This window comes from Melanerpes formicivorus, unplaced genomic scaffold (genome assembly GCF_026170545.1).
Source record: "Melanerpes formicivorus ecotype bairdi unplaced genomic scaffold, bMelFor1.0.p_v2 SCAF_117, whole genome shotgun sequence".
NCBI lineage: Eukaryota > Metazoa > Chordata > Aves > Piciformes > Picidae > Melanerpes > Melanerpes formicivorus.
In genome coordinates this window covers 386,949-448,268 of record NW_027142469.1, presented here as the reverse complement: position 1 = coordinate 448,268, position 61,320 = coordinate 386,949, and the positions used below count along the sequence as shown (strand labels likewise).

The window sequence follows — 61,320 nt, the reverse complement described above, 5'->3', positions numbered from 1 at the left end:
TAATAGCCTTTGGTGGCTTAGAGTGTAGTTAGGTGGGGTTGGTAGGCAAGCCTATTGTTGGGATTTCCTGCCCCTTGTCAGTAAAACCTCCTGGTTCAGTTGCTCTCACTGGGTGACAATTTTAACTGCTTTTGCCCTGAACCTTGAGGTGCTTGGTCCTTGAGATCCAGCTTGTTAATGTATTTTCAGGTTGCAGCAGAGTTAGTTTTGGCCTCTGGGAAAGAGGTGAAGAAAAGGAGCCAGTTGGCTTTATGTATGAATTGATTTTGGTTATCAGCTTTAATCTCTGGCCTTTAGGAAAGAGGTGAGGAAAAGAAGCTGATGGGGTTTTAATAGTCTTGGTTTAGTATTGTTGTGGAGTTCCCTTCGCTGGAGACTTTCAAGACCTCATCTGGATGTGTGCCTGTGTGACCTGCGCTGGATTCTGTGGTCCTGCTCTGGCAGGGAGATTGGACTCAGTGATCTCCTGAGGCCCCTTCCAACCCTTAGCAATCCTGTGAGCCTGTGATTGACCTCTGGCCTTTAGGAAAGAGGTGGAGAAAAGCAGCTTGGTTGTTTTCAGTCACTGATTTTAGTCACTTCATTTTAACCTCTGCTTTTCTGAAGACCACTGGTCTCTCAGTGGTCCAAAGCAAGAGTCCTGAATTCAAGCAGGGGCCTGGGTTCAAAGGGTTGTAGGTATTTCTCACAGAATCACAGAATGGTTGAGGTTGGAAGGGACCTCTGGAGATGATCTGGTCCAAGCCCCCAGCCCAGGCAGGGCTACCTAAAGCCCTAAAGCTCAGGACCATGCCCAGACAAATGTTGGATGTCTCCAGGGAGTGAGATATTCCTTTGAAATCCCCAATATACTTGATTGACAGAGCATACCACCAAAACCTTGGCAGCAGTGTGTGCTCAGCAGAGCTTTGTGAGGAGCAATTAAACCCTCTGCACCATCCAGGCTTCAAAGGGAAAACAGCTTAAAGGTTACCAGCCCCATGATACTCCTAGCACTGCATTCACAGAGCTGGGGGAGGTTCAACTTGGTCCTCTCAGCCTTCAGGCTGCAGATTTGAATGATGTGGTCTCACACTCTTTGCTCTGGCCTGGTTCAGGGAACCCTGGCAGCAAGAACTGTGCAGGGACAATGGTCTTATTCTTCTGCATGTGAGGCTCTGATCCTGGCCTGCTTGCACCATATGTTCCTTATCTGATGCTAGGCAACTGCAGCACAGAACACACTCAGGTGGAAGCCAAAGCTTCTTGTTAAATCATTGGGGAAACCTTTATTCTTTTACTCCCCCAACTTCTGAATGCTTGAATGTGCTGCTTGGGTTGGGTCTCTTCTCCTTCTCTTCTCTTCTCTTCTCTTCTCTTCTCTTCTCTTCTCTTCTCTTCTTCTCTTCTCTTCTTCTCTTCTCTCTTCTCTTCTCTTCTCTTCTCTTCTCTTCTCTTCTCTTCTCTTCTCTTCTCTTCTCTCTTCTCTTCTCATTCTCTTCTCTCTCTTCTCTTTCTCTTCTCTTCTCTTCTCTTCTCTTCTCTTCCTCTTCTCTTCTCATCTCTCTTCTCTTCTCTTCTCTTCTCTTCTCTTCTCTCTCCAAATCTTCATTGATGATCTGGATGAGGGCATTGAGTCCATCATCAGGTAAAATTTGCTGACGACACCAAGCTGGGGGCAGGAGTTGATCTGCTGGAGGGTAGAGAGGCTCTGCAGAGGGACCTCAACAGGCTGGACAGGATGGGCAGAGGCCAAGGGCAGGAGATTTGAACACATCCAAGTGCCAGTTCTGCACATTGGCCACAGCAACCCCAGGCAGTGCTACAGGCTGGGGTCAGAGTGGCTGAGGAGCAGCCAGGCAGAAAGGGACCTGGGGGTTACTGGTCGATGGTTAGGCTGAACATGAGCCTGCAGTGTGCCCAGGCAGCCAAGAGGGCCAATGGCATCCTGGCCTGCATCAAGAACAGTGTGGCCAGCAGGAGCAGGGAGGTCATTCTGCCCCTGTACACTGCACTGGTTAGGCCCCACACCTTGAGTCCTGTGTCCAGTTCTGGGCCCCTCAGTTTAGGAAGGAGGTTGAGTTGCTGTAATGAGTCCAGAGGAAGAGCAACCAAAGTTGGTGAGGGGTTTGGAACACGAGCCCTGTGAGGAGAGGCTGAGGGAGCTGGGGTTGCTCAGCCTGGAGAAGAGGAGACTCAGGGGTGATCTTCTTGGATCTCCACAACTCCCTGAAGGGAGGTTGTAGCCAGGCAGAGGTTGGTCTCTTCTCCCAGCAGCCAAGCACCAGAACAAGAGGACACAGTCTCAGGCTGTGCCAGGGGAGGTTTAGGCTGGAGGTTAGGAAGAAGTTCTATACAGAGAGAGTGATTGCCCATTGGAATGGGCTGCCTGGGGAGGTGGTGGAGTCACCATCACTGGAGGTGTTCAGGAGGAGACTTGCTGGGGTGCTTGGTGCCATGGGTTAGCTGTTTGGGTGGGTTGGATTGGTTGATGAGTTGGACACGATCTTGAAGGTCTCTTCCAACCTGGTCTGGTCTATGTACTATTCTATTCTATTCTATTCTATTCTATTCTATCTATTCTATTCTATTCTATTCTATTCTATTCTATCTTCATTCCATTCCATTCCATTCCATTCCATTCTCTTTAGTATGCAATTGCTGGACCTTTTTGGGAGGCATAAATGTCAATCCCTTAGCACATCAAGATGTAAATGCAGTGAGTGATGAAGTGCAGCTGCAGAATACAAGCAAGTGGAGCCTTTTGTTTTGGAGCATGCCATCCTGTTAAGCATGTATCATGTTTTACAGGTGATTTTTACTTGAGAGCTCCTTAACAAACCATGGAATGAATTCTGAGAGGTTTCCAGAGAAATAGTCTCAATTAAATATAGTTCCTAAAAGCTAGCCAAAATACTCTTTGGATCTTTTTAAGAAAAGAAATCTATGTGAGCAGTATAAAAATCCAGGCTGGGCAGATGGGCAGAGGCCAAGGGCAGGAGATTGAACACATCCAAGTGCCAGGTTTCCTGCACATTGGCCACAACAACCCCAGGCAGTGCTACAGGCTGGGGTCAGAGTGGCTGGAGAGCAGCCAGGCAGAGAGGGAGCTGGGGGTGCTGGTTGACAGCAGGTGAACATGAGCCAGCAGTGTGCCCAGGTGGCCAAGAAGGCCAATGGCATCCTGGCCTGCATCAGGAACAGTGTGGCCAGCAGGAGCAGGGAGGTCATTCTGCCCCTGTACACTGCACTGGTTAGGCCACACCTCGAGTCCTGTGTCCAGTCCTGGCCCCTCAGTTTAAGGAGCACATTGAAACTCTTGAAGGTGTCCAGAGAAGGGCAACAAAGCTGGGGAGGGGTCTGGAGCACAGCCCTGTGAGGAGAGGCTGAGGGAGCTGGGGTTGCTTAGCCTGGAGAAGAGGAGGCTCAGGGGAGACCTTCTTGGCTCTCTCCAACTCCCTGAAGGGAGGTTGTAGCCAGGTGGGGGTTGGGTCTCTTCTCCCAGGCAACCAGCACCAGAACAAGAGGACACAGTCTCAAGCTGTGCCAGGGGAGGTTTAGGCTGGAGGTGAGGAGAAAGTTCTTCCCAGCAAGAGAGATTGTCCCCTGGAATGTGCTGCCCAGGGAGGTGGTGGAGTCAATGTCCCAGGAATGAAGGAGTGCCTGGATGAGGCACTCAATGTCATGGTCTGGCTGATTAGTTAGGGTTGGGTGATTGGTTGGATTTGGTGATCTTGGAGGTCTCTTCCAGCCTGGTGGATTCTGTGTGTTTAGCACAGCAGGGCAGAAGCCTCTTCTTGTTGGAACCTGTTTGAAGTGATTGAAGTTGATACTGAGCCTTATAATCGTGTAATGCTGCTGCTGCCCATGAGTGACAGTGTCCAGTGTGAGCTCTGGGAGGTGAAAGCCACCAGGCACTGCTGCATCCATACAGCTGTACCACCCTCAGGCACTGAGTGCCATTCACTGGATTCTCAGGGTTAGTGTTTCTTATGCAAGTTGTTGCAGTTATAGCATCAGCAGATTTCCAAGTGTGTTATCTGCATGCACAACTGGAAGTGCTTTACTGCATCTGTGTCTCAGTGTTGTGCACACATGCACACAAGGAACAGCTCTGAATTCTGCAGGATTCAGGACAGGCTTCAGTGATACTGTGTTGATAAATGGAAAGAAAATTTCATTGAGTGCACCCTCAGCAAGTTCACCAATGACAGCAAGTGGTGCAGCTGACAGGAGGAGGGAAGGGATCCATCCACTGGGACATGGATGGGCTGGAGAGCTGAGCCCATTCCAGCCTCATGAGGTTCAATAAGAACAAGTGCAGGGTCCTGAATCTGGGTCAGGGCAATCCCTGGGACAAATCTAGAATGGGCAGGGACTGGCTTGAGAGCAGCCCTGAAGAAAAGGACTTGGGGGTGCTGGGGGAGGAAAAGCTCAACAGGAGCCAGCAGTGAGCACTTGCAGCCCAGAGAGCCAAGCAGAGCCTGGGCTGCAGCAAGAGAAGTGTGGCCAGCAGGGCCAGGGAGGGGATCATCCTCCTCTGCACTGCTCTGGTGAGACCACAGCTGGAGCTCTGTGTCCAGTTCTGGAGCCTCTATTACAGGAATGATCTGGAGGTGCTGGAAGGTGTCCAGAGAAGGGCCATGAGGATGAGCAGAGGGCTGGAGCTGCTCTGCTGTGAGGACAGACTGAGGGAGTTGGGGTTGTTCAGTCTGGAGAAGGGAAGGCTCCAAGGAGAACTCATTGTGGCCTTCCAGGATCTGAAGGGGGCTCCAAGAAAGCTGGGGAGGGACTTTTGAGGCTGTCAGGGAGGGATAGGACTGGGGAAAAGGATCCAAGCTAGAGGAGGGGAGATTTAGATTAGACCTTAGGAAGAAGTTGTTCCCCATGAGGGTGGTGAGAGCCTGGCACAGGTTGCCCAGGGAGGTGGTGGAAGCCTCATCCCTGGAGGTGTTTGCAGCCAGGCTGGATGTGGCTGTGAGCAACCTGCTGTAGTGTGAGGTGTCCCTGCCCATGGCAGGGGGGTTGGAACTGGCTGAGCCTTGAGGTCCCTTCCAGCCCTGACAGTTCTGTGGTTCTGTGACTCTTTGAAAAGCATTGTCAGCAGGATGATGATATCTGGACAGTTTTCTATCCAGCTTTCTGAAGCTCCAGACCATCTCAGTGCAAGCAATGCTAGCTCCTGTTTCCTGCTGTGTTTGTGTTCTCGCTGCAGAGCCTTCCCCACCGCTCCGTTTCGCAATCAATGAGGCCAAAACTGCGCTCACCAGCTTGCAGGTCCAGTGGGACCCTGCCTCAGGAAAGGTGGACCTGTATGACCTGCTGTTGTTTGATCACAATAACCAAAAGATAGAAGAAGTCTCCATCCCAGGAAGACTTTCCAAACCAGAGCACACTTTCTCCAGCCTCACCCCTGGGAATAAATACAACGTTGTCCTGCGGGCAGCGGCTGGGAACAAGAGCAGCCCGGAGCTTCGCATCAGCGGATCTACTGGTAGGAGTTCTTTGGTTGGAGATCATCTGAGTGAACCCACTGAGGGTAGTTTTGCAGTTCTGCATTTTGAAATTAACAAATATGCATAACTATTCCACCTGGCAAGATACAGCAGAGTGTGTCTCTTGAGTACAAGCAGAGATTAGCTAAAGACGAAGCGCTGGAAATAAATACAGGCTGGGCTCTGCTGAGGCTTGATGGTCTCTGAGGTCTTTTCCAACCTTGTGGATTCTGTGAGACCCCACCTGGAGCACTGTGGCCAGTTCTGGAGCCTCTGTTCCAGGAAGGATCTGGAGGTGCTGGAAGGTGTCCAGAGAAAGGCCATGAGGATGAGGCAGAGGGCTGGAGCTGCTCTGCTATGAGGACAGACTGAGGGAGTTGGGGTTGTTCACTCTGGAGAAGAGAAGGCTCCAAGGAGACTTTCTTGTGGCCTTCCAGTATCTGAAGGAGCCTCCAAGAAAGCTGGGGAAGGACTTTTTGAGGGTGTCAGGGAGGGATAGGACTGGGGGAGATGGAGCAAAACCAGAAATGGGTAGATTGAGATTGGATGTGAGGAGGAAGTTGTTCCCCATGAGGGTGGTGAGAGACTGGCACAGGTTGCCCAGGGAGGTGGTGGAAGCCTCATCCCTGGAGGTGTTTGCAGCCAGGCTGGATGTGGCTATGAGCAACCTGCTGTAGTGTGAGGTGTCCCTGCCCATGGCAGGGGGGTTGGAACTGGCTGATCCTTGAGGTCCCTTCCAGCCCTGACAGTTCTGTGCATCTGTTAATGGTATTTTAAAAGCAGATTTGTTCAAATTTGCAGGAAATGGAGATCACTGTTAGGCTTTAAGCATGTGGCTTTTGTTTCAACAGTGCCATCCCCTGTGAAAAACATCCAGGTCAGTGTCAGGACAGACACTATCCAAGCTTCCTGGTCTCCTGGCTCTGGACACGTGGATCGCTACAGGCTGCTGTTACTGGACGGCCGTGTCCCTGTTCATGAGGTCCAGCAAGAAGCTCCTCTGACCTCCTACACTTTCTCAGGACTTACAGCAGGCCACCTGTATAACCTCTCTGTCATAACCCAGGCTGCAGGTCTGGAGAGCAGCAGTTTCCAAGCAGTCAGGACAGGTATGGTTTCAGAATTCGTCGCAACGCAACAGGAGGAGGCAGTGAGAGCTTGCAGCTCAGGAGGCAAATCACACCTGGGCTGCATCCAAAGCAGCACTGCCAGCAGATGCAGAGAGGTGATTCTGACACTGTGCTCTGCTCTGCTGAGACCTCACCTGGAGTACTGTGTGCAGCTCTGGAGCCCTCAGTACAGAGGGACATCGACCTGATGGAGCAGGGGGTTGGAGTACCTCTGCTACGTAGCTATTAAAGCTCTTGTCCCAGCAAGGGCACTGTTGCTGCAGAGCCCTGGCTGCATTCTCATGGCTCTTTCATAGACTCGTAGAATTGTCAGGGTTGGAAGGGAGAGGTCGGTGAGGAGAGGCTGAGAGCCCTGGGGCTGTTTGGTCTGGAGAGGAGAAGACTGAGAGGGGATCTGATCAATGCCTGTGAATATCTAAGGGCTGGGGGTCAGGAAGGAAGGGACAGGGACAGCCTCTGCTCACTTGTGCCCTGGGATAGGACAAGGGGCAGTGGATGGAAACTGCAGCACAGGACGTTCCACCCTCAACACAAAGGTGAACTTCTTGCCTGTGAGGGTCCCAGAGCCCTGGAGCAGGCTGCCCAGAGAGGTTGTGGAGTCTCCTTCTGTGGAGCCTTTGCAGCCCTGTCTGGATGTGTTCCTGTGTGACCTGTGCTGGATTCCATGGTCCTGCTCTGGCAGGGGACTTGGACTGGAAGCTCAGCAGAGGTCCCTTCTAACCCCCAACCCCTAACACCCTGGGATCATCCTGTGATGGAAGTGTTTCATTCTTTTCCTTCTTCTTCTTTTAGCCCCAGCCGAGGTCTTGGATTTGGCAGTGACTAACGACGACAGCTTGGATACTTTAAGAGTTAAGTGGAGAAGACCTCCAGGAGACCTCAGTTTCTACAATATCACTCTGTCTCATCTTGGGTCAGTTGAAGAGGTCAAAACCGTGCAGCCAGCAGTGACAGAGACTCGCTTTGAGAAGCTGACTGCAGGCCGCCTCTACCAGGTGGCTGCCCGCACCGTGAGCGGTGAGCTGTTTGCTGAGCGGATGGCGCAGGGCAGGACAGGTAAAGTCTGCTCCTTCAGTGAGAACAGTGCAGGCACTCTGACTTCTGCCCATACTGGCCCTGTAGAAATCTCTTGAGGGAGACAAAACTCTTTGGATTCCAGGCAAAGTGAGATTTTCTATATATCTCTGTACATCTTTGACTACTGTGTCCAGTTCTGGGCCCCTCAGTTTAAGAAGGACATTGAGAGACTTGAAGGTGTCCAGAGAAGGGCAACGAGGCTGGGGAGGGGTCTGGAGCACAGCCCTGTGAGGAGAGGCTGAGGGAGCTGGGGTTGCTTAGCCTGGAGAAGAGGAGGCTCAGGGGAGACCTTCTTGCTCTCTACAACTCCCTGAAGGGAGGTTGTAGCCAGGTGGGGGTTGGTCTCTTCTCCCAGGCAACCAGCACCAGAACAAGAGGACACAGTCTCAAGCTGCACCAGGGGAGGTTTAGGCTGGAGGTGAGGAGAAAGTTCTTTTCAGAAAGAGAGATTGGCCATTGGAATGTGCTGCCCAGGGAGGTGGTGGAGTCTCCTTCTCAGGAGATTTTCAAGACCTATCTGGATGTGTTCCTGTGTGACCTGTGGTAGGCTCCAAGGAGACCTTCTTGTGGCCTTCCAGTATCTGAAGGAGCCTCCAAGAAAGCTGGGGAGGGACTTGTGAGGGTGTCAGGGAGTGATAGGACTGGGGGCAATGCAACAAAACTAGAAATGGGTAGATTGAGATTGGCTGTTAGGAAGAAGTTGTTCCCCATGAGGGTGGTGAGAGCCTGGCACAGGTTGCCCAGGGAGGTGGTGGAAGCCTCATCCCTGGAGGTGTTTGCAGCCAGGCTGGAGGTGGCTGTGAGCAGCCTGCTGTAGTGTGAGGTGTCCCTGCCCATGGCAGGGGGTTGGGACTGGCTGAGCCTTGAGGTCCCTTCCAACCCTGACAATTCTGTGACTCTATGGGGTTTGGACTGGAAGATCTCCCGAGGTCCCTTCCAACCCCCAACATGCTGGCATCCTGTGAAATACATGCAAGAAGGGCATGGGGGAGATTTTTGGCTTGCCCTAGGAGAAGTTCCTAATTTCTGATGACAGAAACCTGCAGTGAAAAGAGTGAGGAAGAGCAATCATTACCTGTAGATGGATGCCAGGCAGATACTTCACATTGCTCTGCCTGCTCCAAGTACTTCTACAATGGGTGTGCTGCGAGAGGGGTTTGGCTAGCGTGCAGTTAGTGCCCAGATGTGCTCAGCCTCCTGATTCCTCTGGTTGTGTCTCAGTTCCCCAGCAGGTTTCGCAGCTGACCGCGGGCGGCGGCGGCTGGCTGCGCTCTCTGCGGGTGAGCTGGCTGCCCCCTAGCGGAGACTGGGAGAGGTACCGCCTGCTCCTCTGGAACCGCTCCGCGCTGCTGCTCAACACCACCCTCCACAAGGACACCACCGAGCACCTCATCCACGACGTGGGCCTCATCCCGGGCAGGCAGTACGATGTGGACGTCGTGGTGGAGAGTGGCGATTTGCAGAGCAAGGCTAGCTGCACCGGGAGGACAGGTCAGTGTGCTCACAGCTGCTGTCCTCAGCATCACACCATTAACCAGGTTGGAAAAGCCCTCTGAGATACAGAGTACAGAATTAACCAAGTGGGAAAAGGCCTCTGAGATACAGAGTACAGAATTAACCAAGTGGGAAAAGGCCTCTGAGATACAGAATACAGAATTAACCAGGTGGGAAAAGGCCTCTGAGATACAGAGTACAGAATTAACCAGGTGGGAAAAGGCCTCTGAGATACAGAGTACAGAATTAACCAGGTTGGAAAAGCCCTCTGAGATACAGAATACAGAATTAACCAGGTGGGAAAAGGCCTCTGAGATACAGAGTACATAGTTAACCAGGTTGGGAAAGCCCTCTGAGATACAGAGTACAGAATTAACCAGGTGGAAAAAGATCTTCAAGATCATCCAGTCCAACCTATCACCCAACACCATCTCATCAACTAAACCATGGCACCAAGTGCCTCATCCAGGCTCTTTTTAAACACTTATAGAGATGATCATCCAGCCCAACCCATCACACAACACCATCCATTCAACTAAACCAAGGCACTGAGTGCCTCATCCAGGCTGTTTTTAAACACCCCCTAGTGATGGTGACTCCACCACCTCCCTGGGCAGCACATCCCAATGGCCAATCTCTCTTGCTGGGAGGAACTTCTTCCTCACATCCAGCCCAAACCTCCCCTGGTGCAGCTCTCCTATCACTGGGTGCCTAGTTTAGGGTGGGACAGACTGCTCTATTGCTCCAAAAGGGGCAAAAGAGCAGCACTCACACAAATGGATTGGACAGTAATGGAAAGTTTAAATGGAAAAGCAATTCATACACTACAAAAACTACAAAGCATTAGAGGTGAGCTTGGCAAAGCAGATAAAGTTCAAAGAAATCCCCAGTCTAATCTTAACACACAAGTTCCTTTTATACCAGATCAAAACCCCAACACTTCCCTTCACCCCACCTGGGCTTCAGCCCAAACCCCAGGGCTGTTTCTTCCCCTTCATTGCTAGGCTGGTTTCAGACTGGCCAGGGCTGAACTGTCCCCCACTTTTTACCCTGCCATTAGGCCTCAACAGGCCAAGATTGCACAGGAAAAGGAAGAGAGAGAGCTGGGATACTAAATTAGTGCACACCTGCTTTGTGCAGCTGTTTCATATCCCTGTCTGCTGTTTCATATCCCAGTCTGCCACCCCAAGTTCAAGAGGAGGCTCCCTGGCTTCATTTCCATTCATACTCAAATATCTAATCTGACTTAAGTTTGAACTGAAGTTTTGCAGCCACAATGCATTGCTGAAGCCTGCTGCTGCAGCCTGCAGCTGCTGGAAGGGCAGCACAAAGACTAGATTTGCAAGGCTGATTTCCTAGAGGAAGGTGAAGAATCTCCTCTTGATTCCAAGTATTCTGTTGCTGGTACATTTCTGACTTCAAGGAGAGGTTCCTTACAGCAGCTTTGGGCTCCCCATTTGAAGAGGGACAGGGATCTGCTGGAGAGAGTCCAAGGGAGGGCTACAAGGATGCTGAAGGGACTGCAGCACTGCCTGGGGAGGAGAGGCTGAGAGCCCTGGGGCTGTTTAGTGTGGAGAGAAGACTGAGAGGGAATCTGATCAATGTCTATCAATAGCTGAGGGCTGGGGGTCAGGAAGGAAGGGACAGGGACAGCCTCTGCTCACTTGTGCCCTGGGATAGGACAAGGGGCAGTGGATGGAAACTCCAGCACAGGACGTTCCACCTCAACACAAGGAGGAACTTCTTCACTGTGAGGGTCCCAGAGCCCTGGAGCAGGCTGCCCAGAGAGGTTGTGGAGTCTCCTTCTCTGGAGCCTTCCCAGCCCTGTCTGGATGTGTTCCTGTGTGACCTGTGCTGGATTCTATGCTCCTGCTCTGGCAGGGGGGTTGGACTCCATGATTTCCAGAGGTGTCTTCCAACCCCTAGCATCCTGAGGGCCTGTGATGTGTGGCATGTGTGCTCAGTGCACAGTCCTGTTCTTGTTGTGATGTTTGTGTACTTTCCCAGCTCCAGAGGCTGTCCTGCAGCTCCGTGTGAAGCATGCCAATGAAACTTCCCTCAGCATCATGTGGCTGACCCCCGTTGCAGAGTGGGACAGCTATGTGGTTTCACTGGGAGACAGGGACCTTACTGTCATCAAAAAGGGGCTTGCAAAAGAAGCTAAGGAGTTCACCTTCACTGACTTGGTGCCTGGAAGAAAATACACAGCCACCATCACTACCATCAGTGGGATTTTAAGCAACTGGACATCAGTGGAAGGAAGAACAGGTATCCTCCTCCTCCTCATCATCATCACTCTGGCAAACTATTTCAGTCTTTGCTTTGTAGTAAACTGAATATCTGAATCTCAGAAGCCTGGCATTTAGGTGGGGTTGGTTTCTTTTTCCTGCAATAGAAAAGTTACATCTGTGAAATTCTCCTTGCTGATGGTTGGTTATCTGGCAGTATTTGTTCAAGGTTCTGGGTGAAATCATAGAATCAGTAAGGTTGGAAAAGATCATCAAGTCCAACCTATCACCCATCACCTCATGACTAACTAAACCACAGCTCCAAGTGCCACATCCAAGCCTTTTTTGAACACCTCCTGTGATGGTGACTCCACCACCTCCCTGGGCAGCACATTCCAGTGGCCAATCTCTCTTGCTGGGAAGAACTTTCTCCTCACCTCCAGGCCTAAACCTCCCCTGGTGCAGCCTGAGACTGTGTCCTCTTGTTCTGGTGCTGGCCACACAGGAGAAGAGACCAACCCCCACCTGGCTACAACCTCCCTTCAGGGAGTTGGAGAGAGCAAGAAGGTCTCCCCTGAGCCTCCTCTTCTCCAGGCTAAGCAACCCCAGCTCCCTCAGCCTCTCCTCACAGGGCTGTGCTCCAGACCCCTCCCCAGCCTCGCTGCCCTTCTCTGGACACCTTCCAGCATCTCAATGTCCTTCTTAAACTGAAGAGCCCAGAACTGGACACAGGACTCAAGGTGTGGCCTAACCAGTGCTGAGCACAGGGCAGAATGACCTCCCTGCTCCTGCTGGCCACACTGTTCCTGATGCAGGCCAGGATGCCATTGGCCTTCTTGGCCACCTGAGCACACTGCAGGCTCATGTTCACCTGCTGCCAAATCTTACCCCCAGCTCCCTCTCTGCCTGGCTGCTCTCAGCCACTCTGACCCCAGCCTGTAGCTCTGCATGGGGTTGCTGTGGCCAATGTGCAGAACCTGGCACTTGGATGTGTTCAATCTCCTGCCCTTGGCCTCTGCCCATCTGCCCAGCCTGTCGAGGTCCCTCTGCAGAGCTCTCCTACCCTCTAACAGATCAACTCCTGCCCCCAGCTTGCTGTCATCTGCAAATTCACTGATGATGGACTCAATCCCTTCATCCAGATCATCAATAAAGATATTGAACAGGATGGGGCCCAGCACTGATCCCTGGGGCACACCACTGGTGCCTGGCTGCCAGCTGGCTGTGGCACCATTCACCACCACTCTCTGAGCTCAGCCTCCAGCCAGTTCCTAACCCAGGAACTGTGCACATGTGCAGATTTTAGACCATGTGTGTTACATTATCCAGGACAATCAAAGTCTTAATATGTAGCTCTGGGTCTGGCACAGCACAGAGGGGAGCAAGCAGCTAGTTAATGGATCTAATCATGCCCACGGCTTGATAGCAGCTCTTACTTAAATGCTTTAACTCCTTTTGGGGCCTGAGAGGTTTGCCTTACACTTTTCTCTCTGCTGTGTGATTAGATGGCTGGAATGTCACTTCCTTCTGCCTTATGACCTTTTTTAGGAGGCCTGTTCAGGAATAAAGGTTGCAGTGTCCCCCTTCATTAGTATGAATTAATGCCTCCTTGAAAACACAGCAGGCAGAGACACTGTGTCAGCATTGCAGTCAAAGTGATAAAGAATGAGGATCAGGGAGTTTGGTCAGAGCTCCTTAATAACCATCCCAAGCCTCTCACACTTCTTTGCAGTAGGACAGCTTACTGGGCTTGAAAAATATGACAGGATCCCAGGATGTTAGGTGTTGGGAGGGTCTGGCACTTCTCTGAGCTATAGATGGCTGTGGCTGAGGTATTTGTGAAGCTGGGTTACCAGTGAGTGGGAATGAGAGAAGGGAAGCAGGAGAGGAAAGGTAGAATCAAAGACACAGGCTGGACTTGAAATAACCATCAAACCCCCAAGTGGTTAGGAATTCACAGAATCACAGAAACACTCAGGTTGGAAAAGAACCTCAGCATCACCAAGGCCAACCCAGAGCCCTACTCTGCAAGGCTCACCCCTAAACCACAGCCCCAAGCACCACAGCCAAACCACCTGCAAACACAGCCAGCCTTGGGGACTCCACCACCTCCCTGGGCAGCACATTCCAAGCCCTGATCACTCTTGCCTGAAAAAAAGCTTTCCTAATGTCCAATCTGAACCTCCCCAGTGGCAGCTTGAGGCCATTCCCTCTTCTTCTGTCACTAATGACCTGGGAGCAGAGCCCAGCACCAACCTCTCCACAACCTCCTTGCAGGGAGCTGTAGAGAGCCAGGAGGTCTCCCCTCAGCCTCCTCTCTTTCCCACTAACCATCCCCAGCTCCTTCAGTTGCTCTTCATCAGATTTCTTCTCCAGGCCCTTCCCAGCTTCCTTGCCCTCCTCTGCCCTGGCTCCAGCACCTCCACATCTCTCTTGTCCTGAGGTGCCCAAACCTGGATGCAATACTCAAGGTGTGGCCTCCCCAGAGCTGAGTGCCAGGGGACAATCCCCTCCCTGCTCCTGCTGGACACAGCATTGCTGATCCCAGCCAGGATGTCTTTGGCTTTCTTGGGCACACCGCTGGCTTCTCTTCAGCTGCTTGTCACACAGCACCCCCAGGTCCCTTTCTGCCAGCAGCTTTCCAGCCACTGCCCCAAGAACTGAAGGCTTTCCTGTAATGGTATGTATAAAAATGCCATCTCTTCCAGTTCCCTGAGCTTGAATCATTCTGGGCTGACTGGGAAAGGCTCTGCTAAAACCTGCAGGACCTTTCTGTGCCTTAGGTATTTTCCCATAGACCACATCCCACCAGACAGGAAGCAGCCCACAAGAGTGATTATTTTTAGTCCTGTTGAGTCTGGCTGCAAATTGGAATGTTCTTTTGATGCACTTCCTCAGTGTGACTAAACTTGGGTTCTTTGGGGGATTTTGCTTGGGTTTGTGTTGTTTCCTCCTCAGTAACCTGATGACAATTCTCTCTGCAGTGCCAGCCCAAGTGACTGGGCTGACCCTGGACAACCAGGGATCCACCAACAGCTTGTTCACCAACTGGACAAGAGCTCTGGGAGATGTGGACTCCTACCAAGTGCTACTGATCCATGAGAATGTGGTCATCAAGAATGAGACTGTGCCCAGTGAAACCAACAGATACCACTTCTATCCCCTGAAGCCTGGAGGGCTCTACTCAGTTGTTGTCACCACTGTCAGCGGGGGGATAGCCTCAAGGCAAACCATCGCAGAGGGGAGGACAGGTAAGAAAGGGAAGCCACAGAATGGTCAGGGATGGAAGGGACCTCAAGGGTCAGCCAGTCCCAAGCCCCCTGCCATGGGCAGGGACACCTCACACTACAGCAGCACCTCCAGCCTGGCTGCAAACACCTCCAGGCATGAGGCTTCCACCACCTCCCTGGGCAACCTGTGCCAGGCTCTCACCACCCTCATGGGAAGCAACTTCTTCCTAACATTCAATCTGAATCTACCCATTTCTAGTTTTGCTCCATTCCCCCCAGTCCTATCACTCCCTGACACCCTCAAAAGTCCCTCCCCAGCTTTCTTGTAGCCCCCTTCAGATACTGGAAGGCCACAATGAGGTCTCCTCAAAGCCTTCTCTTCTCCAGACTGAACAACCCCAACTCCCTCAGTCTGTCCTCATAGCAGAGCAGCTCCAGCCCTCTGCTCATCCACATGGCCCTGCTCTGGACACCTTCCAGCACTTTCAGATCTTTCTTGTAATAGAGGCTCCAGAACTGGACACAGAGCTCCAGCTGTGGTCTCAGCAGAGTGGAGCAGAGGGGCAGAATCCCCTCCCTGGCCCTGCTGGCTCTGCTTCTCTTGCTGCAGCCCAGGCTCTGCTTGGCTCTCTGGGCTGCAAGTGCTCACTGCTGGCTCCTGTTGAGCTTCTCCTCCCCCAGCACCTCCAAGTCCTTTTCTTCAGGGCTGCTCTCAAGCCAGTCCCTGCCCAGCCTGTATCAGTGCTTGGCATTGCCCTGACCCAGCTGCAGGACTTTGCCCTTGGTCTTGTTGAACCTCATGAACCTGGCATGAGCTCAGCTCTGCAGCCTGTCCAGGTCCCTCTGGAGGGAACCCTTCCCTCCAGATGTCAGCTGCATCACACAGCTTGGTGTCATTGGTGAGCTTGCTGAGGGTGCCTCAATGCCACTGTGCATGTCTCCAGCAAATGTGTTCCTCCAGCATGCCTCTTGTCACCTCCTAAAAGCTATTGAAGTGTGGTCATGTCATGAGGTCACTGCACTGAGAGTTCCGAAGTGCAGGAGCTTCTGCCTGTTTGTGATCTCAGAGGTGCTGTGGGGTCAGACTGCTGTTTGCAGAGCTTTAGGGAGCTAACTGCTCTGCCCACAGCACGATCACTCTGTAGTGGAGACAAAAGAATGCCCTGAGAGTGCCACACAGCTGAAGTGGATGAATCATTTCTTGGAAGGGACTTTATTGTTCCATCGACTAGAGGGCAGCAGAGGCTAATTGCCTCTTACTTAGGCTTGCAGATTAGGTGCCAAAGGTGCTGGGTTGCATTTGTGTCTCCTTCTCTCCTGACTCATGCTTTCCCCCCCGTGCCCCAGTCCAGCATTACAGAATGCCCAGCAGTGTTAATTACTCATTGAGAGGCCCTTCTATACTGCAGAGAACCGAATTTGATCCAGTAGCAAATCCTATTAAGTGCAATGAAATGCAATACCAGGCCTTTGGATCTTTAGATAGAGAGAAAAATAGGACACCAGGGTGCAGTTCCTACCTTGATGTGCATTTGGCAAAGGCTGGGAAGTTGGCACAAATATTTCCCTTGAAATGGCTGTTTGCAGGTGGAAAACCAACCAACAGCACACAAAAACACCCCAAAAGAAACCACTAAGCCTAAAAGGCTTGAAGAACTCATTTGTTTTGTAAAGTCACTGATCCCAGGATGTCAGGGGCTGGAAGGGACCTCTGGAGATCTTCCAGTCCAAGCCCCCTGCCAGAGCAGGAGCATAGAACCCAGCACAGGTCACACAGGAACACATCCAGACAGGGCTGGAAAGGCTCCACAGAAGGAGACTCCACAACCTCTCTGGGCAGCCTGCTCCAGGGCTCTGGGAGCCTCACAGTGAAGATTTTGTTTGTGTGGTGTTCAAGGAACTGATGGCAGGATTGGAGAAATTTCAGAGAAGTTGGCAATAATGGTTGAAAACGTCTTAAAGCTTCCTCAAAGATGAAGACTGGAGACTTGGTAAAGCAGGATCACTTGATCACAGGATGTTAGGGGTTGGAAAGGACCTCTGGAGAGCTTTAAGTCCAACCTCCTTGCCAGATCCAGATGGGTTTTGAAAGGCTCCAGAGAAGGAGACTCCACAATCTCTCTGGGCAGCCTGCTCTAGTGCTCTGGGACCCTCACAGTCAAGAAGTTCCTCCTTCTGTTGAGGTGGAACCTCCTATGCTGGAGTTTCCATCCATTGCCCCTTGTCCTATCCCAGGGCACAAGTGAGCAGAGGCTGTCCCTGTCCCTTCCTTCCTGACCCCCAGCCCTCAGCTATTGATAGACATTGATCAGATCCCTCTCAGTCTTCTCCTCTCCAGACTCAACAGCCCCAGGGCTCTCAGCCTCTCCTCCCCAGGCAGTGCTGCAGTCCCTTCAGCATCCTTGTAGCCCTCCCTTGGACTCTCTCCAGCAGATCCCTGTCCCTCTTCAACTGGGGAGCCCAGACCTGGATGCAATATTGCAGGTGGGGCCTGAGTAGGACAGAATAGAGGGGGGAGAGAACCTCCCTGGATCAGCTGCTGGATCAGCTCCTCTACTGAGGTAAATCAGTTCAGTACATCAGTGAAAGTGTGGCAGTTCATTGTCATTAATCTTTGCCCCTGTGATAACTCTGATGCTTCTTTGTCTGAGTGATGGTAGTTGTGACACCGTGGAGCCTTCAGGCTCACCTTCCTGGCTTGGCAAAAGTTGCCTTCATGTTTTGGCCACTAGGCGTCAGAGAGCTCGTTGGGAATGAAGTACTGGAGGTGCTTGGAAGGAGCCTGTGTGAGGGTCTCAGTGCTGTGGTTTAGTTGATGAGATGGTGTTGGGTGATGGGTTGGACTGGATGATCTCTGAGGTCCTTTCCAACCTGGTGAATTCTGTATTCTGTTAATAGGTTCTGCTATGGACCTTAACTTCTTACAAGCCTCAGCAGTGGCTGATGAAGAGCAGTTGGAGAGGACAGCACTGGTTAGGCCACACCTTGAGTCCTGTGTCCAGTTCTGGGCCCCTCAGTTCAAGAGAGATGTTGAGGTGCTGGAAGGTGTCCAGAGAAGGGCAACAAAGCTGGGGAGGGGTCTGGAGCACAGCCCTGGGAGGAGAGGCTGAGGGAGCTGGGGTTGCTTAGCCTGGAGAAGAGGAGGCTCAGGGGAGACCTTCTTGCTCTCTCCAACTCCCTGAAGGGAGGTTGTAGCCAGGTGGGGGTTGGTCTCTTCTCCCAAGCAACCAGCACCAGAACAAGAGGACACAGTCTCCAGCTGTGCCAGGCGAGGTGTAGGCTGGATGTGAGGAAGAAATTCTTCCCAGCAAGAGAGATTGGCCACTGGAATGTGCTGCCCAGGGAGGTGGTGGAGTCACCATCACTGGAGGTGTTTCAAAAGAGCCTGGATAAGGCACTTGGTGCCATGGTTCAGCTGATGAGATGGTGTTGGATGATGGGTTGAACTGGATGATCTCTGAGGTCCTTCCCAACCTGGTTGATTCTGTACTGTGTATAATTCATCCTCTGGGAGTTCAGGAGCACTGGGCTCATTCCACCAAGCACAGCTTCCTTGCAGATGAGTGCTGCTGAGCAGGAGTCAGTGCAGAGTCCTTCACTGCCTATTTTGCTGGGTGGCATGCTGATGACAACCAAAGATGGCTAAGTTGAAGCTCTGGTGTGTTTGCTCTTTGTTGCACAGTGCCTTCCAGCGTGAGTGGAGTGACAGTGAACAACTCAGGCCGCAGTGACTACCTCAGCGTCTCCTGGCTGCCAGCTTCTGGAGATGTGGACAGTTACTTGGTGACCCTCTCTCATGCTGACCAGGTTGTCCAGACCCTCACTGTTTCCAAATCCTTCAGTGAGTGCTCCTTCAGCAGCCTGACTCCTGGAATGCTTTACAGTGTGATGATAACCACAAAGAGTGGGAAGTATGAAAACTATTCCTTCAGCCAGGAACGAACAGGTAAATACACGGAGCCTCTGAGCAAAGCCAGGCACCAAACCCACTTTGCACACCCATTATCAGTGGTCAGTCTATCAATGTCTGACCAAACTGGGCTGGGTGAGGAGGAGTTGAAGGGTCAAGCCATAAAATGACAGCTTTACAGGTCTGTTTGAGCCTCTTGCCTCTGCTGTTGCTTTATGTTGTACAAAATCCTTTCAGCAGGACTGAAAGTCCTGTGTCAGTCCTTGGGAATGGAAAGTCATGGATCAGTTTTGGCTCAAATGCATTTTCTTGCCTTGAGCCCTTCTGCTTGGCTCTTCAGGTATGTCCTGTAGAGCACTCCCTGACAAGATACTCAAACACTGAAAGAATGGGATAGGATAGGCTGACTACACAAACAGAATCACAGAATTGATGATCATAACCATTACATGGTCATGGATGATAGGATTGCACAGCTTATAGAATCACAGAGTTGTTAGGGCTTGAAGGGACCTCAAGGATCATCCAAAGTGTAGCACCTGGCACTTGGACTTGTTCAGTGCTATCAAGTTGGACTCTGCCCATCTGCCCAGCCTGGCAAGGTCCCTCTGCAGAGCTCTCCTACCCTCTAACAGATCAACTCCTGCCCCCAGCTTGCTGTCATCTGCAAAGTTACTGCTGATGGACTCAATCCCCTCCTCCAGATCATCAGTAAAGATGTGGAACAGGACTGGGCCCAGCACTGATCCCTGGGGGACACCACAGGTGCCTGGCTGCCAGCTGGCTGTGGCACCATTCACCACCACTCTCTGGGCTCAGCCTCCAGCCAGTTCCTAACCCAGGAACTGTGCACATGTGCAGATTTTAGACCATGTGTGTTACATTATCCAGGACAATCAAAGTCTTAATATGTAGCTCTGGGTCTGGCACAGCACAGAGGGGAGCAAGCAGCTAGTTAATGGATCTAATCATGCCCACGGCTTGATAGCAGCTCTTACTTAAATGCTTTAACTCCTTTTGGGGCCTGAGAGGTTTGCCTTACACTTTTCTCTCTGCTGTGTGATTAGATAGCTGGAATGTCACTTCCTTCTGCCTTATGACCACCACTCTCTGGGCACAGCCCTTCAGCCAGTTCCTAACCCAGCTCAGTGTGCTGCTGCCCAAGCCAGGGGCTGCCAGCTGGGCCAGGAGTTTGCTATCTTTGATTGTGTCTCTTCTTGCAGTCCCTTCAAGCGTGCAGGGGCTCACTGTCAGCAACTCAGCCAGGAGTGACTACTTGAAGGTGTCCTGGTTACATGCCTCTGGATATTTGGATAATTATGAAGTGGTCATCAAGAACAACCACGATTTCATCCAGACAAAAAGTGTCCCCAAGGATGAAAATGAATGTGTCTTCACCAACCTGGTGCCAGGGAGGCAGTACAGTGTCATGGTCAGCACCAGGAGCGGCAAGTACGAAACCAGTGAGAGGGTCTATGGCAGAACAAGTAAGTACACACCCTGGGAACATCCTGGGTCACTCCAAGTGGTTATTTCATTACCCTCTACCAGAGCTGGGCTCAGATATCTCATGTGGTTGTAACACAGAATGTTGGTTGTGACTGAAAGTTCTTCCCAGAGAGAGTTGTTAGCTACTGGGATGTGCTGCCCAGGGAGGTGGTGGAGTCACCATCCCTGGAGGTGTTCAAGAGGGGATTGGATGTGGCACTTGGTGCCATGGTTTAGCAGGCATGAGGTGTTGGGTGACAGGTTGGACTTGATGATCTCTGAGGTCTTTTCCAACCTTACTGATTCTATGATTCTTTGAATGTGTGGCGTTCCAAAGATGAAAAGCAGTGTTCGGTTTATCGCCAATGTTTGAGTTACAGACATGGAATCATGGAATGGGCTGGGCTGGAAGGCACCTCCAAAGCTCATCCAGTCCAACCCCCTCTGCAGTCAGCAGGGACAGCCCCAACTAGAGCAGGTTGCCCAGGGCACTGTCCAGCCTCACCTTGAATATCTCCAGGGATGGAGCCTCAACCACCTCCCTGGGCAACCTGTTTCACTGTTCCTACACCCTCAGAGTAAAGAACCTGTTCCTAACATCCAATCTCAATCTGCTCCTCTCTAGTTTGAAGCCATTGCCCCTGCTCCTGTCCCTGCAGGCCTTTGTACATACAGAAAGTGAAATAAGAGAGCTGTGCTATGAGTTTGAAGGCAAACCTTGACACATGCAAAACTGAAAAGCAGCTGTGCACATTTAGAATAGAATAGAATAGAATGAACCAGATTGGAAAAGACCTTTGGGATCATCAAGTCCAACCTATCACCCAACACTATCTAATCAACTAAACCATGGCACCAAGCACCCCATCCAGTCTCCTCTTAAACACCTCCCCTGATGGTGACTCCACCACCTCCCTGGGCAGCCCATTCCAATGGCCAATCACTCTTCCTATCAGCTTAGGATTTCTGCTTGATCTATGCCAGAATGTGCAAGGCAGTTTTCTCTGGCCATGGAAAGGTAGAATACAGACCAGGGCTCAATCTGCTCAAACTACCCCAAGAGCTGGAGTTGGAGAGCATGGGGTAAGAGTGGTAAGGTGAGTAGTGGTGAGCCAGCAGGAATGTGGGGGCAATCTGCCTGTCTCCAGCTAGCACTCTATGTAAGCTCATCAGCCATGCTAAGAAACCAAGTTTATTAGCACAGGTGTAGCACTGGGTAAAAATAACTGAGGGGTACCTGGCAGGAGGTGGGAGCTGTGCAGCGTGGTGCTGCATCATAGAAGCAGATTGCCTTCAGGTCTGCACTAGCTCAGGCCTCTTTGCACCACATTTGTTGGTGTCTGCAGATCCTACTCAGGTTTTGCTGGCTGTGCAAACTCCCTGCAGGCTCTGTTATTGTTTGGTCATGATTTTGGGGCTGGTAGCTTCTGGACTACCTGTTCTGAAAGCTGTGGTAGACACAGTGAAATCCTCATAGCACCATAGAATCAATAAGGTTGGAAAAGACCTCAGAGATCATCCAGTCCAACCTATCACCCAATACCTCCTGACTAACTAAACCATGGCTCCAAGTGCCACATCCAATCCCCTCTTGAACACCTCCAGTGATGGTGACTCCACCACCTCCCTGGGCAGCACATTCCAGTGGCCAATCTCTCTTGCTGGGAGGAACTTTCTCCTCAAACAGCAACCCCTGCAAATAAGTGCAATCTACTGCTTTTTCCTAGGGAACTGAATAAGACCTTTCAGCTCAGGAGCATGATTTCAGAGCTGCTTTCTCTTGGCACTGAGGAGTTTCCTATCTTTCTTCTCACCCTTTCAGTGCCGGAATCAGTGAAGGAGCTGACTCTCAGTAACAGGAGCACAGAAGACTTGCAGGTCACTTGGTCAAAGGCTGAGGGGGATGTTGATAAATATGAGATTCAACTCCTCTTCAATGATATGAAGATCCTCCCTCCCATTTTCCTGGGGAACACCGTTGAGGAGTGTTGGTTCACAGCTCTGACTCCCGGCCGTCTGTACAAAATCGTCGTCCTCACCATCAGTGGAGATGCACAGCGTGCTACCTTCATAGAGGGCCTGACAGGTAAGGAGGAGGTGGGCACCTGGGGGTACTGCTTGAACAGGAGCCAGCAGTGTGCCCAGGTGGCCAAGAAGGCCAATAGCATCCTGGCCTGCATCAGGAACAGTGTGGCCAGCAGGAGCAGGGAGGTCATTCTGCCCTGTGCTCAGCACTGCTTAGGCCACACCTTGCGTCCTGTGTCCAGTTCTGGGCCCCTCAGTTTAAGAAGGGCATTGAGACACTTGAAGGTGTCCAGAGAAGGGCAATGAGGCTGGGGAGGGGTCTGGAGCACAGCCCTGTGAGGAGAGGCTGAGGGAGCTGGGGTTGTTTAGCCTGGAGAAGAGGAGGCTCAGGGGAGACCTTCTTGCTCTCTCCAACTCCCTGAAGGAAGGTTGTAGCCAGGTGGGGGTTGGTCTCTTCTGCCAGGCAACCAGAACAAGAGGACACAGTCTCAGGCTGTGCCAGGGGCTGGAGCAGCTCTGCTACAAGGACAGGCTGAGGGAGCTGGGGTTGCTTAGCCTGCAGAAGATGAGGCTCAGGGGAGACCTTCTTCTCTCTACAAGAGAAAGGGTTGGGGCAGTCTCAGACCTGGCCAGCCTGAGACTAGCCTAGCAGTGCGGGGGGGGAAGAAAAGAGCCCTGGGGGATTTGGGTGTACCCTCAGGTGGGCAGAAGGGAAGTGCTGGGAGGCTTTTTGTGTGCTGTGAGGGGCTCTGTATGCTTTGGGGTTCTTTTACCACTATGCTTGGAAGCTTCTGTAAAACACTAATTGCTTTTCCATTTCAGCTTTCCATCACTTCTGCAATCCCTCTGTGTGATGAGTGTCATTCTTTTGCCCCTCTCAGGGGCAAGAGAGGATCTGCCTGGCCTCAATCCAGGACAGTGCTTTGTGCTTTGAATCATTTTCTGTGTCCATAAGGAAGCAGGAACTTAAAAGCCCGAACCAAACACAGAACATGTGAGCAGCTGCCTTTGTGTTCCCTTCTTTTTATTCCAGTCCCAAGCGCGGTCAGAAACATTCATGTGTCTCCTAATGGCATGACAAACAGCCTGAGAGTGAGCTGGACTCCTGGGAGTGGAGATGTTGATTCCTACACAGTGAGCCTGTTTCAGCAAAGCCATCAGCTGGATTCCCAGAGTGTCTCCAAGCACGTCTCTGAGCACACCTTTCACAAGCTGGAAGCTGGGGAGCAGTACCGGGCGGTGGTGCAGTCCAACAGTGGCAGCTTGCACAACAGCTTAGAAGCTCTGGGGAGGACAGGTAAGTTGCTTTGGAGACAAGTAGCAAGTTGCTTTATGTCTGCCCAGAGGCTGGCCCTTACCTGATGATGTTTATGAGTGCTGTGTGCCATTGGGTGTGGAGACACCCAGACTCAAGAAAAGCTTTGGTCTCAGAGAGCACGAGTCCTCAGTCCTGCAAACATTTACAGGATGTAGCTGGTGGGAGGAGACAGAATACAGAAGTAACCAGGTTGGAAAAGACCTCAGAGATCATCCAGTCCAACCTATCATCCGACACCATCTCATCAACTAAGCCATGGCACCAAGAGCCTCATCCAGGCTCTTTTGAAACACCTCCAGTGATGGTGACTCCACCACCTCCCTGGGCAGCACATTCCAATGGCCAAACTCTCTTCCTGGGAAGAATTTCTTCCTACCATCCAGCCTAAACCTCCCCTGGCACAGCTTGAGACTGTGTCCTCTTGTTCTGCCAGAGGTTGTCTGGCAGAAGAGACCTCCAAGCTCATCCAGTCCAACCCTTGACCCATCACTGAAGGGTCAATACTAAACCATGTCTGTAAGTGCCAGCTCCACAGGCTGCTTAAACACCTCCAGGGATGGTGACTCCAGCACTGCCCTGGGCAGCCCATTCCAATGTTTGAGAACCCTTTCAGTGAAGAATTATTTCCTCATATCCAACCTAAACCTCTCCTGGCACAGCTTGAAACCATTTCCTCTGCTCCTGTCACTTCTCATCAAGGAGAAGAGTCTGCCCCCTCCTTGCTCCAACCTCCCTTCAGGTGGTGGTAGAAAGCAATGAGGTCTCCCCTCAGCCTTCTCTTCTCTGTTAGAAGTCATGAGGTCTGTCACACAAGTACCATCAGGTGGGTGAATAGGTGTGGAATTCAAGTCCCCAGCCCAAAGGCTTCCTTTCATAAGATGAATGCAGTTCCACCCCTCCCCAGTCCTGTGCCTGTACCCTTCTAACACATACATCTGCAGGACTCTGTTCAGTCAAATGCTGTGTCCTAGCAGAGCCTATGGTATCAGCAAGGCAGACAGTGTGCTGCCCCCACATGCTGCATGTCAGAACAGACAGAACAGCTGAACACCTTGGGTTTGATCCATCCTCTCCTCAGCACCTGCAAATGTTTGCTGTGGCAGTAACTTGTGATCATAGAATCACAGAATTGTCAGGGTTGGAAGGGACCTCAAGGCTCAGCCAGTCCCAACCCCCCTGCCATGGGCAGGGACACCTCACACTACATCAGGTTGCTGACAGCCACAGCCAGCCTGGCCCTAAGAACCTCCAGGGATGAGGCTGCCACCACCTCCCTGGGCAACCTGTGCCAGTCTCTCACCACCCTCATGGGGAACAACTTCTTCCTCACATCCAATCTCAGTCTCCCCATTTCTAGTTTTGCTCCATTCCCCCCAGTCCTGTCACTCCCTGACACCCTCAAAAGTCCCTCCCCAGCTTTCTTGTAGCCCCCTTCAGATACTGGAAGGCCACAATGAGGTCTCCTCAGAGCCTTCTCTTCTCCAGACTGCACAACCCCAACTCCCTCATTCTGTCCTCACAGCAGAGCAGCTCCAGCCCTCTGCTCACCCTTGTGGCCCTTCTCTGGACACCTTCCAGCTCTCCCTTTTACTACATGTGAACATGCAACTCTGTAAAGATAGTCTCTATGAATTGCTCTGCTCACAGTTTTGGGTTCAGTGCTCCATACTCCATGTACTAATGCCTTGCCTTTAATTGTTTTCCCCAGTTCCAGCCTCTGTGCAGGACTTACTGGCCCATCATGCTTACAGCAGTCATTCCTTGTTAGTAACCTGGCAGAAAGCTCCTGGTGTGGCTGACAGATATGACATTCTGCTCTTGAATGAGGAAGGAGTACTTCTGAGCAACAAGTCAGAGCCAGCTACTGCCAAACAGCACAAATTTGAGGATCTGCTCCCTGGCAAGAAGTATAAAATCCAAGTGTTGACAGTCAGTGGAGGCCTCTTCAGCAGGCGGGCAGAGACTGCTGGCCGAACAGGTAATGAGAACACCCTGCTGTACTGAGGGCTCCCTCAGGCAGGGGTCAGCACCCACACAAACTCTCTCTGCATCTCAGTTCTGCAAAGGTTCTAGTAGTAGACTCCAGATAGTTTTCACAGAACCACAGAATCAGCCAGCTTGGAAAAGACCTCAGAGATCATCAAGTCCAACCTATTACCTAATACCTAACACCTCCTGACAACTAAACCATGGCTCCAAGTGCCACATCCAAGCCTGTCTTGATCACCTTCAGGGGTGGTGACTCCACCACCTCCCTGCGTAGCACATTCCAATGGCCAATCTCTCTTGCTGGGAAGAACTTTCTCCTCACCTCCAGCCTAAACCTCCCTTGGCACAGCTTGAGACTGTGTGCTCTTGTTCTGGTGCTGGGTGCCTGGGAGAAGAGACCAACCCCCACCTGGCTACAACCTCCCTTCAGGGAGTTGGAGAGAGCAAGAAGGTCTCCCCTGAGCCTCCTCTCCTCCAGGCTAAGCAAGCCCAGCTCCCTCAGCCTCTCCTCACAGGGCTGTGCTCCAGACCCCTCCCCAGCCTTGTTGCCCTTTCCTGGGCCCACTCAAGTGTCTCATTTTTCCTGCTCTGTGCTTGGGGTGTGAATCTGAAATCTGTTAGCACGTGGTTCATAATAAGAATATGAATTCCCCAAACCAGGTTATGAAGCTACCTGAAGGGCTTTTTTGCCATCAGATTTTTAATTCACAGTCTTAGTACAGGATGTGAAAACTCTAAACTCAGAGCCAAGCCTTGCAGTCTTTACTCAGTTGAAGCTTCTTGCAGAGACTACTGGACAGTTCTGTCTGAGCACAGGCTGGAGAATGAGGGCTGCCGGGTAATGCAAACCTTGTACTGGAGAGACTCAGTGGCACCTCCAGAATTGCTTTCCCCTTGCTTCTAGAAGTTGCTGTTAACATTACTTAGCTCCTTGTGGCTTCATTGAAATGTTCAGCTTGGTGGCTTACACTCTTGGATGGAAACATAGAAACATTCAGGCTGGAAGAGAGCCTCAGGATCACCAAGGCCAACCCAGAGCCCTGCTCTGCAAGGCTCACCCCTAAACCACAGCTCCAAGCACCACAGCCAAACCACCTGCAAACACAACCAGCCTTGGGGACTCCACCACCTCCCTGGGCAGCACATTCCAATCCCTGACCACTCTTGCCCTGAAGAAAGGTTTTCTCCTGCCCAGTCTGAGCCCAATATTTACTCTTGTGTTTATCCTTTCCAGTTCCAGCAGCTGTCACGAACCTGAAGGTCACAGAGAACACCACTGACCGACTGTCCTTCAGCTGGACCACCTCTCCAGGGGAGCTGGACTCCTATGACATCTTCCTGTACAACCCAGACAAGTCCCTCCATGACAGGATTTCAGGAGAGCAGCACCTGCAGCAGTGCTCGTTCCAGAACCTGCGGCAGGGCAGGATGTACCGGATGGTGATCGTCACCCACAGCGGAGACCTCACCAATGAGTCCTCTGTCTTCGGAAGGACAGGTAAGAAAACCATCTGTCTCCAGTCTGGGGGGAGCCCCAGTGAGCCAGGCTGGGTCTGATGCTCATGCTAGATTAGAGCAGCTAATAGAATAACAGAACGTTAGGGTTTGGAAGGAACTTCCAGAGATCATCAAGTCCAACCCCACCTGACCTGGCCAGGTTACCCACGAACGCATCTGGACAGGTTTTGAGTCTCCAGAGGAGACTCCACAACCTCTCTGCTCAGCCTATTCCAGTGCTCTGTCACCCTTACAGTAGTTTCTCCTCTTGAGGTGAAACCTCCCATGTTGCAGCTTGTACACATTGTTCCTGGTCCTATCAGTGGGCACCACCAAAACAAGACCATCCTCTTCATCCTGAAAGCCACCCCTCAGACATTACAGTTGTTAATCAAGTCCCCTTTCAGCACTACAAAGCCCCAGCTCACAGTTTTAGTTCATAAAAGAGATGTTCAAGTCCCCCAGTCATCCTTGTAGCTCTCTGTTGGACTCTTTCAAGTGGATCCCTGTCTCTCTTGATCTGGGGAGCCCAAAGCTGGACACAGTACTCCAGGTGTGGTCTCACCAGCGTAGAGGGGGAGAAGAGCCTCCCAAGACCTGACACAGGCATTTGTCTTGATGCACCCCACTTGCCCTATCAGCCAAAAGGGCACATTGCTGTCCTATGGATAACTTGCTGCCCACGAAGTCCTTCTCCATGGGCCTGCTTTCTAGATCATTATAGCACAGTGGGCTCTTAGATGTGATAAGCATTTGTGATGGGTTAAAAATGAACCCCCAGCTGATATGGAGAATCACAGAACTGTCAGGGTTGGAAGGCACCTCAAGGATCATCTTGTTCCAGCCCTCTGCCATGAGCAGGGACACCTCACACTACAGCAGGTTGCCCAGAGCCACATCCAGCCTGGCCTTAAAACCCTCCAGGGATGAGGCTTCCACCACCAGAACAAAACTGGCAGAGCAGCTCAGCTGGGAAGCAAATGGAGCTACATTTACAAGCAGAACTACAATCCAGAAATATGGAATGCAATGGATAGGTACAAAATCTGCAGTATTTACATGTATGTGCAATTTATAAACAACACAAGAACCCCCCTGAACAAAACCAGGGGGTTACCAACAGCTTCCCCCTCCCTGCTCCCTTCCCCACTCCCTAGACAAGGGAAAAGAGAGAGTGAAGAGCAGAAAGTAGCTTATTAGGACTTAGCCACAACAAGAACACAGCCAAGGTCAGCAAGCCAGCAGAAGCCCCAGCTGGGATCTGCTAGAGTGAAAAAGCTGAAAAGAGAGAGAGTTGCTTTATACAACTAACTTAGACTCAAGGTGAGGAGAAAGTTCTTCCCAGAGAGAGTTGTTAGCCATTGGGATGTGCTGCCCAGGGAGGTGGTGGAGTCACCATCCCTGGAGGTGTTCAAGAGGGGATTGGATGTGGCACTTGGAGCCATGGTTTAGTTGTCAGGAGGTGTTGGGTGACAGGTTGGACTTGATGATCTCTGAGGTCTCTTCCAACCTTATTGATTCTATGATCAGACCAAGGGGATTATTTAGACTTTATCATTATTTTCCCTTTTACATCCAGTGGTAATTTATTCACATTCTACCATTTGTCTACTCAAGCTGTGGAGAATTTTCCTAGGCATCAGCCTACAACTGGCACAGCATTAGAAGGTAAATTCCAAATGATGTGCTTGCAAGGGGAAAAACGAAGCAAAGACCTTTAAAATAGTTTCTGGGTGCTCAGGTCAGGTGAAGGACTTCCCAGTGTAGGCTGCTTCAGGCTTAGGGGAAAACGGCTGTCTCCCATCCTTAAAGTAATGTTAGGCCATGAGCAGAAAAGACAGCAAGGCAAAGTGCATAGGGATAGAGAGGTAGGCAAGCTACCAGCAAAACAAAACTGATTTCCCACAGGGAGCTCTGGCTGCAGCTCTGTGTTTGTTCAGGCACACATGAGAAGCAGAGTTTCCTAAGCAGCTCTAGCAGCCCTGACAGAGTGAAACCTTCCTCCTAGAGGCATCATCTAAGTAACCCCTCTGTGAAACCTTCCTCTTAGAGGCATCATCTAAGTAACCCCTCTGTAACACCTTCTCCTAGAGCATCATCTGAGTAACCCCTCTGTGAAACCTTCCTCCTAGAGGCATCATCTAAGTAACCGCTCTGTGAAACCTTCCTCCTAGAGCATCATCTAAGTAACCTTCCTCCTAGAGCATCATAGTTTCATAGTTTCATAGTTTCATTCAGGGTTGGAAGGGACCACAAGGATCATCCAGTTCCAACCCCCCTGCCATGGGCAGGGACACCCCACACTAGATCAGCCTGGCCAGAGCCTCAGCCAGCCTGGGCTTAAACACCTCCAGGGACAGGGCCTCAACCACCTCCCTGGACAACCCATTCCAGGGCTTCACCACTCTCATGGGGAAGAACTTCCTCCTCACCTCCAGCCTGAATCTCCCCACCTCCAGGCTCATTCCATTCCCCCTAGTTCTATCACTACCTGAGATCCTGAGCAGTCCCTCCCCAGCCTTCCTGTAGCCCCCTTCAGATACTGGAAGGCCTCAATGAGGTCACCTTGGAGCCTTCTCTTCTCCAGACTGAACAGCCCCAACTCCTTCAGTCTGTTCTCATAGCAGAGGTGCTCCAGCCCTCTGATCATCCTCGTGACCCTTCTCTGGACACCTTCCAGCACCTCCAGATCCCTCTTGTCATAGGGGCTCCAGAACTGGAGGCAGTACTCCAGGTGGGGTCTCAGCAGAGCTGAGTAGAGGGGGAGAATCACCTCCCTTGCCCTGCTGGCCACACTTCTCTTGCTGCAGCCCAGGATCTGATTGGCTTTCTGGGCTGCAAGTGCACACTGAGAGCTCCTGGTGAGCTTTTTGTCCACCAGCACCCCCAAGTCTCTCTCCTCAGGGCTACTTTCCAGCCAGTCACTGCCCAGCCTGGATTTGTGCCTGGGATTGCCTCGACCCAGATGCAGGACCCTGCCCTTGCTCTTATTGAACTTCATGAGGTTGGCTTGTGCCCACCTCTCCAGCCTGTCCAGGTCCCTCTGGATGGCCTCCCTTCCCTCCAGCTGTCTGCTGCACCACACAGCTTGGTGTCATCAGTAAACTTGCTGAGGGTGCACTCAATGCCACTGTCCATGGCACCCACAAAGATGTTGAACAAGACAGGTCCCAGGACTGATCCCTGAGGGATCATCTAAGTAACCCCTCTGTAACACCTTCTCCTAGAGCATCATCTAAGTAACCCCTCTGTGAGGCTGCCTCTGGGCAGCAGTGCACTTTCTTCATCTTCCTCAAAGCTGGATGTTTCCAGACACTTGACTGGGAAAAAGCTGTTGAACATGTGTAAAGCTACCTGTTGCAAACATCCCAGCCTCTGCTGGGGGCAGTTGTGGCTCGGAATAAGAAAGGAAACTATTGAGGTATTACACTTCCTGAGGCTTCCTGTCTTTTTGGCCAGCTGTGCTGACTGTTTAGTTTACTAGATGGATGTGATTGCAGGATAAGTGTAAGGTCTGCTTGACCTTGTTGCCTCTCCTCCCCCTGAAGGATGTTCTACCTAAAGTCCTCCTAATCTTCCCAGCAAGAGAGATTGGCCATTGGGATGTGCTGCCCAGGGAGGTGGTGAAGTCCCCATCCCTGGAGGTGTTTCAGAAGAGCCTGGATGAGGCACTTGGTGCCATGGTTTAGTTGATGAGATGGTGTTGGGTGATAGGTTGGACTGGATGATCTGGAAGGTCTGTTCCAACCTGGTTAATTGTATTCTGGTTTTTTTCCTGTCCCCTCTTTTTCAGTCCCAGCCCCAGTTGTGGGTCTCAAGGCATCCAACCGAAACAGGACGGACAGCCTGTGGTTCACCTGGGGGGCAGCAGCAGGAGATGTTGACTTCTATGAGCTGAATCTCTACAACCCAAATGGGACACAGAAAGAAACATGGAACAGGAAAGACCTGAGAGAGTGGCATTTCCAGGGGCTGGTTCCTGGCAGGAAGTACACTCTGGTTGTGGTGACTCACAGTGGTGACCTGACCAATGCAGCCAATGCTGAAGGAAGAACAGGTAACAGACACAAAGGCTTTGGGCTTTTTGTTGAGGCCCCCTGTGTTGGGTTGAAAATTCCCCCCCTAGTATTTAAATTGCCAGACTAGCAATGTTCTTGATGTAGCCCATAGAAAGCAGAGTTGTCATCAACAGGTTGAGCTTGGAGGAGGCCAAGGACTGAAACAGCCAAGGTTCCACAGGTTGGGAGTGCTAGCAAAAGCAGTGGTGCTCTTTGGCTGTCTGTGGTGGGTGGAAATCATCCCCCCCCAAAAACAAAATTGCCAGGCCAGCTCAGATGGAAGCAAATGAAGCTGTATTTACAAGCAAAACTACAGTCTACAATGAGATGCAATGAATAGATACAAAATATACAATATTTACAGGTATTTGCAATTGATAAGCAGCACGAGAATCCCCCTGGATAAAACCGGGGGAGCTACCAACAGCTTCCCCTTCCCTGCTCCCCCTCCCTACCCACCCTGTGCACTAGGGACAAGAGAAAGAGCAGAGGGTTGGTTTTTTAGATACTCAGCCACAACAAAGAGCACAGCCAAGAGTTGTTTTGTTAGGTACTCAGCCAGCGGGCTGGAGCACCTCTCCTATGAAGACAGACTGAAGGAGTTGGGGCTGTTCAGTCTGGAGAAGAGAAGGCTCCAAGGTGACCTCATTGTGGCCTTGCAGTGTCTGAAGGGGGCCTACAGGAAGGCTGGGGAGGGACTGCTCAGGATCTCAGGTAGTGATAGGACTAGGGGGAATGGAATGAAGCTGGAGGTGGGGAGATTCAGGCTGGAGGGGAGGAGGAAGTTCTTCCCCATGAGAGTGGTGAAGCCCTGGAATGGGTTGTGCAGGGAGGTGGTTGAGGCCTCATCCCTGGGGGTGTTTAAGCCCAGGCTGGCTGAGGCTGTGGCCAGGCTGATCTAGTGTGGGGTGTCCCTGCCCATGGCAGGGGGGTTGGAACTGGATGATCCTTGTGGTCCCTTCCAACCCTGACTGATACTGTGATACAACAGACAGCACAACCAAGGTCAGCAAAGCCAAGCAGAAGCCAGAGCTAGTATCTGCTAGAGCAAGGAAGCCCAAAAGAGAGAAAGTTAGCTTACCTTACTAGCCTTATGTTTATTATCTGTCCAGTGGGGTTGTTTAGAACTTATCCTTGCTTTCCTTTATACAGCCACTGGTGATTTATTTGCATCCTACCACCTCCTGTTCAAGATCTGTGGAAAATATTTCCAGGCACAGCCTGAAAGTACCACACCCCCCTCCCACCCCCACCCCATGTTAATTCCCAACTGTGCCACAGATCTGTTCTGAGGGAGGATTTATTGTGAGAGTCACTGCAGGTGTAAAGGTAAAGGATATCCTGAGGGGTATCAAACCTGAGGAGTGTGATTTGTGTTAGCACTGTTTCACTTTGAAAGGCTTGAGTATATGCAATGTCTGTCACAGTCACCACCAGCAGCAGGGACTACTGGATACCCAGGATAGCATAAACCACTTTGTGAGGCCTGAAGAGCAGAACTGCATATTTTATGTTGTCTTGTCTCAAAGCTTATTAAGAATCTCTTCTGTTTGTTTGTTTTTGTCCCCCTCTTTATTTCCCCTTTGCATGCAGCACCCAGCCCTCCTAACTCTGTATCCTTCACTGATGTTGCAAACACCTCATTATCAGTCACTTGGCTGGGTCCCCCAGACTGGACGGACTATGATGATTTTGAGTTGCAGTGGCTCCCAAAGGATGCCCTCACAGTCTTCAACCCCTACAGCAGCAGCAAATCCAAAGTCCGCATCATCTACGGCCTGCGGCCGGGGAGGCTCTATCAGTTCAGTGTCAGGACTGTCAGTGGGGACAGCTGGAGGACATACAGTCAGTCACAGTCTGCAACTGTGAGAACAAGTAAGTCACAATTCCCACTGCACCCCAGCACTCAGCTGGAGAAGATGCAAGGCTGTTAAATCCTACCTAATTCTTTTGCAGTCAGTGATTTCCATTAAGAAATTCCTGAAGGACCACGAGGCCAGGCTGAGGGAGTTGGGGTTGTGCAGCCTGGAGAAGAGGAGGCTCCAAGGAGACCTCACTGTGGCCTTCCAGTATCTGAAGGGGGCTACAAGAAAGGTGGGGAGGGACTTTATAGGGTGTCAGGGAGTGATAGGACTGGGGGAAATGGATCCAAGCTAGAGGAGGGGAGATTTAGATTAGACATTGGGAAGAAGTTGTTCCCCATGAGGGTGGTGAGAGACTGGCACAGGTTGCCCAGGGAGGTGGTGGAAGCCTCATCCCTAAAAGTTTTTAAACCCAGGCTGAATGTGGCTGTGGGCAACCTGATCTAGTTGTACCACCCCCCGTGCAGGGGGATTGGAACTGGCTGATCCTTGAGGTCCCTTCCAACCCTGACAGTTTTGTGATTCTGTAATTCAGTTACAGTCTAAGCAAGATCAACCCTTTAAAGATGGAAAAGGGACAGAGATTTAGAGTTTTCACATTCAGAGTGGGAGTCTTTGGTTGCAGAGCCTGAATCAGTCAGTTTCAGGGGAAAAAATAGGGCCAAATATCCAAACTTCTCTGACAGTAGGATATTACAGAATACAGAATTAACCAGGTTGGAAAAGACCTCAGAGATCAACTCCAACCTATCACCCAACACCATCTCAGCAACTAAACCATGGCACCAAGTGCCTCATCCAGGCTCTTCTAGTCATGAAGTCTGTGGTGACAGGTTGGACTTGATGATCTTTGAGGTCTCTTCCAGCCTTTGTGGTACTGTGATACTGTGATACCTCCAGGGATGGTGACTCCACCACCTCCATGGGCAGCACATCCCAATGGCCATTCACTCGTGGAATGGGCTGCCCATTGACACAATCAACATGCTTCTTAGCAGTCAAACAGGAAGGGTGACTGGAGCCCTGCTGCACTAGATTTGAAACTGGAAGTGTAGTGTTCCACTGTCCTGCATTTCTGTCCACATCTGTGGATCCAAACCATCTCTAGCTGTCAGGAGAGAGGAAATCATACAATCACTGAATGGTCTGGGTTGGAAGTGACCTCCAAAGGTCATCTAGTCCACCCCCTGTGCAGTCAGCAGGGATATCCTCCACTAGATCAGGGTCCCAGAGCCCTGGAGCAGGCTGCCCAGAGAGGTTGTGGAGTCTCCTTCTCTGGAGCCTTTCCAGCCCTGTCTGGATGTGTTCCTGTGTGACCTGTGCTGGATTCTATGCTCCTGCTCTGGCAGCGGGGTTGGACTGGAAGATCTCCAGAGGTCCAACCCCTAACATCCTGGGATCCTGGATTGCAAAGAGGATATGATACTATGCTCCTGCTCTGGCAGGGTGGGGATTGGACTGGAAAATCTCCAGAGGTCCCTTCCAACCCCTAACACCCTCTGATCCTGTGATCCTCTAGAGCCAGACAAGATACAAAGCCTTCACTGTCGGCCCCAGACGTCTACAGCCATCGCGTGTTCCTGGACTCCTCCGGACTCTGACTTCGATGGCTACAGTGTGGAGTGCAAGAAAATGGACACTCGTGAAGTGGAGTTCTCTAAGAGGATAGACAAAGACAAATCTCTGCTGAACATCATGACCCTAGTGCCCCACAAGCGCTACCTGGTGTCCATCAAGGTGCACTCTGCAGACATGAGCAGCGAGGTGGTGGAGGACAGCACCATCACCATGATCGACCGTAAGTGCGAGGCAGAGCTGCAGCCAGCTGCAGGGAGCCAGTGCCTGTCGTGGTCAGGCAGCAAAAGCAGTTCTCAACTCCACAAGGCTATGAGGCTGATGAAGGGACTGGAGCACTGCCTCATGAGGAGAGGCTGAGAGCCCTGGGGGTGGTTAATCTGGAGAGGAGAAGACTGAGAGGGATCTGATCAATGTCTGTCAATAGCTGAGGGCTGGGGGTCAGGAGGGAGGGGACAGGCTCTGCTCAGCTGCACCCTGTGGTAGCACAAAGGGTGATGGATATAAACTCCAGCACAGGAGGTTCCACCTCAACATGAGGAGGAGCTTCTTCACTGTGAGGGCCCCAGAGCCCTGGAGCAGGCTGCCCAGAGAGGTTATGGAGTCTCCTTCTCTGTAGCCCTTCCAGCCCTGTCTGGATGTGTTCCTGTGTGACCTGTGCTGGATTCTATGCTCCTGCTCTGGCAGGGGGGTTGGACTGGAAGATCTCCAGAGGTCTCTTCCAACCCCTAACATCCTGGGATCCTTGATTGCAAAGGGGATAGATTCAGAGATTTGGGGCCAGTCAGCTGACCTTTATTACAAATGTATTACTAATTGTGGCCTTCCAGTATCTGAAGGGGGCTACAGGAGAGCTGGGGAGGGACTTTTAGGGTGTCAGGGAGGGATAGGACTGGGGGGGATGGAGCAAAACTAGAAATGGGTAGATTGAGATTGGATGTTAGGAAGAAGTTGTTCCCCATGAGGGTGGTGAGAGCCTGGCACAGGCTGCCCAGGGAGGTGGTGGAAGCCTCATGCCTGGAGGTGTTTGTAGCCAGGCTGGCTGTGGCAGTGAGCAATCTGCTGTAGTGTGAGGTGTCCCTGCCCATGGCAGGGGGGTTGGAACTGGTTAATCCTTGAGGTCTCTTTCAACCCTAACAATTCTGTGATAAATTGCATTTTCCTTACTGGGTCTAAGCCACAGCAAATGCATAGGTAATGCTTTCTCTTGTTCTGTATTTCCCTCTGCTTACTCAGGTCCCCCCCAGCCACCTCCAGACATAAGAGTGAACAAAAAAGAGGTGCTGATTACCAAGTCCTCCATCAACTTCACTTTTAACTGCAGCTGGTTTAGTGATACCAATGGAGCTGTGAAGTACTTCACTGTGGTGGTGAGAGAGGCTGATGGTAAGTGTCATGCTTTAGCACCATTCTTCCTATTCCCTATAGGAGTTGCATGAGGAGGTTCACCTCTATTTACTCCACAGCAAAGGAGCTGCTTCTCCTCTCTTCATAGATCTGCTCCTCCCTAGCCTGGGGATTTAGGAACTGAGTCTCCTCAGTACCACCTCAGAGCTCAGCCAGAGCAGTTGGTACATTACTCTCATACATGGTATGGTAGGTCCAGGCTGTACCTTTAAAACTTTCCACTGAGCTTGAACAGAAAGTGGTAGGATGCAAATAAATCACTCTTGGGTGTATAAAGGACAATAATGGTAACTTCTAAACAGTCCCATTGGGCAGCTAACAAAGATGAGGCTGGTAATGTCAGCTATCTTCCACTCTTTTGGCTTCCTCCCCCTGGGAGACACTAACTTGCTTCTGCTTGACCTTAGCTGTGGTCTTTGTGTTGGCTGAGTATCCTAACAAAATAACTCTCTGCTCTTTTCTCTTGTCCCTTTGTGTCCAGGGGGACAAGGAAGGGGGCGCAGGGAGTGGGAAGCTCTTAGCATCTCCCCTGGTTTTTGGCCAGGGAGTGTTCCTGTGCTGTTTATAAATAGTAAATACTGTGTATTTTGTGCATACCCATTGCAGTCATGGTGGGCTGTAGTTTTGCCTGTGAATACAGCTGCATCAGCAACAGTGTGGCCAGCAGGAGCAGGGAAGTCATTGTGCCCTGGACTCAGCACTGCTTAGGCCACACCTTGAGTCCTGTGTCCAGTTCTGGGCTCCTCAGTTTAGGAAAGATGTTGACTTGCTGGAAGGTGTCCAGAGAAGGGCAAAAAAGCTGGGGAGGGGTCTGGAGCACAGCCCTGTGAGGAGAGGCTGAGGGAGCTGGGGTTGCTTAGCCTGGAGGAGAGGAGGCTCAGGGGAGACCTTCTTGCTCTCCACAACTACCTGAAGGGAGGTTGTAGCCAGGTGGGGGTTGGTCTCTTCTCCCAGGCAAGCAGCACCAGAACAAGAGGACACAGTCTCAAGCTGTGCCCAGGAGAGGTTTAGGCTGGAGGTGAGGAGAAGGTTCTTCCCAGACAGAGAGATTGGGCACTGGGATGTGCTGCCCAGGGAGGTGGTGGAGTCACCATCCCTGGAGGTGTTCAAGAGGGGACTGGACATGGCACTTGGAGCTATGGTTTAGTTGTCAGGAGGTGTTGGGTGACAGGTTGGACTTGATGATCTTTGAGGTCTTTTCCAACCTTATTGATTCTATGATTGGCTTCCAGCTGGGCTGGGCTGGCAAAGTGGTGTTGGAGGGGGGCAGTTTTCAACCCACCACATATGTTCAGAGAATCTCCCCAGTGGCAGACGTATGTTGGATGCCATTGGCAGCAGACACAGAATAAACTGCCTTGGTGTGTGTGCACAAGTCTCAAAAGGCAGTTTAAATGCGAGGTGGCAACTCATTTGGAGAGCCTCAGTTTGCCTTGCTGAGAGTGCAAAGGAAGCATCTCCCGGGGGGGTTTGTTTACTGCAGAAAACGACTTTGCAGGCAGCACTGTGAAAACAGAACAGAAATTGCCCTTGGAGCATGCATGTAAAGCTCCCTGTGCAGCTGACCTAGATGTGACAGAACAGATTGATGGCTCAACAGCTGTACCTTGTTTTCAGAAGTGCCTTCATTTACTGGCATGCCAGGATATGTACACAGAATACTGAATTAACCAGGCTGGGCTTGGAGGGGAGCACACTGCGATGGGTTAGGAACTGGCTGGAGGGCTGAGCCCGGAGAGTGGTGGTGAATGGTGCCACAGCCAGCTGGCAGCCAGCACCAGTGGTGTGCCCCAGGGATCAGTGCTGGGCCCTGTGCTCTTTAACATCTTTATTGATGATCTGGATGAGGGCATTGAGTCCATCATCAGTAAATTTGCTGACGACACCAAGCTGGGGGCAGGAGTTGATCTGCTGGAGGGTAGAGAGGCTCTGCAGAGGGACCTGGACAGGCTGGACAGATGAGCAGAGTCCAAGGGCAGGAGATTGAACACATCCAAGTGCCAGGTTCTGCACATTGGCCACAACAACCCCATGCAGTGCTACAGGCTGGGGTCAGAGTGGCTGAGAGCAGCCAGGCAGAGAGGGACCTGGGGGTGCTGGTCGATGGTAGGCTGAACAGGAGCCTGCAGTGTGCCCAGGCAGCCAAGAGGGCCAATGGCATCCTGGCCTGCATCAGGAAGAGTGTGGCCAGCAGGAGCAGGGAGGTCATTCTGCCCCTGTACACTGCACTGGTTAGGCCACACCTTGAGTCCTGTGTCCAGTTCTGGGCTCCTCAGTTTAGGAAGGAGGTTGACTTGCTGGAAGGAGTCCAGAGAAGGTCAACAAAGCTGGGGAGGGGTTTGGAACACAGCCCTGTGAGGAGAGGCTGAGGGAGCTGGGGCTGCTTAGCCTGGAGAAGAGGAGACTCAGGGGAGACCTTCTTGCTGTCTCCAACTCCCTGAAGGGAGGTTGTAGCCAGGTAGGGGTTGGTCTCTTCTCCCAGGCAAGCAGCACCAGAACAAGAGGACACAGTCTCAGGCTGCGCCAGGGGAGGTTTAGGCTGGAGGTTAGGAGGAAGTTCTCTACAGAGAGAGTGATTGCCCATTGGAATGGGCTGCCTGGGGAGGTGGTGGAGTCACCATCACTGGAGGTGTTCAGGAGGAGACTTGACAGGGTGCATGGTTGCATGGGTTAGTTGATTAGGTGGTGTTGGATGATAGGTTGGATATGATGATCTTGAAGGTCTCTTCCAACCTGGTCTATTCTATTCTATTCTATTCTATTCTATTCTATTCTATTCTATTCTATCCAAGTCCAACCTATCACCCAACACCATCTCAGCAACTAAACCACGGCACCGAGTGCCTCATCCAGGCTCTTCTTAAAGACTTCTTCATTTTAAAGACTATTTTTAAATACTTATTTCATTTGGAAAGGCTTTCATTTTACTTTCAAAGACTTATTTCATTTGTAAAGACTTCTGTTTGTAAGTACTTAGTTGATTTGTAAAGGCTTCTGTTACTTTTAAAGACACTTCTTTTATTTTTGAAGATTTTTGCGACCACTGAGAGAGTTTCTTTTTCTCTTTGTCCCTCAGCCCTTAGGAAAGATGAATAAAAGGGCAGAGATAATGTTTCCACTGTCTGCGCTGTCATGTTTGTGCAGGCTGGAAAGCTCCTTGAGAAAGCCATGTAGAAAGCCAGGAGGTCTCCCCTCAGCCTCCTCTGTCACTAACCCTTCCCAGCTCCTTCAGTTGCTCTTCATCAGATCTCTTTCCAGGCCCTTCCCAGCTTCCTTGCCCTCCTCTGCCCTGGCTCCAGCACCTCCACATCTCTCTTGTCCTGAGGTGCCCAAACCTGGATGCAATACTCAAGGTGTGGCCTCCCCAGAGCTGAGTGCCAGGGGACAATCCCCTCCCTGCTCCTGCTGGACACAGCATTGCTGATGCCAGCCAGGATGCCTTTGGCTTTCTTGGCCCCCTGGGCACACTGCTGGCTGCTATTGTGTTTTGAGCCAGGTGGGTAGCAGAAACAAGGTACCACTGTAGCTCTGCATTCAGCAAGGATCCTGTGCAGCTTCCCAAAACATGCTGGAAAGCTGGATAAGAGTAAGGTCTGTCCACAGCTGGAGCCTGTAAGCTGCATCACATTATTGGCTGTGCTGTGTAACCCTTCTGCCTTTCTCTGCTGTAGGTAGTGAAGGACCAAAGCCTGATGAGCAGCACCCATTGCCTTCCTACCTGGAGTACAAGCACAACGACTCTGTCCGCATCTACCAGACAAACTATTTTGCCAGCAGATGTACTGAGAGCCCTGACAGGGACTATAAAAGCTTTGACATTAACCTGGGAGGAGAAATGGACAATCTGGGAGGACGCTGTGATCCAGAGCAGCAAAGATTCTGTGATGGACCTCTAAAGCCTCGGACTGCTTACAGGTTAGAGTCCTGTTGGAGCTGTGCTCCGTCACACTGTTAGGCCTGGTGCTGTCTGGCTGCATGATACACTTAGAATCATAGAATTGTCAGGGTTGGAAGGGACCTCAAGGATCAGCCAGTTCCAACCCCCCTGCCATGGGCAGGGACACCTCACACTACAGCAGGTTGCTCACAGCCACCTCCAGCCTGGCCTTCAAAACCTCCAGGGATGAGGCTTCCACCACCTCCCTGGGCAACCTGTGCCAGTCTCTCACCACCCTCATGGGGAACAACTTCTTCCTAACATCCAATCTCAATCTACCCATTTCTAGTTTTGCTCCATTCCCCGCAGTCCTATCACTCCCTGACACCCTCAAAAGTCCCTCCCCAGCTTTCTTGTAGCCCCCTGCAGATCCTGGAAGGCCACAATGAGGTCTCCTTGGAGCCTTCTCTTCTCCAGACTGAACAGCCCCAACTCCCTCAGTCTGCCTCCCTTAAGCTCCTGTAGATGAGTAACTGGGTTGTACAGTGTTCTTTGTGTTTGGCTGTGGATTTATAAAAGTTTTATCTATGCCCCTGTTCCACAGATAGGAACCAGGCCTTCACTAGTGTGGGATTTACATGGTCAATTCTGCACTAAATGCTGTGCACCACAGCCAAACCACCTGCAAACACAGCCAGGCTTGGGGACTCCACCACCTCCCTGGGCAGCACATTCCAAGCCCTCACCACTCTTACCCTCGAGAAAGCTTTCCTAATGTCCAGTCTGAACCTCCCCAGGGGCAGCTTGAGGCCATTCCCTCTTGTGCTGTCACTAATGACCTGGGAGAAGAGACCAGCACCAACCTCTCCACAACCTCCTTGCAGGTAGCTGTAGAGAGCCAGGAGGTCTCCCCTCAGCCTTCTGTTTTCCAAACTAACCACCCCAGCTCCTTCAGTTGCTCTTCATCAGATTTCTTCTCCAGGCCCTTCCCAGCTTCCTTGCCCTCCTCTGCCCTGGCTCCAGCACCTCATCACCAAGGGACTGCTGCCCTACCATAGCCTGCTCTCATTAGGGCAGGTTTTGCAGAGGTTCAGTCAGGGAAATGCCCAAGTTTCCAGGAGAAGCAAGAGGACTGTGGTATTTCTCCTTTACTATACTCGCCTCAGCCATGGGAAGGGCGAGCATAGAATCATAGAACAGTCCAGGCTGGAAGGGATCTCCAAAGGTCATCCAGCCCAACCTCCCTGAAGTCAGCAGGGACATCCTCAACTAGCTCAGGCTGCCCAGAGCCCTGTCCAGCCTCACTGTGAATATCTCCAGGGAAGGAGCCTCAACCACCTCCCTGGGCAACCTGTTCCAGTGTTCCACCACCCTCATGGTGCAGAACTTGTTCCTAGCATCCAATCTCAATCTGCTCTGCTTAGTTTGAAGCCATTGCCCCTGCTCCTGTCCCTGCAGGCCTTTGCAAACAGCCTCTCTCCATCCTTCTTATAAGCACCTCCTTAAGGTGCTACATGTGACCACTGAGAAGCATTCCTGAGTCCCCTCCTTGCTGCATCCTCTGTTGGTCCTGCTCTCAGGCATGATCAGGCTGTGTGTGCCAGCAGCCAGACCCCCATCTGTCACCTCTGCCAGGGTACCTCAGAGGTGAAGGACCTCTACTGGCTGAGCTCTCCCAGCTGTACTATTTAACTCTGCTGCCTTCAGTAAGAACTGTCTGTGGTCACAGGATCATAGAATCGTGGAGTCAACAAGGTTGGAAAAGACCTCAAAGATCATCAAGTCCAACCTGTCACCCAAGACCTCCTGACTGCTAGACCATGGCACCAAGTGCCACATGTGTGGATGTTAGGGGTTGGAAGGGACCTCTGAAGATCTTCCATCCCAACCCCCTGCCAGAGCAGGACCAGAGAACCCAGCACAGGTCACACAGGAACACATCCAGACAGGGCTGGAAAGGCTCCAGGGAAGGAGACTCCACAACCTCTCTGGGCAGCCTGCTCCAGGGCTCTGAGCCTGTCAGCGGAAAGGTTTCCTTCTCTCTAAGGAGCAAATGAGTTCTTACTTTTCTGCTGTTGGTTCTGAACATCTGATGAGCTCTCTCCATAATGGTACTGGGTTGTTTTTTCAGGATCAGCATCAGAGCTTTTACCCAGCTCTTCAGTGAGGACCCAAAGGAGCTCCCTAAGCCACTCTTTGCCGACACCTTCTTCTCCTTGCCCATCACGACGGAGGCAGGTTAGTTCCAGCACGTGGTTATATGTTGTGCCTCCGAACACTCTGGTATCTGGAAATAGTTGCAAAGTCTGCAGCAAAACCAAGATTGTTGTGCCTGAAGGCTGCTCCAAAACAGGGCTGGAGCCATGGCTTTGCCCAGCCTTAGTCTGAAAATCCAGAAGGCTGCTTGGTGGAGCTGCTGACGGCAGAGGAAAAGGTGAAGGCTCAGTGCAGCTGTCCCCAAGAAAGCTTCAAAATGCAAGGGAAGCAAACTCCCACAGAATGAGGCTGTGCTTGCTTTTCCTGTAGCTGGGGATGAAAGGAAATGTTTGGAAAATAAATATGGACAGAAAAGCAGGGGCCAGGTTTTAACTACATGTTTCAATGCCTTTCATGTAACCATTTATTTAGCTGTGTAATATAATATCCCCTAAAGTTTATTGGTTGTTTGGTTATTCATGCATTTCCTCCCTCTTTTGTTTCTAGAGCCTCTCTTTGGAGTTATTGAAGGTGTGAGTGCTGGCTTGTTTCTGATTGTGATGTTAGTGGCTGTTACTGCCTTATTTGTCTGCAGACAAAAAGTGAGGTAAGTCGAGTCCCTTGCTCAGGCTCTGTTCTTGAAGTCAGGTCAAATGATATTAATTTATGGACTTACATTAATTTATTTAAAGCACAGCTGTAAAACTGGAGGAGTGCACTGAAGTAGTCAGCAGAAATATCCATGGATCTGTACACACTAATTGTAGAACTAATCTTGGAATGACAGGATTGTCAGGGTTGGAAGGTCACCCAGTCTGACCTCCCCCCAGTCAGCAGGGACATTCCCAACAAGATCAGGCTGCCCAGGGCCCTGTCAAACCTCACCTTGAATATCTCCAGGGGTGAAGCCCCAACCACCTCCCTGGGCAACCTGTTCCAGTGTTCCACCACCCTCATGGTGTAGAACTTGTTCCTAACATCCAATTTAAATCTGCTCTGCTCTAGTTTGAAGCCATTGCCCCTGCTCCTGTCCCTGCAGGCCTTTGCAAACAGTCTCTCTCCATCCTTCTTGTAGTCCCCTTCAGGTACTGCCAGGCTGCTATTAGGTCTCCCCAGAGCCTCCTCTTCTCCAGGCTGAACACCCCCAGCTCCCTCAGCCTGTCCTCGTAGCAGAGGTGCTCCAACCCCCTGAGCATTTTCATGGCTCTCCTCTGGGCCTGCTCCATCAGCTCCATGTCCTTCCTGTATTGAGGGCTCCAGAGCTGCAGACAGTACTCCAGGTGAGGTCTCAGCAGAGCAGAGCACAGCGGCAGAATCACCTCTCTGGGTCTGTTGGCAATGCTGCTTTGGATGCAGCCCAGGTTGTGATTTGCTTTCTGTGCTGCAAGCTCACACTGCCTGCTCATGTCCAGCTCCATACAGTCTGTTCTTCATGGTCAGAGCCACAAATCAAAACACACTTTGAAACATTCCTTTTGTTTCCCCAACATCAGTTATGTTATGGCAGCCAGCACCAGAACAAGTGGACACAGTCTCAGGCTGTGCCAGGGGAGGTTTAGGCTGGATGTTAGGAAGAAGTTCTATACAGAGAGAGTGATTTCCCATTGGAATGGGCTGCCTGGGGAGGTGGTGGAGTCACCATCACTGGAGGTGTTCAAGGGGGGATTGGAGGTGGCACTTGGAGCCATGGTTTAGTTGTCAGGAGGTGTTAGGTATTAGGTGATAGGTTGGACTGGATGATCTCTGAGGTCTTTTCCAGCCTGGTTGATTCTGTGATTGCAAACCAGAACATTTTCCTCTCTTTCATTCCAGCAGTGGCCACGAGAGACCTACGGCAAGGCTGAGCATCCGCAGGGACAGGCCGCTGGCAGTGCATCTGAACTTGGGGCAAAAAGGGTAACACCAAAAGCTTTGTTTTTTTAAGAGCAGTGTTTTAAGCTGGACTCATGGATGAGCTGCCCCATCTGATCAAGTGGTTTTCTCTTTTTCTTTTCCTTTTCCTTTTGAAACTCTTTCTAGGAACCGGAAAACATCCAGGTAAAAAAGAAACAGCTAATTCATACCTTAAAAAAAGCTTCTTGATAGCCAACTTGTCCACGTTCTGACTCTGACTCATCCTGTGGTTTTCTTCCTCCTGTTGAATGTTGCAGTCCCATCAAAGTCACTCATTTTGAAGCACACTTTACCAAGCTGCAAGCGGACTCCAACTACCTCCTGTCCAAGGAGTATGAGGTGGGATCCTAACCAAGGCAAAGGGCTGCAGGAAGGGGTGGGCTGCCTGAGTGGAGGGGTTAGTGCATGAGAAAGGCCTGCAGCTCTTTGTCTTTGTCACACCAATTCCAGTAAGTTTGAGAGTCTCACCTGAACTCCACTTCACAGGCTCACAGGATGTTAGGGATTGTAAGGGACCTCTGGAGATCTTCCAGTCCAATGCCCCCCTGCCAGAGCAGGAGCATAGAATCCAGCACAGGTCACACAGGAACACATCCAGACAGGGCTGGAAAGGCTCCACAGAAGGAGACTCCACAACCTCTCTGGGCAGCCTGCTCCAGTGCTCTGGGACCCTCACAGTGAAGTTCTTCCTCATGTTGAGGTGGAACCTCCTGTGCTGGAGTTCCCATCCATTGCCCTTGTCCTATCCCAGGGTGCAACTGAGCAGAGCCTGTGCCCTCCCTCCTGATCCCCAGGCCTCAGATATTTATAAACATTTATTAGATTCTTTCTCAGTCTTCTCCTCTCCAGACTAAACAGCCCCAGTGCTCTCAGCCTCTCCTCCCCAGGCAGTGCTGCAGTCCCTTCAGCATCCTTGTAGCCCTCCCTTGGACTCTCTCCAGTGCTCTTGTCCTGGTGCAGAAGCAGCTCTTCATTTGGCATAGCCTCTTCTGACTGGCAGGCTCTGCCTGCTGCCTCTCTGGCTGAGGCCAGGAGGCAGCTCATTTGTGTGGCTCATTTGTGTGGCTCATCTCTCTGATGACTGTGGAAAGCACCTGCAAGCCTTGTGCTTGCCTTAAACCTCCATCATTAGCTATTTCATTTCACTTTGGGGTTTTTTTTCCCCAACCCACCCCATTCTGTGTCCATGACCTTTGAGAGGTGACAGCACTGTGTCTCCCTGTGTTCTCATGCCCTTTTCCCTCTGTTTTTTCCAGGACCTGAAGGATGTGGGTCGAAACCAGACATGTGACATAGCACTTCTGCCAGAGAACAGAGGGAAGAATCGATACAATAATATATTGCCCTGTGAGTTTTGGGTCTGGTTGTGGCAGCACTGCTTCACACCAGCTATTTTTCACTCCTTTTTCAAACTTTTTAACCTTTCCCAGCAAGCCTAGTGGAAAAGAGTGCAGCCAATCCCTTCCCTCCTTCCTGTCAGAGATGAAATACCTCTGCTAGCTCGGGTTCTGGTGCTTGCAGGCAGATGATGCATGGCCCTGGATGGCTTCCCACAGACCAGTAATTTCATTTCACACTAGAGGTGCAATGGCTAGAATTCAGTCTAGAGAGGAAAAGCTGCAGCTATTAGGGGCATTCAGTCACTGCTGATCACAAGGGGAGCAGAATCATAGAATCATAGAATCAATAACGTTGGAAAATACCTCAGAGATCATCAAGTCCAACCTGTCACCCAACACCTCCTAACTAAACCATGGCTCCAAGTGCCACATCCAGTCCCCTCTTGAACACCTCCAGTGATGGTGACTCCACCACCTCCCTGGGCAGCACATCCTAATGGCTAATCTCTCTTGCTGGGACGAACTTTCTCCTCACCTCCAGCCTAAACATCCCTTGGCACAGCTGGATACTGTGTCCTCTTGTTCTGGTGCTGCTTGCCTGGGAAAAGAGACCAACCCCCACCTGGCTACAACCTCCCTTCAGGGAGTTGGAGAGAGCAATAAGGTCTCCCCTGAGTCTCCTCTTCTCCAGGCTAAGCAACCCCAGCTCCCTCAGCCTCTCCTCACAGGGCTGTGCTCCAGACCCCTCCCCAGCTTTGTTGCCCTTCTCTGGACACCTTCAAGTGTCTCAATGTCCTTCTTAAACTGAGGAGCCCAGAACTGGACACAGGACTCAAGGTGTGGCCTGAGCAGTGCTGAGCACAGGGCAGAATGACTTCCCTGCTCCTGCTGGCCACACTCTTCCTGATGCAGGCCAGGATGCCATTGGCCTCCTTGGCCACCTGGGCACAGAGGGGTTGTTTACATGCAGAGGATCATCCATTTGGGACTTTTTGACAGCCTTGCCAGGTCTTTATTCTTTAGAGGACACGGCAATGTGGAGCTAGAGTGGTTCTGCATGGTAAGGATCACAGGCTGACAGGGTCTTAGGGGTTGGGAGACACCTCTGGAGATCTTGGAGTCCAACCCCCCTGCCAGATTAGGACCATAGAATCCAGGACAGGTCACACAGGAACACATCCAGACAGGGCTAGAAAGGCTCCAGAGAAGGAGACTCCACAACCTCTCTGGGCAGCCTGCTCCAGGGCTCTGGCACACTCACACCAAAAAGTTTCTCCTCATGTTGTGCTGAAACCTTCTCTGTTTAAGTTTGTCTCCATTGCTCCTTGGCTTATTGCTGTGCACCACCCACAAGAGCTTGGCCCCCTCCACTTGACCCCCAGCCCTCAGCTATTGATAGACATTGATCAGATCCCTCTCAGCCTTCTCCTTTCCAGACTCAACAGCCCCAGGGCTCTCAGTCTCTCTTCCCAGGGGAGATGCTCAAGCCCCCTAAGCATCCTCCTGGCTCTCCCTTGGCCTCTCTCCAGCAGGTCTCTGTCTCTCTGGAACTGGGGAGCCCAGAACTGGACCCAGGATTGCAGGAGTGGTCTCAGCAGGGCAGAGCAGAGGGGGAGCAGAACCTCTCCAGCCCTGCTGGCCACACTTTGCTTGCTGCACACCTATCTTGATGCAGGTGTTAGCTTGAAATCCCTGATGCCCACTGGAGCACCAGTGCTCTTTCTGGGGCAGTGCTGTTCTGCTCTCCAGTGCAGCACACTGCTGGCAGGATCCCAGGAGGATGCTGTTGGGACTCTTTTGCTGGCATAAGAACTCTTATGCAACTCAGCAGAGGAGCTTTGGGCTGTGCACTGTTTTCTTCTTACCTGCCCATATCCTAGTCTTTGGAAGACTCCAGAGCACTTGCAGATGGAAGAGACAGTACAAATAGAAACTCTTAGCCATCTACTTTAGCCCTCCACATAAAATCTTTGTGGTGATGCTGCCAGCCCTTTAGCAAATGCATTCCTGTAAACGGGAGAGGCACTGAAGATCAAGAGCTAGCCATAAACCTCTTGTCATCAATTTCTTTCTAGATGATACATCAAGAGTGAAGCTCTCCAATGTGGATGATGACCCTTGCTCAGACTACATTAATGCAAGCTACATCCCAGTAAGTGACTCAGGGATGGTATTTTAAAGTCCTCCCTCCAGTGGCAATTTGCCCTTCCTCTAAAGCTGGAGTATAAAGCTGGATGATTAAGGCTCCACTCCCCCTTCATTTATTCACTTGAGCTAAAAGTCTTAGGACTCATTTCGTGGGTGTGTTGAAAGGCTGTGTCTGACTGCCAGTAAGTTAAGTGTGAGTGATTTACCCAGCACTTAAGGACACTGTCTTGGATGGCTGTAGTTATGTAAGATAAGAGGTCTAATTGGCCAAGGACACGGTTTTAAAGGTCACTGCTTTTATGCAGTGTCCACAACCACTGTAGCTATCACTGCAGGTGGCATCCTTACCGTGGAGCTGGAGCTCATCCTGACAGTGCTGGCACCTTGCAGGGTAGTGAAACTGGCTGGGATTAAAATAATGCCCTTTGCCAGAGAGTTCTGATTGACAGAGGCAGTGGCTCAGGCAATCCAGATATCAAGCCAAACCTCAGCTAGATTCTTTAAAACAGTAGATAAAACAAACCAAAACCCCCACCCTGGTAGATCCCCAATTGCCTGAGGCTGTGTTGAACACAATGGAACAATGAGGAGCTTTGGCTACCACAATAGCAACAGTATTTAGATACACTGCAGCAGCCTCTTCCTACCCCTTGCTCCAACCAGCCTGCAGCTCCCAGGTCCGAGGCAACAACTTGGCTCTAAAGCTCTTGTCCCAGCAAGGGCATTGTTGCTGCAGAGCCCTGGCTGCCATCCCATGGCTCTTTCATAGAGTCACAGAATTGGCAGGGTTGGCAGGGACCTCAAGGAGCAGCCAGTTCCAGCCCCCCTGCCATGGGCAGGGACACCTCACACAGCATCAGGTTGCCCAGAACCACATCCAGCTGGGCCTTCAAAACCTCCAGGGATGAGGCTGCCACCACCTCCCTGGGCAGCCTGTGCCAGTCTCTCACCACCCTCATGGGCAACAACTTCTTCCTAACATCCAAGCTGAATCTCCCCATTTCTAGTTTTGCTCCATCCCCCCCAGTCCTATCACTCCCTGACACCCTCAAAAGTCCCTCCCCAGCTTTCTTGGAGCCCCCTTCAGATACTGGAAGGCCACAATGAGGTCTCCTCAGAGCCTTCTCCTCTCCAGCCTGCGCAACCCCAACTCCCTCAGTCTGTCCTCAGAGCAGAGCAGCTCCAGCCCTCTGCTCTTCCTCATGGCCCTTCTCTGGACACCTTCCAGCACCTCCAGATCCTTCCTGTAATAGAGGCTCCAGAACTGGACACAGAGCTCCAGCTGTGGTCCCAGCAGAGTGGAGCAGAGGGGGAGAATCCCCTCCCCGGCCCTGCTGGCCACACTTCTCTTGCTGCAGCCCAGGCTCTGCTTGGCTCTCTGGGCTGCAAGTGCTCACTGCTGGCTCCTGTTGAGCTTCTCCTCCCCCAGCACCCCCAAGGCCTTTTCTTCAGGTCTGCTCTCAAGCCAGTCCCTGCCCAGCCTGTATCAGTTGCTGAGATGTTTTTCCTGCCTTTCTGGGTACTAATCAAGTTCTCTTCACCTGCAGGGCAATAATTTCCGCAGGGAATACATAGCAACTCAGGGCCCTTTGCCTGGCACCAAAGATGAGTTCTGGAAGATGGCATGGGAGCAGAATGTCCATAATGTTGTCATGGTAACCCAGTGTGTGGAGAAGGGCAGGGTAAGCAGTGACTCTGCTTTACTGTTAATGGCTCTTTATGCTTTTTATTTGCCCTGCATTTATACCAAAGGCCAAACTCATGGAGATCACAGGGTCACAGCTTGGAAGGGACCTCTGGAGATCTTCAAGTCCACCCCCCTGCCAGATCAGGACCATGGAATCCTACACAGGTCCCACAGGAACACATCCAGACAGGGCTGGAAAGGCTCCAGAGAAAGAGACTCCACAACCTCTCTGGACAGCCTGCTCCAGGGCTCTGGGACCCTCACAGTCAAGAAGTTCTTCCTCATGTTGAGGTGCAACCTCCTGTGCTGGAGTTTCCATCCATTGTCCCTTGTCTATCACAGGGCACAAGTGAGCAGAGGCTGTCCCTGTCCCTTCCTTCCTGACCCCCAACCCTTAGATATTTACAGACATTGATCAGATCCCCTCTCAGTCTTCTCCAGACTAACCAGCCCCAGGGATCTCAAAGGTCTTTTCCAACCTGGTTAATTCCATTCCATTCCATTCCATTCCATTCCATTCCATTCCATTCCATTCCATTCCATTCCATTCCATTCCATTCCATTCCATTCCATCCTATCCTATCCTATCCTATCCTATCCTATCCTATCCTATCCTATCCTATCCTATCCTATCCTATCCTATCCTATCCTATCCTATCCTATCCTCTCAGCCTCTCCTCCCCAGGCAGTGCTGCAGTCCCTTCAGCATCCTGGTAGCCCTCCCTTGGACTCTCTCCAGTACTTAGCCACAACAATGAAACGCAGCCAAGGTCAGCAACAGCCAAGCAAAAGCTACCAGCTGGTACCTGCTAGAGCAAAGAGCCAAAAAGGAAAGCAAAATAGCTTCTACAACAACCTTTATGTTGGTTATCAGACCCATGAGATCATTTAGAGCTTAGCATTGTATTCCTTTTCCATCCAGTGGCAATTTATTTACATTCTACCACTTTCTACTCAGGACCTGTGGAGGCACCAGCCTGAAACTGCCACAGTCTGCTTGCACAGGAGGTCTGGGGTCTGCTTCTGCTGTGGCTGGATGGAGGCTTTACTTACAGCTGTTGCTGACACTGAGTCTGTCTGTTCCTGTGTCCCTGCAGGTGAAGTGTGACCACTACTGGCCCCTTGACCAGGACTCCCTGTACTATGGAGACCTGATCGTGGAGATGCTCTCCGAGTCGGTGCTCCCCGAATGGACGATACGAGAGTTTAAAATCTGCAGTGTACGTTTCTGTGCTCTCTTCCTTTTATTACTGTTAATTGGCAAGGCTAAATTAGCAGCAGTTCTGCTGCAGCTCATCTGGGGTGACAGCTGTAGCATCTGCCCTGAAGATGCCTCTTGTGTTTGTCCTGCTGACCCACGCTTCGGTATCCCAACAGGAAGAGCAGCTCGACTCAGCGAGGCTCATTCGACACTTCCACTACACTGTCTGGCCAGACCATGGGGTGCCAGAGACCACCCAGTCCCTCATCCAGTTTGTCAGAACTGTAAGGGACTATATCAACAGGACCCCAGACACAGGACCAACCATAGTGCACTGCAGGTATGGATGGCAGCTAAAGATCAGCGGCACAGATCCTTTGTGCGTGCCCTTGGGAAGATCCCAAGTGTTCATCCCCATTAGGGCAGCCACAGAACCCAAGAGATAGCTGATCACAGAAACATTCAGGTTAGAAGAAAGCCTCAGGATCACCAAGGCCAACCCAGAACCCTACTCTACAAGGCTCACCCCTAAACCACAGCCCCAAGCACCACAACCAAACCACCTGCAAACACAGCCAGCCTTGGGGACTCCACCACCTCCCTGGGCAGCACATTCCAAGCCCTCACCACTCCTGCCCTCAAAAAAAGTTTCCTAATGTCCAGTCTGAACCTCCCCAGGGGCAGCTTGAGGCCATTCCCTCTTCTTCTGTCACTAATGACCTGGGAGCAGAGACCAGCACCAACCTCTCCACAACCTCCTTGCAGGTAGCTGTAGAGAGCCAGGAGGTCTCCCCTCAGCCTCCTCTCTTTCACACTAACCATCCCCAGCTCCTTCAGTTGCTCTTCATCAGATTTCTTCTCCAGGCCCTTCCCAGCTTCCTTGCCCTCCTCTGCCCTGGCTCCAGCACCTCCACATCTCTCTTGTCCTGAGGTGCCCAGAACTGGACACAGCACTGGAGGTGTGGCCTCCCCAGAGCTGAGTGCCAGGGGACAATCCCCTCCCTGCTCCTGCTGGACACAGCATTGCTGATCCCAGCCAGGATGCCTTTGGCTTTCTCTGGGCACACTGCTGGCTGCTCTTCAGCTGCTTGTCCATTGGCACTCCCAGGTCCCTTTCTCCCAGCAGCTTTCCAGCCACACTGCCCCAGGCCTGTAGTATTGCTTGGGGTTGTTGTGACCTCAGTGCAGGACCTGGCCCTTGGCCTTGTTGAAGCTCATCCCATTAATGTTGGCCATGGATCTAATCTATGGGTCCCTCCTGGGCTTAAGCCTGCAGATACATCAGAGCAGTACTCCAGAGGCACATGCACTCACTCACAACCTCACCCTGGAGATGGCCTGAAAGCAATTATCAGGGATCCACTCTACCTCTGTGGGCCCACAGAAGTGCGCTAAAGCTGCAGCTGCCTTTGCCTGTGCCACTTTGCATTCTTAAACTGCCTTTGTGCTGCTTGTGTGGCCAGACATCTGAGCCACAAAAGGGTGTTCTGCAAAGGTAACACACACCCAGGGTGAATCTGACTGCGTATGGATGTGGAGACTAGCTTAGCAGAACCATCCTTTCCCCCATTCTTACTGAGACTCCCTCTTGCTGCTGCCTTCTAATGTGCTTGTGGTGTTGTGCCATCTGACAGCTGTAGGGCTGCCTCAGGATGCACATTGCACACGTCTACAAAACACTGACTCATCCCTGGAGAGAATCTTGATGCATCTTGATACCTGAATTAATCCAAAGCAGGAAGCAGTGCAGGCAGCAGCAGATATGCCTCTGCCATCACTATCCTTTCCTCCTTCCTATACAAAGACTGGATGGGGTGCTTGTTGCCATGGTTTAGTTGATGAGATGGGCTTGGGTGATAGGTTGGACTGGATGATCTCAGAGGTCTTTTCCAGCCTGGTTAATTCTATTCTATTCTATTCTATTCTATTCTATTCTATTCTATTCTATTCTATTCTATTCTATTCTATTCTATTCTATTCTATTCTATTCTATTCTGTTCTACTCTACTCTACTCTACTCTACTCTACTCTACTCTACTCTACTTTATTCCATTCTATCACAGGATCACAGAATTAACCAGGTTGGAAAAGATCTATGAGAACTTCCCGTCCAACCTATCACCCAACACCATCTAATCAACTGAGCCATGGCACTAAGTGGCATGGCACTCAAACTGCACCAGGGGAGGTTTAGGCTGGAGGTGAGGAGAAAGTTCTTCCCAGAAAGATTTATTGGCCATTGGAATGTGCTGCCCAGGGAGGTGGTGGAGTCCCCATCCTTGGAGGTGTTCAAGAGGGGATTGATGTGGCACTTGGAGCCATGGTTTAGTAGTTATGAGGTGTTGGGTGACAGGTTGGACTTGATGATCTTTGAGGTCTCTTCCAACCTTATTGATTCTGTGAAGATTGTGAATGCTTTGATCCATCTTTAAGCTGTGCTGTGCTGCCTTGTTTTGCAGTGCTGGTGTTGGCAGGACTGGCACATTCATCGCCCTGGACCGCATCCTGCAGCAGCTGGACTCCAAGGACACTGTGGACATCTATGCAGCAGTGCATGACCTCAGGCTTCACCGGGTTCACATGGTGCAGACAGAGGTGAGGCTTGCAGAGCCTACAGCACAGCAACACCAGCTGCAGTATGTAGCAGCCAATCTCTCATCTCAAAGGCTTTCAAAGCACTTAGCAGTTATTCTACTGTGAAACATTACCTGGCTGTATTTTAGCTCTGTGAGAATTCACAGGATCACAGGATCAATGGATGTTAGGGGTTGGAAGGGACCTCTGGAGATCTTCCAGTCCAACCCCCCTGCCAGAGCAGGACCATAGAATTCAGCACAGGTCACACAGGAACACATCCAGCTGGGCCTAGAAAGTCTCCAGAGAAGGAGACTCCACAACCTCTCTGGGCAGCCTGCTCCAGGGCTCTGGGACCCTCACAGTGAAGAAGTTCTTCCTCATGTTGAGATGGAACCTCTTACGTTGTAGTTTATATCCAGCCTCTTGTCCTATCCCAGGATGCAACTGAACAGAGCCTGTCCCCTACCTCTTGACTCTCAGCCCTCAGGTATTTGTAGAGATTTATTAAATCCCCTCTCAGTCTTCTCCTCTCCGGACTAAGCAGCCCCAGGTCTCTCAGCCTCTCCTCCCCAGGCAGTGCTGCAGTCCCTTCAGCATCCTTGTAGACCTCCCTTGGACTCTCTCCAGCAGATCCCTGTCCCTCTTCAACTGGGGAGGCCAGACCTGGATGCAATATTCCAGGTCTGGCCTCACCTGGGCACAGTTAGAGAGGAAGGAGGATCTGCTGGACACACTCCTGAATGCACCCCAGGATCCCATTGGCCTTCTTGGCCACAGCAGCTAGTCCAAGCCATAATAAGTAGCTGTGCTTCCCAAGGATTGCTCTTATTGACACTGCCCCACAGTCACCCCAGCCACTGTTCTGATTAACAGCACATTATTAACTTAGTGCAGTGTCCAGTAAATGAGATTTGAGTAGAGGTAGGTAGGTCCTTCAGGGATGGAAGACAAGCCTAAACCAGACAGAGAGGTCAACACAATAAGGGGAAGGAATGAAGAGCAGAGGAAATGAGATGCACAGAATTTTAAAGCTCTAAGCACTGTGACCTTGTGGCTTTGCAGTTCAGTTTTCCTTATTGAGCTGCTGTGTCAATTTCATGAATGGCATTGGGAAGTCCATCAGCATTCTCCTGACATCCTGTGCAACAAGCAAGGCCATTTATTCTGGAGGTGCAGAAAATATTGGGGATTTCTTCCTGTGCTTTCAAAACTGCCAGGAAAAATCATATCAGGCTTAGAGCAGCTAATGATCTGTGGTGGTTGATGCTGGGGGGAAACTTCAACCCACCACAAAGTCCTGCAGCTGGGTCAGGGTAGTCCCAGGCACTGATGTAGGCAGGGCAGGGACTGGCTGGAGAGCAGCCCTGAAGAAAAGGACTTGGGGGTGCTGGGGGAGGAGAAGCTCAACAGGAGCCAGCAGTGAGCACTTGCAGCCCAGAGAGCCAAGCAGAGCCTGGGCTGCAGCAAGAGAAGTGTGGCCAGCAGGGCCAGGGAGGGGATTCTCCCCCTCTGCTCCACTCTACTGAGACCACAGCTGGAGCTCTCTGTCCAGTTCTGGAGCCTCTGTTCCAGGAAGGATCTGGAGGTGCTGGAAGGTGTCCAGAGAAGGGCCATGAGGATGAGCAGAGGGCTGGAGCTGCTCTGCTATGAGGACAGATTGAGGGAGTTGGGGTTGTGCAGTCTGGAGAAGAGAAGGCTCCAGTATGTGAAGAGGGCTCCAAGAAAGCTGGGGAAGGACTTTTGAGGGTGTCAGGGAGGGATAGGACTGGGGGGAATGGAGCAAAACTAGAAATGGGTAGATTGAGATTGGATGTCAGGAAGAAGTTGTTCCCCATGAGGGTGGTGAGAGCCTGGCACAGGTTGCCCAGGGAGGTGGTGGAAGCCTCCTGCCTGGAGGTGTTTGCAGCCAGGCTGGATGTGGCTGTGAGCAACCTGCTGTAGTGTGAGGTGCCCCTGCCCATGGCAGGGGGGTTGGAACTGGATGATCCTTGAAGTCCCTTGCAGATGTAGACAGCTCACATGTACTCACCCCACTTGAGCTGTGGCATGCCTGTAGCTTGACCATGAAGCTGTGTCAGCACACAGTCACTGAGCAGCTGTGTTCCCAGCAGGCCTTGCCAGTCTGAGCTGTCAGTTGCCTCTGTAAATTGTTTCCTAACTCCTTTTCATCCAAGCAACTTGGAGCACAAGCAATGCAAGCTCTCATCCTGGAGTTTCGTGATGGTTCAAAGTTTGCTGTGAGCAGTAAACTGTGATGTAGTCCTATGCACATCCTGTAAGACAAAGTGAAGGAGATGTGGAGAGGGGGAAGAAAAGCTACAGCACAGTAAGTTCCACCTCAACATGAGGAGGAACTTTTTCACTGTGAGGGTGCCAGAGCCCTGGAGGAGGCTGCCCAGAGAGGTTGTGGAGTCTCCTTCTCTGGAGCCTTTCTAGACCCAGCTGGATGTGTTCCTGTGTGACCTGTGCTGGATTCTATGGTGCTGCTCTGGCAGGAGGTTGGACTGGAACATCTGCAGAGGTCCCTTCCAAGCCCTAACATCCTGTGAGCCTGTGATTGTGAAGTGAAACACATGGTGTCCATTTATGTTTAACTAGCAGCACTTCCAGAAACAGGAGATCACAAAGCTTTGCTGCATTGCTAAGGGCAGAAGGAGCCTTAGTTCTAGAAGTGTGTTTTCGTTCTTAGCACCAGGCCTGATCTTGTGTCAGGGAATGCCCTGGTTTGAGGCCAGGCAGATCCTCTCTTGCCCCTGAGAGGGGCAAAAGAATGACACTCATCACACAGAGGGATTGCAGAAGTGATGGAAAGCTGAAATGGAAAAGCAGTTAAGTGTTTTACAGAAGCTGCAAAGCATAGTGACAAAAGAATCCCAAAGCATACAGAGCCCCTCACAGCACACCCAAAAGCCTCCCAGCACTTCCCTTCTGCCCACCTGAGGGTGTACCCAAACCCCCCAGGGCTCTTTCTCCCCACCGCACTGCTAGGCTAGTCTCAGGCTGGCCAGGTCTGAGACTGCCCCAACCCCTTCTCCTCCTGGCATTAGGCCTAAGAGGCTTTGAGACACTCCCCCAGCATTACCTGATAGGGAACATCTCCCACGGGAGCAGAGAGGGAAGAGGCAGAGAAGGACTTTGCAGATGGATTTATAGGGCACAGGATATTATGGGTATGAAATAATCTGTTGTCTGTGTCCACCTTATTGGGTTAGACACTCAGGACACCAGAGGTGTAACTTAGGTGGCAGGAACAAGAGGCACCCAGCCTGAACTGCCACAGGGAGTTAGCCTGAACTGGTTTTTGACAGCCCAGAAAATGAAGTTACAGCATTTCCCAGAGTGTCTTCACAGAGGATTCTTTTGCAGTGCCAGTATGTGTACCTGCACCAGTGTGTGAGAGATGTCTTGAGAGCCAGGACCCTGCGCAGTGAGCAGGAAAATCCCTTGTTTCCCATCTATGAAAATGTGAATCCAGAGTATCACAGAGGTGAGTGCAAGCCTGGGAGCAGCTTCTGCTGCTGCTGCCCATTGACAGTGTAACTGGGGAGGGGGAACTGCTCTAGCCCTACCACCAGAGTTTGTTCTGTTTCCTGCACCTTCATTTCTTGTCACTCTTGGAATTGAATCTTTATTGCCTCCATTAGTAGTCATCATAATATCACTTCCTGCTCCCCCCTTACCTTCCTGCTCCCCCCTTACCTTCCTGCTCCCCCCTTACCTTCCTGCTCCCTCCTTACCTTCCTGCTCCCCCCTTACCTTCTTGCTCCCCCCTTACCTTCTTGCTCCCCCCTTACCTTCCTGATCCCCCCTTACCTTCCTGCTCCCTCCTTACCTTCCTGCTCCCCCCTTACCTTCCTGCTCCCTCCTTACCTTCCTGCTGCACCCTTACCTTCCTGCTGCACCCTTACCTTCCTGCTCCCTCCTTACCTTCCTGCTCCCTCCTTACCTTCCTGCTGCACCCTTACCTTCCTGCTCCCTCCTTACCTTCCTGCTCCCCCCTTACCTTCCTGCTCCCCCCTTACCTTCCTGCTCCCTCCTTACCTTCCTGCTCCCTCCTTACCTTCCTGCTCCCTCCTTACCTTCCTGCTCCCCCCTTACCTTCCTGCTCCCTCCTTACCTTCCTGCTCCCCCCTTACCTTCCTGCTCCCTCCTTACCTTCCTGCTCCCTCCTTACCTTCCTGCTCCCCCCTTACCTTCCTGCTCCCTCCTTACCTTCCTGCTCCCCCCTTACCTTCCTGCTCCCCCCTTACCTTCCTGCTCCCCCCTTACCTTCCTGCTCCCTCCTTACCTTCCTGCTCCCCCCTTACCTTCCTGCTCCCTCCTTACCTTCCTGCTGCACCCTTACCTTCCTGCTCCCTCCTTACCTTCCTGCTCCCTCCTTACCTTCCTGCTCCCCCCTTACCTTCCTGCTCCTTCCTTACCTTCCTGCTCCCTCCTTACCTTCCTGCTGCACCCTTACCTTCCTGCTCCCCCCCTTACCTTCCTGCTCCCTCCTTACCTTCCTGCTCCCTCCTTACCTTCCTGCTCCCCCCTTACCTTCCTGCTCCCTCCTTACCTTCCTGCTCCCCCCCTTACCTTCCTGCTCCCCCCTTACCTTCCTGCTGTCCCTGTCTTACATGTCATGATTCCTGTGCTGTTGGGGCACTGAACCTCCTCCCTATTGTGATACTAGGTTCCTCCTTCACCTCACCAGTGCTTACACTATCCAGGAACAGTGAGGCTGCTGACTGGGCTCTCTGGGCTCTTCTGCTTCTGTTTCTGTCCTGAATCACCCTCATTTGCTGTTGATCATTATAGGCTGCCTTAGGAGACTTCCCATCTGCCTGGAGTGGATCATGCATGTGTCAGAGGTTGTGCTGTCTTCTTTCTCCCCCAGCTCTCTATCTTTGTAGGCTCCTTTTCCTAGCCTGTCTGCTGTCCATTAGCTGTAAGCCCAGCTTATAAGCTATAAGTTTCAGCCCTCTGCACATCCTTGTGGCCCTTCTCTGGACACCTTCCAGCACCTCCAGATCCTTCCTGTAATAGAGGCTCCAGAACTGGACACAGAGCTCCAGCTGTGGTCTCACCAGAGTGGAGCAGAGGGGGAGAATCCCCTCCCTGGCCCTGCTGGCCACACTTCTCTTGCTGCAGCCCAGGCTCTGCTTGGCTCTCTGGGCTGCCAGTGCTCACTGCTGGCTGCTGTTGAGCTTCTCCTCCACCAGCACCCCCAAGGCCTTTTCTCTAGGGCTGCTCTCAAGCCAGTCCCTGCCCAGCCTGTATCAGTGCCTGGGATTGCCCTGACTCAGCTGCAGGACCTTGCCTTTGGTCTTGTTGAACCTCATGAAGGTGTTATGGGCTCACCTCTCCAGCCTGTCCAGGTCCCTCTGGATGGATCCTTCCCTCCAGCTCTCAGCTGCACCACACAGCTTGGTGTCACCAGCAGCCCTGCTGAGGGTGCACTCCATGCCACTGTCCATGGCACCAAGATGAAGCCTCCTGGTTTGCTTTGGGTGTCCCTAATCTTCAGTTTTCCTTGTTTTCAGATGCTGTTTATTCAAGGCACTAAAGACTGTTTGCAGCCCCCTGCTTTTGTGACCACACTTGTTAAACTGGGGGGGAGGGGGGGGGAGGGTGTGGGGGGTGGGGGGGTTGAGTTGGGGGTCCTTTGGGTTGGTGTCTGTATTTCCTGCACTAGAAAGGTGCCAGACCTTTCTGTTTGGAGACTGGTTTTATAATTTATTGGTCTGGTGATGATTTTGTTTTTTGCCTCTTTGTTTTGTTTTTAAAGAAGATCTCTAATTTAAGTGTAATGGATATTAATGTATATAGTTGTATTTTGGCAGCATGTAAATATGTATTTTTTCCCCCCCTCTTATATGGTTTATATTAATATGAAGCTTCCAATGATATTATTATTGTTGTTATTATTATTATTGTTATTATTATTGTTATTATTATTTTCTTCCCATAGGGTTTGAGGTTTTTTTTATGGCCTGTTTTAAATTGTGTGGCTAACAGGACTGCTGTGTCTGAGGCAGGTAACACACAGGAGGAATCCTATGAGGAGAACCTCCTTTGTGGGTTGGTTGGGGTTGTTGTTTTTTTTCCTCTTAAGTGGCTCACTGTTGGTGAGATGAAATAAGCTACCATTAAGCAAGGGAACAGTAGTCCTGTACAGAAGTTACAATGCTACCCTACACTCCCAACTGAACTGGTTTTGGTCTGATGAGGATGGGTCTAACCCATCCCCACCATGGTATCCCTTCCACAGAACTCACCAAACCTGCTTCCACCCTCACTGGAAGCAGCTGGTTCACTCTGACATGGTAGAAAATACCCTACAACATGCACTGCTGTGAAGTCTTGCAAGGCCTTTCCCCACCACACCCTTTGAGGGGGAGACAGGTCATGCTCTTGATTGCTTTACACTGGTTTAAGAGAGCAGAAGCAGACCACAACCTGTGCCTGTGCCTTTTCACACGTGGATAATCAGAATGAGAAAGCTGTGGGGGTCTGGAGCACAGCCCTGTGGAGATCTGGAGCACAGCCCTGTGGGGGTCTGGAGCACAGCCCTGTGGGGGTCTGGAGCACAGCCCTGTGGGGGTCTGGAGCACAGCCCTGTGGGGGTCTGGAGCACAGCCCTGTGGGGGTCTGGAGCACAGCCCTGTGGAGATCTGGAGCACAGCCCTGTGAGGAGAGGCTGAGGGAGCTGGGGTTGCTTAGCCTGGAGAAGAGGAGGCTCAGGGGAGACCTTATTGCTCTCTACAACTCCCTGAAGGGAGGTTGTAGCCATGTGGGGGTTGGTCTCTTCTCCCAGGCAAGCAGCACCAGAACAAGAGGACACAGTCTCCAGCTGTGCCAGGGGAGGTTTAGGCTGGAGGTGAGGAGAAAGTTCTTCCCAGACAGAGAGATTGGCCATTGGGATGTGCTGCCCAGGGGGGTGGTGGAGTCACCATCCCTGGAGGTGTTTAAGAAAAGCCTGGATGAGGCACTCAGTGCCATGGTCTGGTTGATTGGATAGGGTTGGGTGATCAGTTGGACTTGATGATCTTGGAGGTCTCTTCCAACCTGGCTGATTCTGTCATTCTCTGTGATTCAAGGAAGTGCCTTAGACATCCATGTTAAGAGGCCTGTGAGGATGAGAAGTCTGGCAACTTCCACAGCTTATTATGGACCAGAGGGAAAGCATGGTTCCAGCATGTCTGCAGGGAAGGACTCCTCCCTTTAGATCTTGCCTGATGTCACCACCACCACCACAAGCACAGCTGGAACAGGAAAAGGCAAGAGTGTTCAGGCATTGGAATGTGCTGCCCAGGGAGGTGGTGGAGTCCCCAAGGCTGGCTGTGTTTGCAGGTGGTTTGGCTGTGGTGCTTGGGGCTGTGGTTTAGGGGTGAGCCTTGCAGAGTAGGGTTCTGGGTTGGACTTGGTGATCCCTTTGGGTCTTTTCCAAGCTGAATGTTTCTGTGCTTCTGTGAGAGCTAGGCTGGCAAGGCTGTACTCATCCTCAGGTGACTCACAACATCTAGTGGTTAGCAAGAAGTACAACTGAAGGGTTCTCACCAGGTATCCTGCCCCTCTCAGTGGGTGAGGCACATCTTTCTCTCCTCTGCAAAGAGCTTCTCATTCCAGGGACTGAACACTCTGTTCAGCAGTTCCTTGTCTTTATAAAATGATCCTCAAACAGAGAGGGAGAGGAAGCAGCACACAGTTTTTCTCCATCACAAAACCAAGGAAGGTCTTCGCAGCTCTCCTTTTGCAACATCTCCCCATACCCAGGAAAAAACTTCCCCTGCTGCTGCAGCTGAATGCCAGCATTCCACTTTGGAGAGAAAGAATCCTTTCTGAAGGCCTCTGGAGAGCCAGCCAATACACATAAGCACCCAGCTGAGGAACTGCTGTGGCCCCTGGGCCAAGACTAATGCGATTTCACCATGGCTTAGCGGAGCTGCACCCTCCTTGGGAGTAGGAACATCAACCTAATGATGGCTGAAGAAATGTTCTGGGCAGCTCTGACACAGACCTCTGAAATTGTTCCCAAGCAGAACCAGCAGGACTGTGCAGATCCAAGTCACTGTGGTGTGTGTAGAGAGAAGGGAAGAGCCTGACAGCCCCTTTTCCTTCCTGCTCCATCTGGAGTCTCATCCTTTCTTGCCCAGCTATCCTCACGTGCCTCAGAAGTCCCTTTCCCAGCAGCTCAGAACATATAAGCTTAGCTAAACCTTTTAGATGCCTCTGGATGAAAACAGTGCTCATTTTTCTTATGGCCTCACAACCCCCCCACCAAGATTCACCACTCACAGTGGGATCTGAAAGAAGGAGATCAGCATTCTAGTGGGAGCCTTTTCCACAGAGGAAAGAAAAAGGACATTAAGGAAAAGCACAGAGAACATTTTCTCTAGACCCATTTTCCCTCTGTTTCTGTTGCTAGACACTCTAGGTTAGCAAGCAAGGACAAACAAGGGTGACAGCTTCAGATGGATCATTGATCCTGCTAACAACAGCTGAACTTGGGGCCTGATGGTGATTGCCACTGCCTTTCATGTGCTGCATTTGGGCTTTTCTTTTTTCAAGCAGTGGCTGAGGACTGGAGATCACCAATGGCAGCAGCAGTACAGTTACACTGTGAGCAGCACAGAGGCACAGAATTGTCAGGCTTGGAA

General features: G+C 51.5%; 1 protein-coding gene across 3 annotated transcripts; it reads left to right on the top strand.

Moving 5' to 3' along the window:
• Positions 1-5,087: 5,087 nt before the first annotated feature.
• Positions 5,088-58,275, top strand: PTPRB (protein tyrosine phosphatase receptor type B). Of its 3 annotated transcripts, none has more exons than XM_068167439.1 (30): positions 5,088-5,473; positions 6,326-6,583; positions 7,397-7,660; positions 8,903-9,172; positions 11,183-11,443; positions 14,388-14,654; positions 18,316-18,579; positions 19,767-20,030; positions 21,854-22,117; positions 23,090-23,353; positions 25,083-25,352; positions 26,598-26,861; positions 30,654-30,917; positions 32,512-32,793; positions 34,300-34,578; positions 35,592-35,741; positions 39,434-39,677; positions 41,771-41,877; positions 42,343-42,442; positions 43,651-43,731; positions 43,855-43,872; positions 43,986-44,067; positions 44,985-45,075; positions 47,144-47,220; positions 48,764-48,898; positions 50,001-50,123; positions 50,281-50,444; positions 52,564-52,699; positions 56,048-56,168; positions 57,479-57,673. In XM_068167439.1, the coding sequence occupies exons 1-30, from the start codon at positions 5,152-5,154 to the stop codon at positions 57,571-57,573; spliced, it is 5,781 nt and encodes a 1,926-aa protein (XP_068023540.1). In that variant the 5' UTR covers positions 5,088-5,151; the 3' UTR covers positions 57,574-57,673. The 3 variants fall into 3 exon arrangements, with proteins under 3 accessions (XP_068023540.1, XP_068023539.1, XP_068023541.1); XM_068167438.1 differs by having other exon boundaries at positions 5,089-5,473; positions 43,648-43,731; XM_068167440.1 differs by lacking the exon at positions 57,479-57,673 and adding an exon at positions 58,204-58,275 and having other exon boundaries at positions 5,090-5,473; positions 43,648-43,731.
• Positions 58,276-61,320: the final 3,045 nt, after the last annotated feature.

Coding starts and splice junctions, on each gene's coding strand:
- PTPRB (XM_068167438.1), top strand. CDS start 5,152: ATGCTAGCTCCTGTTTCCTGCTGTGTTTGTGTTCTCGCTGCAGAGCCT. Junction 20,031..21,853: donor GAGGGTCTATGGCAGAACAA/GTAAGTACACAC, acceptor TCACCCTTTCAG/TGCCGGAATCAGTGAAGGAG. Junction 26,862..30,653: donor CTCTGTCTTCGGAAGGACAG/GTAAGAAAACCA, acceptor CCTCTTTTTCAG/TCCCAGCCCCAGTTGTGGGT.